The sequence below is a fragment of the Lithobates pipiens genome, unplaced genomic scaffold (genome assembly GCF_037356315.1).
Source record: "Lithobates pipiens isolate NorthernLeopardFrog02 unplaced genomic scaffold, aLitPip1_a1.2 Scaffold_22, whole genome shotgun sequence".
NCBI classification, from domain to species: Eukaryota; Metazoa; Chordata; class Amphibia; order Anura; family Ranidae; genus Lithobates; species Lithobates pipiens.
In genome coordinates, this window is record NW_027507784.1 from 310617089 (window position 1) to 310684210 (window position 67122).

At 44.7% G+C, this 67122-nt stretch overlaps 2 protein-coding genes and 1 non-coding gene across 3 annotated transcripts; all 3 read right to left on the reverse strand.

Moving 5' to 3' along the window:
* Window positions 1–7745: 7745 nt before the first annotated feature.
* Window positions 7746–46423, reverse strand: TBL3 (transducin beta like 3). The gene is made up of 22 exons (XM_077449380.1): window positions 46277–46423; window positions 45378–45429; window positions 45159–45254; window positions 43335–43382; window positions 42745–42886; window positions 41490–41574; window positions 40643–40813; window positions 38185–38260; window positions 35028–35124; window positions 32992–33200; window positions 32611–32752; window positions 31614–31672; window positions 28293–28399; window positions 25316–25466; window positions 24180–24410; window positions 22595–22665; window positions 21710–21866; window positions 20234–20292; window positions 20042–20145; window positions 17821–17892; window positions 16780–16938; window positions 7746–8240 (listed from the first exon to the last, which is right to left on the reverse strand). The coding sequence occupies exons 1-22, from the start codon at window positions 46306–46308 to the stop codon at window positions 8089–8091; spliced, it is 2472 nt and encodes an 823-aa protein (XP_077305506.1). The 5' UTR covers window positions 46309–46423; the 3' UTR covers window positions 7746–8088.
* Window positions 46424–50351: 3928 nt separating this feature from the next.
* RNF151 (ring finger protein 151) lies at window positions 50352–60172 on the reverse strand. The gene is made up of 4 exons (XM_077449382.1): window positions 60018–60172; window positions 57295–57440; window positions 53680–53776; window positions 50352–52444 (listed from the first exon to the last, which is right to left on the reverse strand). Exons 1-4 carry the CDS (start codon window positions 60063–60065, stop codon window positions 52052–52054), a joined length of 684 nt encoding a protein of 227 aa, XP_077305508.1. The 5' UTR covers window positions 60066–60172; the 3' UTR covers window positions 50352–52051.
* Window positions 60173–63264: 3092 nt separating this feature from the next.
* Window positions 63265–63397, reverse strand: LOC143925871 (small nucleolar RNA ACA64). Its single transcript, XR_013262086.1, has one exon. It is a non-coding gene; the product is annotated as a small nucleolar RNA ACA64 (small nucleolar RNA).
* Window positions 63398–67122: the final 3725 nt, after the last annotated feature.

Consider the following 67122-nt stretch of genomic DNA (forward strand, 5'->3'; position numbering starts at 1 on the left):
GTAAACTTGCAGGGGTAGTGTGTATTATAGCTTATATGTATATATTCCTCCACCTTTCTCTCTAGAGTGTCTGAGCTACCTGGCCCAATTTATGGCTTCCCACTCTAATGTACCCATATGGGCTGTGGGCGATTTTAACAATCTTCTGGATAAAAGTAAAGATACATTTATACTACAGGGGGTCAGACCCACAGTTTTGGTGGGCCCCACCTCATTTGCCAGACTGGTTTTCAGAACTAGGGTTATGTTATGTGTGGAGGAATAGACACCTGGACGTGTTATTCCGCTTCACATAGGAGTTTATCCCGCATAGACCTGGGCTTGAGTAATCCTCTGGCATGGTCTATGGTGCACCTGGTTGAATACTTTCCAAGAAATATTTCTGACCATTCACTGATGAGAGTACAAATCTCTATTGAGGAGCCAGTACTAAATTATGGAAAGGCAATCCTTTGTGGTTTAATCTCTTTCCAGCAGCAGACCCATTGCCTTTCTTGACTACAATAGGGGCTCTGCTGAACAGGGAGTGGTCTAGGACACTCTTAAGGCACATATACGAGGCCTTATAATCCGACAGATATCCAACATTAAGACAGCTACCAGGGACTGGGGTAACTTGCTGCTCAGTGAGGCACAAAAAGCGGAAGAACACTATATTATGAATCCCTCACCTGCTTCCGAGAGAGGATGGCTTGCGGCGCAAGCATTGCACCAACAGATTACCCTCACCACAGCTGAAAACAAGCAATTTTTCATACAGCAGAAATATGGAGGAAGGGGAAAACACTGGCCACTTGCTGGCGGTGATCTCTCGGGCACAACAGGGAACAGCGTACATAGAAGCCACCCGGACCTGATGGCCTCACGGTGACTTATTATCGAGCGTACGCTGACATACTGCTCCCTTACTTGACCAACTATGCTAACGTGACCTCGACTGGCGGAGACCTTCGTCCGGAAACCACTCATGCCCACATCACTGTTCTACCCAAGGCGGGCAAAGACCCCAGTGATTGCGCGAGCTACCGTCCTATCTCGCTATTGAACATTGACGCAAAAATTTATGCTAAAGCCATAGCGAACCGGCTGCTCCCCTTGATACCACAATAGATCTCGCGGGACCAGACGGGGTTCATCCCGGGGAGGGAGGCGCGGGATAACTCTCTTCGCACATTTTCCCTGATGGCGTATGTACGGCGGGCTTCCCAGCCCACCCTATTACTTTCCACAGATGCTGAGAAGGCGTTTGACAGGGTGGACTGGGAATATCTTATGGCAACGCTGACGCATCTAGGAATTGGCCCCTCTTTGCGCTCTAAAATATCGGCCTTATATCACCGTCCCACTGCTCAAATACGAATTAATGGCACCCTTAAGGCCCATACACACGATCAGACTTTTTGACAACAAACATGCAAATTAGCTGTTTTGGAGCAACATCCGACCGTGTGTACGCTGCATCGGACAAACTTTTTTGGTTTTCATCAGACTTTTGTTGGCTGTGCGAACGGACAAACTTTCTGGCAAGAAAAGTCAGATGGAGCAAAGTCTGATCGTGTGTACAGAAAACCATAGGACTTTTGTACAAAGTACAAACACGCATGCTGAGAACCAATGCAAAAGATCAGACAACAATACAGAAGTTGACCAAATGTGGCGGTAAAGAGCAGAAAAACCACATGATTTGGTGAAAGTTGGCTGAAAAAGTCCTGCTGTGTGTATGCAATACAAGTCCTGGGCCGACGCCCTTTGTACAAAAATCCAAGGGACAGTTTGGACAAAGTCCTATCGTGTGTATGAAGCTTTAGTGACCCCTTCACCTTATACAATGGTACCCGCCAGGGATGCCCACTCTCGCCAATTTTGTTCGCGATCTCCCTAGAACCATTCCTCTCCCTCATCAGGCGCAACCCGAGTATACATGGTATATCAATAGGCAAAACGGAACACAAATACGCAGCATACGCTGATGATATATTGTTTTATGTACAACAACCGCTGATCACCCTCCCCAATCTTATGTCTGAGTTTTCGGCCTATGGCTTGGTTTCGAATTTTAAAATTAATATGTCCAAATCGGAACTGTTAAACATCTCTGTCCCCGCCCGACAGGTGTCCCACCTGAAGCGGAACTACCCCTTTACTTGGCAGATGAGCTCCATGAAATATTTAGGTATTCAACTCACGCCCTCCCTGTCGTCCCTCATATCATATATGGACCACTGGAAACATCATCAATTATTGGCCTTTGTTCGTTCGCTCCCAAAACCCTTACGCTCCTTGGCGGAGCTTACGCCTGTGGAAACCGCATTTGCCGACACTAGCCCAACTGAGAAGCCAATCTCGTACTTTTATCAAGCTCTGCTGTCCCTCACTTCTACTAGTACTCCCACATTCCTACGCAACTGGGAATGGGATCTACAAATGGAACTCTCGCTGTCCCAAAAATCACAAATCCTAGCCCTGGCACATACCTCCTCCGGATCCTCCAAAACGTCGGAAATGGCGTATAAACTTTTAACCAGATGGCACTACACGCCTGTGGTATTGCATAGGTTTTTCCCCCTGACCTCACCACTGTGTTGGCGGGAGTGCGGTGAAGAGGCTACTCATGCTCATATTTGGTGGTACTGCCCGAGGATCCGTCCATTCTGGCTAACGATTCTATATTGGATTAAAGAGATCCAGGGATGGGAGGTTCCTAATGATCCATGGTATGTTTTGTTCCACTGCACGGGGAAGCCAATAGGCCCTTATAAAAGATCAATTACGCCCCCACCTCCTTAATGCCGCAAAAACCCTCATTCCACAATTTTGGAAACTGAGGAAGATCCCTACGCTCCGACGTTGGTTACTCAACGTGGATACCACTTATTACATGGAGGACCTGACTCTCTCCCTCCGTGGCAAATCTGAGCTGGCAACAAAAATTTGGGCCTGTTGGGTTGCCTTTAAATACTCCTCTAGCTATGCAGATATAATGTCTCAACCACTGTGATGTAATCATAACACCTAAGGTTTTTAAGGTAATTTTGGAGCTGATATCAGAGGCGGACCTGCATCCCCCCCCCTCCCCCATCTTCACATCCCCCACACTTCTCTATGTTCTTTATTTCCTGCCCTTTTCTTCCTTTCTTCCTTTTCTTTTCTCTTTCTCTATATCTGTCAATTGTGTTTTCTCTTTAATAATGGAAGAGAAGGGTGTATTCTTATTACCGCAGAGGCTGGATGGTTCCAGCGGCAGTGATTCGTACCGATCACCTGGTCATGTGCCTTTGAAATCCTGACGATGGTTCCAGTTCATATGCTGCCTCTATTAGCTAGGCCCTCGTGGGCGGTATTTTGTTTTTAACCATGGCTGCTGATAATGTGATATAACTGTCCCCTGCGCTGGTTTACGTATTGTCTATTATGTTATTGTACATGCTTCTTTTCTTCAATAAACATTAATAAAAAATAAAAAAAAGCCACTCGGAACCCGGCAGAGGCTGCGGAACACGATGTAAGTCAAATATTACAGGTTTTCAGTATTTTAGGGAACTATATGAATCCAAGGTTACTCCACCAGAGAGTGAGCTTGTACACTTCTTGGATCAGTGCACTTTGCCGAAGCTATCTACAAAGGGTCGTAAACTGCTCAATGAACCAATCACCATTAAAGAACTAACTGAGGCCATTGCCACTATGGCTACTAGTAAGTCCCCGGGGGAGGGGGGGGGGTGGCCTACCTACAGAGTTGTATAAACGCTATGGTGAATCCCTTTTACCTAAGCTTTTGACAACTCTGAATGATGCAGTTTACAGGGGTGCATTACCAGCTTCTATGAGAGAGGCCATCATAGTGGTGTTGCCCAAGCCGGGTAAGGATGTCTTGCTTCTCGATTCTTACAAACTGATCTAACTGACAAACACGGACATCAAACTCTTGGCCAGAGTCCTAGCCACGCGCTTGGTAAAGGTGGTGCCTGAGCTGATACACCTTGATCAGTCAGGCTTCATTCCTGCTCGGTCAATGGCATTGAATGTTAGATGGCTATTTCTAAACATATAGCTGCCCGTAGATAACCCAGGTAATAGGGCAATGTTCTCACTAGATGCTGCCAAAGCTTTTGACAGCGTTGAGTGGAGATACCCATGGGTGGTCCTACGCAAATTTAAAGTCGGGAAATACTTTCTTGCCTGCATTCAATTGCTATATACGGCTCCCAGCACACAAATCCACATTTATGGGGTGCTATCCGAGGCTTTCCCATTACACAGAGGGACTAGGCAGGGATGCGTGCTGTCCCCCTTGCTCTTCGCTCTGGAGCTGGAACCTCTGGTAGCCATGGTAAGAGCATCCCCTGAGGTGATGGGCTTCCGTAGAGGGTAGAGAAATTCTCCATCTAGGCTGACGACACCCTGATATACCTTGGAGATACCATGGGGTCCCTTACAGCCGTCATGCAACTTATTGAACTATTTGGCCAGTATTCAGGCTTTGCCATTAACTGGCATAAGGCTTCGCTATTGCCATTGGATCCATTACCTGGCCTTATCCCTCCAATTGCTTCACAGATAGATGTGGCTTCTACAATTATGTATTTGGTGATTACTGTGACAAGGGAGGTTGGTGACTATATAGCGCTGAACCTTAAACCCATCCTGCAAAAATTCAAGCAAAAGTGAACCAGTTAGTGTAGCTTACCCCTTTCTGTTACGGGCAAGGCCAAACTCATTAAAATGGTCTGGATGCTGTATGTTCTACACAATGCCCCTATATGGATACCGTAATATTGGTTCGACCGCATAGACTCACAGTACAGGGAATTGTTTTAGAAATATGGTGTGACGAGGATTAAACCGACTACATTACAATATCCCAAAGACCAGGGAGGAATGGCGGTTCCCCATTCTTTCACATATTTTATGGCCGCCGAGTTGCAGTATTTGACTGGCTGGGACCTCCCTATGGTGACGGACTCCTCGAGTACCTTAGTGGAGTTCTCAGCCTTGTCTCAGCTGCAAATGGGCCTGCTAGAATTAACTTCCCACTGCCCTACAGTACAGTTGTTGTTAAAACCTCGGGACAGAACTAAAGTGCAGGCTAGGTCTTACTGGCTTTCTCCCATGTACACCTATATGGTGTAATAGGTCCGGCAGCTGATTCCTGTGTCATCCGCAACACGCCCAACCCGGATATATACCATCTCACAGTGAGTGCATAGGATGCCGCTTCCCCGCCGGAACAAGTACGAGATCTCAACAAGCCTGGAAACGGTAGCATTGGGCACTGCTTGCTTTTATTTAATTTTTATTAATTAAATTATTGGAATAATTTTACATGCATGTCATTACCAAATGTGAGTTTCCAATTTATTGGGTTTTAATAAATCAAAGTTTTTAACCACTACACTTAGTCTGGTGTCCCTCTTGTTTTCTCCTTGATTTAACATCATATTAGGGCTGAAACGATTAATCGATATTATCGATAATAATCGATAATGAAAATCGTTGTCAACGATTTTCATTATCGATTAGTTGGTCTGCACCATGTGATCCGCGGAGCGGGCCGCGGCCTTAGGAAAGGCCCCGGCTTCGGTCTAGCTCCGGAGCTGGCGGCCATCTTGGTACACCCGGCGGCGGCGAGCTGCGCGCTGATGTCACCCCCAGCGTGGCGTTCAGCCTGTGTCAACCCAAGTGAAGGAATTCTGGAGGAGTCACGCTGGATGCCTTGCCTGCCCTCATTCAAAACTTCTTTTATGCAGGTACCACTACATTTATTACCTAATCTAACCTAATAACTACTATCTATTAGATAGTAGTTAGGATTAGATAATAACTATCTATGCCTTTCCACTTGCTTGGCTCAGCCACATTGTTGATTTAAATAAAAAGGCACAACACTATCTCTCCCCCCCAATAAAATGCAGCTTATTACAAGCATAAAAACATAGCATATCACTGACAATTTGCGCCAATAGGCATCCCGGGACTCATCACGGCGGTCTGTTTGGAGGAACTTTGATCAGTGGTGAGCTTGGCGCAAATCATCAGTGATATGCCGACTATGTTTTTATGCTTGTAATAAGCTGCATTTTATTGGGGGGGAGATTGTTTATTTAAATAAAAAGGTATAACACTATGTGGCTGTGGGGGGCGGGGCTAGTGTTATTTTTTTTGCTGATCCGAAAATGTATCCGATCCGTGACTCTGATCCGAGGAACGATCCGATCCATGAATTTTTTGATCCGTTGCACCCCTAGTCTGTACCTTCCCCCCTGCCGGTCCGTTAGAATCCTGTGTATACTCCCGTGTCCTACGCATGCACCACGTCCATGACCACGCAGCTACGCCTGCTTGCATTCTCCACCCAGCTGACATCCTGCCAGCAACGCGCCTGCGCTGCTTTCGGCTCCTCCTCCCCCCTCTACCCAGCAGCCTTCCGATAAACCCACCGCAGAGCGCAGGAGCGTTAAGCCCTCGCCGGGCCGCTTTCCATCGCTGACGTGATTGGAGGTTGTGCTCTGCACATGCGTGCATCCATCTCCCGGCTTCGGGTTGCCCTTCGCTCCATTTGGAGGAGTCGGCCGAAATATAATATATAAAATTTCTCCCCTTTTTCATTTTTTTTTATCGGATTAATCGAAAAAATTATCGGCCGATTAATCGATTATGAAAATAATCGTTAGTTGCAGCCCTACATCATATTGCATTATCAATGTTCCCACCCACCCTGGGTGCCTTTCCTCTAACCCCACCCAGGTTCCACATCTTGCCTATCAACTGTCAGTGAGCTCCTGCCATACCCAATTTTAAAGTGGTTTTAAACCTCAGACATAAAATATGAACAAAGCATATCCCTCTATAGTGTGTACTTGTCTCAATTAAGAGCACTAAGGGCACTTTCACACTGAGCCGCCCCGGGCGTCGGCAGTAAATTGCCGCTATCTTTAGCTGCGCTTTACTGTCGTTTTAGCGGAGCTTTTTGGCCACTAGCGGCCAGAAAAGAGTTAAAAGCGCCGCTGCCCATTGATTTCAATGGGCAGGGGTGCTGTATAAACTGCTCCTACAGCGCCTCAAAGATGCTGCTTGCAGCTCCAGTGTTAAAGAACTTGGGCTTTCACACTGGAGTGAGAGGAGAGGCTCTTTACAGGCGCTATTTTTAGCGCTACAGCACCTGTAAAGCGTATTAGTGTGAGAGCGGTCTAAGTAATTTCTGTCCGCTGTTTCTTTGCCATCAGCACAACTCACTTCTAACAAGTTTTCCTGACACCAAGAGAAAAGAGGGTGACGGGGAGGGAGCTCCAGCAGATTGACAACCACTGCTCCTGTGTGAAGGGAGGTTTGTCCCTTCCCTCCAATCAACTCTCAGAGCTCTCCTCACTGAGCTCTGCAGAGTAATTTCACCTCTTTGCCCCCTTTTTTTTGACGGCTCAGACAAGCTTTATAAATTCTGCACTTTGAACGGATTTAGAGAAGAGAAGACTGCAGACAGGTACAACTAATGTAGAAGGATTTGTTTCATCTCTGTGCATCACTTGAGGCCAGTGATTGGTGAAGGTACATATGGTAGATAAAAAAATTTTTGAGAGGATAGATATATATATATATATATATATATAATTTTGTTTTGCTTGTAGATGTTTCTTACATATACAGAACATTAATTTAACCACAGAAAGGTAAACATTAGTTGGTATTGGCATAAAGGCTTCTATTCGATAAACAGTCAATTGAGTTATTAATCCACCATGTAGCCAAGGTTTGGGAAAGATGGTTTATTATAAAAAAGGAAAGACTCAAACTTCTCTCTATAAGATGTCCAACGAACAGAAAAAAAACAATTAGCAGCTGCCTCCAGCGCTCTGATCCAAGGTTACCAGGGCCGATAAAGTCAGGATCCGCTCAGTCTATTCCAGGCAGACACTGTTATAGAGCCAGGGGCACAGGCTCCCATCGTCAACAAAATTAGGCACCAGTGGTAGAAAAAAAAAAAACACAGCTTCTTTGACATCCTTGGCATAGGAGCCCCACAGGCTGTTTAGAATTGTCTACATGCACTGCAGGTGTCAGAGGACTTTGTGGTCATCGAGCTTTGTGACTTCGTCATGCTCTGGCATCCTCTCGCGTAGGACGACTGGTAACGGGTTTACGTGTATTCTCCTCCCCTGGCAAATCAGTCAGTCTCATGTGCTGCCACATAAAGTCCACAAACATGGAAGCCTGCAGAAGTCGGGACATTCTCTGCATGTGTCGCTCTGTGGAATGAAAGGACAAATAAGTCAAAACCATTAGAAGTGTTTTCTGATTTACTACACCCTCTTCACCTGCCCTATATGCAGATCCCATGGCTACACCCTCTTCACCTGCCCTATATGCAGATCCCATGGCTACACCCTCTTCACCTGCCCTATATGCAGAGCCCATGGCTACACCCTCTTCACCTGCCCTATATGCAGATCCCATGGCTACACCCTCTTCACCTGCCCTATATGCAGATCCCATGGCTACACCCTCTTCACCTGCCCTATATGCAGAGCCCATGGCTACACCCTCTTCACCTGCCCTATATACAGATGCCATGGCTACACCCTCTTCACCTGCCCTATATGCAGATCCCATGGCTACACCCTCTTCACCTGCCCTATATGCAGAGCCCATGGCTACACCCTCTTCACCTGCCCTATATGCAGATCCCATGGCTACACCCTCTTCACCTGCCCTATATGCAGATCCCATGGCTACACCCTCTTCACCTGCCCTATATGCAGAGCCCATGGCTACACCCTCTTCACCTGCCCTATATGCAGAGCCCATGGCTACACCCTCTTCACCTGCCCTATATACAGATGCCATGGCTACACCCTCTTCACCTGCCCTATATGCAGATCCCATGGCTACACCCTCTTCACCTGCCCTATATGCAGAGCCCATGGCTACACCCTCTTCACCTGCCCTATATGCAGATCCCATGGCTACACCCTCTTCACCTGCCCTATATGCAGAGCCCATGGCTACACCCTCTTCACCTGCCCTATATGCAGATCCCATGGCTACACCCTCTTCACCTGCCCTATATGCAGATCCCATGGCTACACCCTCTTCACCTGCCCTATATGCAGAGCCCATGGCTACACCCTCTTCACCTGCCCTATATACAGATGCCATGGCTACACCCTCTTCACCTGCCCTATATGCAGATCCCATGGCTACACCCTCTTCACCTGCCCTATATGCAGAGCCCATGGCTACACCCTCTTCACCTGCCCTATATGCAGATCCCATGGCTACACCCTCTTCACCTGCCCTATATGCAGATCCCATGGCTACACCCTCTTCACCTGCCCTATATACAGATCCCATTGCTTCAATAATTTTCTAAGCTGAAACAAACAAATCACACAGATTAGGAGTTCTGGCCTCAATCTACTTCACTTGCTGCATACTTGTTTTGGGCAGAAAAAAAAAAACTCTTATGCTTGTAAACATGTATGTTAACGGGGGGGGCTAAACGCTCATTAACGCTAGGCGCGTTTATTTATTTTAGTTTCCAGAATAAATTATTATTCTTGCCAATGAAATGCACTAACGCCCAATGCTTCACACCTGTAAACACGCTGAAAAATAGTAGAGTACTGGATAGGGGATTTTAAAAAAGGTACATATTTCAGATATACACTACAACGTTATTGTAAAAGTACAAAAAAAGTCTATTTATACACAACACTCCAATAAAATGGATACAGACATGTATTCAGAGTCATAGCTATATTTTTTTTTAACCAAAGTGAGGTTTATTGAGCATGTAAAAAAATAAAAAAAAAATACAGAATGTTTACACAAACAGAAACCGGTGCAACAGGCACCAAACATAGAAAGGAGGGGTACATTCCATGTCTGACATAACAAACGAAAGTATGCAAGTTACACAATGCATTGCTTTCATACAGTGTAGATAAAGACTCCAAAGATCTCGCAGGTGGTCACATCAAAGAGACTCGGGTCCACAGTCCCCCCACAGACCCATCGCCCTAGCTCACGCAGCTGTGTGGGACTTTCCAACCACCTATCCCAAATTTTGTGGAATTTCAACGGGCATCCCCCGATTAGAGTAGATCGTTTTTTTGTACGGTAGAGTTTGGTTGATAGCTCTCTTCCACTGCTGGATCGTCGGGGGGGGGGGGGGGGGGGGGCTGGTCTAAACCATAGTTGGGCTATCTGCATCCTAGCAGCAAAGAGAGTCTCCTGTAAGAAAGTCCTAAAATATTTGTCTTCTTCCTGGAGGCGGGGGCAGAGTGTGAGAGGAGAACCCATATGATCATGCAGAAATTGAATAATCTGTGCCCAGTACCGTTGAATGGGGGGGCAGGTCCAAATAAGGAGATAAAATGTGCTGGAAGCATCGCCACACCTAGGGCATAGAGGGTTAAAATCAGGTTTGTATTTAGATAACAGTCTAGGGGTGACATATGAGCGATGGAGTATGTAAAGGTGAGTCAGTCTATCCGACAGTTTGGGAGATACCTCAGTCGACACCGCCAGTGCCTCCCCCCAGAGTTCATCTTTCACCCCCCCCCCCCCCCCCAATATCAGTTTCCCACTTAATTTTAAGATTATAAGCATGGGCTGTGGCCCCAGGAGTGAGGAGGTGCGTGTATATGGAGGAGATTAGTTTCCGGGGGTTGCCCCCAAGAACTAGATTAGCTAGGGGCGTGTGTGCCAAGGCCGGGGGTGTACTCCCAAACTGTGTCTGCAACGCATGACGGACCTGCAGATAGCGAAAAAATGCATGGTTAGGAAGGCCAAATTCGTCCTCGAATGTCTGAAATGTCTTAACCCCATGGGATGAATAAAGTTGAGACAGGTTAAAAAAAAAAAAAAAAAAAAAAAAACCCTGCATATCCACACCTTGTAGTCCGGCACGCGCAACAACTCAGGTAAGTCAGGGTTGTCCCAGAGGGGCGTATGAGCATGCAGGGAGGGGGCCTCAGATCTAAGCTGCGCCGCTCGCCAAACCCGGCTGTGATGTGTGAGCATAGTATGCTTAGCCCCTAAGCGTGAGAGACCTCTAAGTTTACAGAAGATAATCTGGTAGAGGTGTGCAATCACATCCGTCACCGAGGTGCATACCAGATGGGAGTATCTCAGTTTGTTATGTGTGTTGAGGTAATAGAAGTGGGAGAGCTGGGAGGCCAAGTCGCATGTCTCTAAATCAGGCAGCGCAGCGCCACCCAGGTGGAGTGGGCATTTGAGTGTCCGCCAGGCTAACTTATGCCTGGAGGGGCCCCAAACGAACGAGTTAAGGATCGATTCCATATCGCGGAACAAGCGAGGGGGTGGGGCGTGCCAAAATAGGTAGAGAAGTTTGGGGAGAAGGATCATTTTGACAAGACCCAGGCGGCACAAAACCCCAAGAGGCAGTCTGGGCCAGACCTGTGTCTTCTGTTTCAAAAAGGGGAAAATGGGTGTCAGATTAAGGCTGATATAGTCCGCAGGGGAGTGAGAACAGTGTATGCCCAGGTATTTAATCCGATCCGTGCACTAAAGAGGCAGCTGGGCCTGCATCTTCGTGGGGGCGGAGACATCGATGGGGAGAATTTGGGACTTAGACCAATTAATTTGGAGACCCGAAAAAGTACCAAAACGTCGAATCAGTTCCAAAACCGCCGTCAGTGAGGGACCAGCATCCTCCAGATACAGTAACATGTCATCTACGTAAAGGCTTATAACCTCCGACAGATGTCCCATGTGGAGGCCACGAATGTCCGATTGGGCTCTGATGGCAATGGCCAGGGGCTCCACAGCCAACCCATACAGCATGGGTGATATGGGGCACCCCTGACGTGTACCGCGTGACAGAGGGAAGGGGCTGGAAATCTGGCCATTTACCAGGACTCGGGCAGTGGGGGCCTGATAGAGGAGTTGAATCTAGCGTACAAACCTAGGGTCGAAGCCAAACCTGTGCAGGCATTCCCACAGGTAGCCCCACTCCACCGAGTCAAACGCCTTTGTAGCATTCAAACTGACCACCACCCTAGAACCGGTGTTGTCATGAGGGGCCTGCAGATTCATAAATAATCTCCTGAGATTAAAAGCCGTATTCTTACCGGGCATAAAGCCGGTCTGATCTGCGTGGATAAGGTGGAGTATCATTTTTTTAAGTCTAAGGGCGAGAATCTTGGGCAATATTTTAATATCCAGCTGCAGGAGCGATATAGGGCAGAGGGGGTCTTTACCTGGTTTTGGGATGAGGACTAACAGTGCCTCGTTCATAATACGGGGAAGTACGCCAGTGTCAAATATGTGGGTATAGAGCAGGTGAAGTTAAGGGAGCAGAACCTCCTGAAACTGGGCGTAAAACTCCTGGGGAAGGCCATCTGAACCCGGGGCTTTAGACGGCGGTAGACATGCCTCCGCTATACAGTCCTCAGTTATGGGGGCCTCAAGGAGCTCAACCTGGGTCCGCGAGGACTGGAAAATCCACCGTCTGCAGCAGGGCACGCAGTTCGTCCAAGGAGCCAGTAGCCTCAGAAGTGTATAAAAACGCCAAAATTCTTGAGCCACCTCCATCGGATCCGACAGCGCGGGTCCCGCCGCAGACGCAAGTTGGACCACCACCGGGGGCCTGTGGTCCAGGTGGGCCATATAGGATAACAACCTCCCAGCCCTCTCGCCATACTCGTAAACTTTTTGTTTACTATGAAAAATTTTCTTCCCCGCTCGGTCAAGGTAATTGGTCGGTGAGTCGAGATTGCAGTCGTAATTTGGCGGAATTAGAGGGTGTGGGGCGCGCAAGAAATTCGCTCTCCAGCACCTCTAGCTCCTGCTCGGCCTGCTGTACAGCCTGCCAAGAAGAGTCCTTATAGCGATTGATACGCGTTATCAGCATGCGGGCGTGTAGCTTAAAAGCTTCCCACACCAAACCAAACGAGGCTGAGCCCGTGTTGACTCTAAAGTAGTACTCCCATTCACGCTGTACAGCCTCCAAATCAGGGAGGATCATTAGCCAAAAAGGATTTAGCCTCCACAGGCGGGACACCGGGGTGGAAGGCAGACAAAGTCTGACCCAATAGGGCGAATGATCAGATAGAACCCTGGTCCCGAACCCCACCTCTTGTAGATATGGAAGCAGGGCAGGGGAGAACAGGATCATATCAATCCGGGACATGGCATTGTGTGCCGGCGTGAAGCAGGAGTATGCCCTGTGGGTAGGGCGTCTATACCTCCAGGTATCCGTAAGGGCAAATTCGTCAAGAAACTTGCCAAATCTGGTCAGCGAAGGGGGGGGGGGGAAGAGGGCGCGGGGAACTGGATAAGTCTGTCCAAAGTGGGGGATATCACTGAATTAAAGTCCCCTAGCCAAATAGCTGGCAACGTGGGGTGCTGCAGCATAAAATCAATCCTGTCCTGGAGGACCTCAAACTGAAAGGGCGGGGTATATAAAAAGGCTAATAACAGGAATTCCAGGCCCCCAACTGTAACATGTAAAAATAAATAGCGCCCCCGTCTATCCGATCGCAGAGTGTGAAGGTGAAATTGGGCGGTTTTAGCCACCAGGACTGCAACCCCGCTAGAGTTATTGGTATGAGGGAAACATCCACCTGACCCATGGTTTTTTAAGGGACAATTGTAACTGACCTGTAATGTGTGTCTCGACCAGTACCATAACGTCCGCCCGCATTTGCTTAAGATGCGTAAGCACCGCCACCCTCTTAGATCTGTCACGCAGTCCCTGCACATTCCAGGTAACCACCTTAAGGGTCGTCATGGCAGACAGATAGTACTTTACAGGGCACCTGGAAAAGACGGTGAGCGCCCAAGCCCACACCCTTCCACATTAGGACCCTCGCAAAGGGCATTGCACAGGGTGATGGCAGCCACCCCGCCCGCCGCAGGCCCACCCCGCACCCACACTCATCATCTCTTCCCACAGCCAAAAGATAAACAAGGAGAAGGGCAGCTGATTCACGGTAGACAGTAGCAAGCAGCAAATAAATGGTCAGACATGTCATAAGAAGTGCAAACAGAAAAACAGTGTGTAACTCAAACATTGAACAAAATCTTAAGGTTACAAGGCATAACTGAACAGTGCCTACACTGGACCGGCAAGGCAGTAAAAGAACACAGCAGCACATAACAGTCATGAGAGCTGAGGCCGGCTAGGGAAACCTGACTTGAAATGACAGCAAGGAGTGCACTCGGCCACAAGGGACTAAGAGGGGCACATACAGGCGTAAAGAGTGTGCGTGGCCAGGCGCACTCCCCGCTGAAAACGGGGATGAACAAAAGTCAACTGTGCAGTGCAACCAGGTAGGGAGCCTCAGCATAGGAAAGTCTTGGCCGAGAATGGTGTCTAGATTCCAGGCTGCACAATTTGTCCATGGAAAAGGGGGACCCATATGGAGTAGGACACCAGTGGTTCTTGGCATAAAGAGGGGCACATAAAGGCATCAAGGTGTACGTGAACATGTGGAAGGCAAAATAGTCAGCAGATGGCTGATAAAGCAGGAGAGGGTGGCAGAAGCCCAAGACTACAATTCACATCATGTCTGCCCCTCGTGCGTTAAGTCCACCATCAGGGCCTGTGAGGTACATCATAGTGGCTATCAGAGTCAGGCAGGGGCATCATCCGGGCGTTGTTCCAACCAGGAGAGTACTGCAGCGGGGTCTTCAAAAAAAATGGGTCTTACCGTCCCGTACAACGCGGAGCCGAGCAGGAAACATCATCGCATAGGCTAGGTGACGAATGCGGAGCGGACGCTTGGCCTCGGTGAACTGAGCCCTCTTCTTCTGGACCTCGGCGGAAAAGTCCGGGAACACCGCGTGGAGAGCTAATACTTTGCTCTTTTGTGCTTGATTTCTTCGGATTTCTGATGCCTAATACAGCTGAAGGAGGTTATATTATACCCCCAGACTGATCACTCAAGCATGGTGTCCTCGTAGGGAATATTGCCCTTCTCACGGGTGAGGCGCAGGACCGCGTCGCGATCCCGGTAGTTAAGCATCTTTGCAATGAAGGTGCGCGGTGGGGCACCTGGAGGCGGGGGTCTTGAGGCCAGGCGATGGGCGCGCTCGACCGCAAATGTGGAAGAGAAGGCCTCCCGGCCAAAATTAGCAATCAGCAGGTTTTCAAGAAATGCTGGGGGGTCAGAGCCCTCCACCTTCTCAGGCAGTCCCACAAAGTGTAGATTATAGTGGCGCATTCTATTCTCGAGTTCATCCTGCTTGCTCAGAACGACGGTTAGCTGATGCTGCAGCCTTTCAGTAGATATCTGAAGGGGGGGAGGTATCATCCTCCACCTGCCCCAGCCTGCTCTCCGCTTCACCGACATTCTCTCTCAGCTTATGCAGGTCTTGGCGATTGAGAGAAATGTCCACTTTAACCTCCTCGATCCTGGCGGTAAGGCAGAGTGTGACAGCCTCGAGGATGCGAGCTGTGTCGCCGGAGGGAGGATTCTCCTCGGCCGGTCCCGGCGCGGCGCCATCTTCCTCCACGAGGTCCGGGCCGTCTGCACAGAACTTTCCGAGTTTGGCGATCGCGCCCTGGGACCTTTTCAGCGGCGACATAGGTACGGGGTGTCCTCCCGGGCAATGTAGGATGTGTTGCCCAGAAAAGAGAGCTAATTAGTCCACAAGGATAGGAGAAAGGATGTAATGCAGCTGAAGTTCACAGGAAGTGCGTCCTACGCCATGCAGCTGCAGGAGACGCCCCAGAGTCATAGGTACATACACAGAATCCCTATTAGCGACACCGTTAAATGCTGCAATCCCATACTTAAAATACTACAAGTGTAACCACTTGTTACAACCAAGGTATGCAGAATACCATCTCTGAATGCATGACACATCCACACTGGGTGCCACACCTGTCAGCTAAGATCAGGCTACAATTCACACAGGCTCAAAACTAGAAAATAGAAGATGGGGAAAAACTTTGCCTGGTCTGATGAATCTCGATTTCAGCTGCGACATTCAGATGGTAGGGTCAGAATTTGGTGTAAACAACATGAAAGCATGAATCCATCCTGCCTTGCATCACCGATTCAGGCTGGTGGCGTAAAGGATATTTTCTTGGCACACTTTGGGCCCCTTAGTATCAATTGAGCATCGTTTAAACACCATGGCCTACACGAGTATTGTTGCTGACCATCTCCATCTATCCATCTCTCCCCATCATAATACACACACACACATACACATATATATATATACACACACACACACACACATTTTATATATCTGACACCCTAAAACCCATCCATGGACCAGTTAAGCGTTCCTGGACCCCAGGTTAAGACCCCCTGAGCTGCAGCACATGTCACTAGGCACACGGCCCGACACCAACCAGGATGTTTTTCTTGCAAAAGCTGTGTGGCACCGGTAGGGCTGCACAGTGGAGAACTCTGGACTAGGAATAAAAAGTATTTTAGTAAGCAGGATACTCACCAGGGGGTTGAGGGGCTATATTTAAAAGACAGCTTCACTAAATGTGACATATTAGAGCAGGGTTTCTCAACCAGGGTTCCATGGAAGCCTAGGGTTCCTTGAGAAATTAGCAATTTCTGCCTCTCGGATAAGTTCCCACTGCCACCAGTGACATTTTTAGCTATCTGTAGGAGGTAATTCTTCCTAGTGTCCACAAATGTAAGAAGCATTTTTCCCACTGACCATCACACTAATGTATCATGAGTTGTAGATATAGTAATTTTTAGCAGGGGTTCCCCGAGACCAGAAAATTCTATCAAGGGTTCCTCAGTGTTGAAAAGGTTGAGAAAGGCTGTATTAGAAGGTTCTTACCTGTGTAGGGGATCAATGATTCCACGGTACCTCGGATGCCGCTGTACTGGAGCAGAGTGTCGGGTGGTACGTGGGTGAGGAGGATGTTCAGCACACATTGCGCCTCGTGACAGTTCCGAGAATTTGTGTTCCAGATGCTGCAGTATCTCAGGATGGCCTCTGATGATGAGGAATAAGAGATACACGGGGCTTAAATCATATCACACACACACCAGGACCCTTACTGTCTTCATACTGTATATATATATATATATATATATATATATATATATATATATATACACATACACATATACATACACATACATACATACATATACATACACACACACACATTTTATATTGCCGTTTATTATTTTGTCCACTCCATATTAATCTTATTATTAAATTCTGTACAATTGCCAAGGTAACTTCTGAAAAGAACAATGTACAGCAAAAACACAACCAGACTGACAATATTGAAGGGATTGGACTAGGATCCCCCGATAACTATAAGCACATTACACGCTGACAATTATCCTGGCAGGTATACTTCACTGTCTCTCATTAATACACCAGGAGATATGTTGTCAAACACAAAAGGCAGAGTACAAGAAAGTTCTGTCAATCATATTTCCTGACATTTCCCTTGTGCCCCAAAGACGTACATACACCATTAAAATGTAGAGGTGTCAGCAGTGCCGGGCTGAGGGGTTGATAGAAAAAGCTGCCACCTTGGGGCACTTCAGCAGTGGGGGGGGGGGGGGGGGGGTATGCAAAAAGACCAAGGTCTGTAATTATGATGCCGAAGTAATTTGCAGCTTATGGGAAGCACGCACTGGCCTTTTCGTCTTGAGTGCCAAAAGGACTTTGCCATCCTAGCACTGGGTGTCAGCTGTGTCTTATTTCTGAAAGTCATATTGTGTGTGTGCCCCCACTCCCCATTTACTGCTACAACACAATGCAGATGAAAACGTGACAAATACAGCTCCTGTTTAAATCCTGTCACAGGCGCCCAACTGTTAGAGGCATGGAGCTTCTATAAACACCATTATCCCCTACCTTTCTGGTCATTGCGTAACCGCAGCAGGTTTTTCTCCAGATCATCCTTCCCCTGAGGTTCCTGCAGGATGGCTAAAATTAAGATTAAGCAGAAATAGAGAGATTAGAAAGTTACTGGGCCTTAAACAATGCTTCTATGTCAGGCAGAGGAAAAGACCTGCTCTCGCTGCAAGGGTCAGGTAGCTAAACATTTAAATGTGGTTGTCTGCGGTTATTCTCTATATAAAATATAATTTTCAAGCAAACACCAACTGCCACAATATAACATACACAATATAAAATAAAGGAGGTCGGCAAGAGTCAGTGGCTAGCATCCATCTTAAGCGTTGAATGAATGAATGAAATACTTGTATAGCGCACAATGCGAACTGAATCGCCTCTAGCCGCTGTGGCGAGCTTTGATCATCTGCTAAAAGAGGAAGGTCTTGAGTTTTTTCCTAAAAGCCAGGTGATTTTCTTCCAGGCGGATGTTGATTGGTAGAGCATTCCATAGCCGAGGCCCTTGGACAGCGAATCTCCGATCCCCCTTGGATTTATACCGGGCTTTGGGCACGAGGAGGAGGTTTTTGTTGGCTGATCGAAGACTGCGGTTTGGTGTGTAATGATTTATTTTCTCCATTAGGTATTGCGGAGCTTCTCTATGCACGCATTTGTGGGTGAGGCACAGGGTCTTGAACGTGATCCGATTTTTACGGTTAGCCAATGTAAGCTCCTCAGTGAAGGAGAAATGGATTCACAGGTTTTTTTTCCTGTTATCAGCCTTGCCGCCATGTTTTGGATCAGTTGTAATCGTGCAAGTTGATATTGGGGTAATCCTATGTAAAGCGAGTTTGCGTAGTCCAGTCGTGAATTAATGATTGTTTCAACTACCACTGCTTTGTCATTCTTTGGGATAAAAGGGATGAGTCTGCGAAGCATGCGCAGCAGATGGTGAGATCGACTGACATGCGTTGTGACTGTCATGTTTAGTATGCTTAGAAGTATGTACTTGCTTTTAATCTAGATACCCTTTTGGTCTCCCTGGGAGAGTCTGATTGCCATTTGAGTGTTGTTCCCCGCCATCTTGAACATCTTTATGATACGTTAATTTGTCCCGAATGTCCGTCCTGCGGCTAATCATCTACAGCTCTGCCTTCCTTTGGGGGTTCTAAACGCGTCTTGCTGGACCTTGCCCTTTTGAGAACATCCTTTTTGGATTGGTTTTTAACTAGTTGTTATTACTTGATATGGTATTGTACATCTCCTGAGGAAGCCTATAAGTTGGCAAAACATGTCGAGATTGCTACACAATGTCAATAATCAGTAAATAACTATACCGTGGATACCCATTTTTATCAAACTGTATTTATGATGTTTTATATGGAATAAAAATGATGTAAAATTTTATGTTGTAGATTGTGTTATTGGCACCTTAAAAATCCCAACTCTTGAGCATTCATCCTGTTTTCTACTATAAAATAAAGACATAATGGTGTACAAAATAAAAAAAAGGTTTGCATTGTTATCTGTGACCTTGGAGTTATCCCATATTGTACCATCTAGATTTACCCTAGGTTACATTTTGTGGCTGACAGAATGAGATGTTTTTTTTTATTATTCTTTTATTATGGCAAAGCATTACAGATAAAACAAGTACATTTTCCAAATAAGGAAACACTTAAATCGGCAGACACCAAATACCGAAAAAAGACAAGACCTAGAAATACGTTTGCTGACAGATTATGTATTGCTTTGCATATACTATAGCATCTATAATCAGCGAAGGCAAGGGGCCTGACGGTCTTCTGTATATCTGTTCAAGTGGAAAAAACATGGTTTGAAGCTAAAAGGGGAAAAAGCAACGGAGTTAAAGCTTTCTTTGATTAGTTGCTTTGCATTCCCCACGCTGATCTGAGGTCTGCTCCTGACTGCGGAGTTGCTCATCTCCGTTCTGAAACTACAAAACCCCCCACCCTTCATGAAATTAGAGAGTGTTCACAGACAGCAGTATCAGCAGGAAGAGCTCTTGTCATGTAGGGACACCATATTTTTGAAGAAAAACAGCCGGCGAGATGCTGGACTGGCTGCCTGACCCAGCACAGAATTACAAAGTAGGAAGGACCCACGAATAATAAGTAAGTGATGGTATGAAAACCTGATTCAAGCATGAATTGGCATCTTTACTGGTCAAGAGGAGAAGCTTTGAAATATTTCTCCGTTCAAAAATCTCCATGGTACTAACCTTTTATAACGATGAGCGCGGTGTGCGGCTGGTCCAGGGTAATGGCCAGGCCCAGAGCCTTTAGGAACCTCTTCTCATGTAAAAGGTTTGACAGCTCTTGCTTTCTGCAGGAGAGAAACAGGAGGACATGCTACAATAAGAGTAACTGGGGAGCAATCTGAAAGATGCTATTAAAGTCAGGAGCGCACTTACTTTAAAATCTCATCCTCCTTTTTAGCTAGCTCTTCAGCCAGCTCGGTCTCTGTGACATCCTGGGAATAAAGTAATGGGTTATTTTCATTGTTCACATCACACTAGTAGTGCTCATTACAAAGCATGAAATGTCTACAAAGGGTCCGCTAAATTAGAGGAAGCCGATATTTCTATAAACTGATGGACCTGTCATTATTGCTTGTGTGAGCTTAAAGAATATATAAGCCCTTGTACACACGGTCGGACATTTCGACAACCAAATCCGTCGGATTTTGTCCGAAACTCTTGCATACACAGAGTCGGAAAAAGTTGTCAGAAAATCCGATCGTACTTAACTTGATGACGTTATTTTGTTACGATGGGACTACGTTCAGGCTAGTAGCCAATAGCTTTGGTCTAGGAATTTGATCTGAGCATGCGTGGCACTTTGTCTGATCGGAATTCTCTACACATGATCAGACAAAGTCCGATCGGAGCATGTTGTCAGAAAATTTTATAGACAAGTTGGAAAATTTGGTTCGTCAGATACTCCGATGGAAACAGTCCAATGGAGCCCACACACTGTTGGATTATCCGACAACACGGTCCTATCGGACATTGTCCATCGGAATATCCGACCGTGTGTACAAGGGCTAAAATATGCCAAACATGTTTCTTTTGTTTGTAAGAGAAGTTCCTTCACACACTCCCTGCTAAGTCTGAGCTGCAATTAGCAAGTTCATGCTCCCTGAACTTTAGTGCTGACTCATAGAAGGTGCGTTGGACCTCTGCAGAGAGACTAGTGCTTCCACACAGAGCATGCTGGCAGAGGACAGGATTTTTTTTTCAGGCTGTAGCTGCTTTCTAAAGAAAGCACACAATAAGTCTTTAAAAACTTTTTGTTTTGATGCACCTGGAATGTACTGTGAAGGATTTAAAGGGATTGTAAAGGCAGAAGTTTTTTTTTTTATCTTATTACATTCTAGGCATTAGGATAAAAAGCCTTCTGTGTGCAGGAGCCCCCTTCAGCCCCCCTAACACTTAACTGAGGTCCCTCTCTGTCCATGAGTGTCTCAACCATCCGAGATTCTCCTTCCCGACTGGCTGAGACACAGCAGTGGTGCCAATGGCTCCCGCTGCTGTCAAAGTCAGCTAGCCAATCGGGAGAGAGAGGGGGTCGGGCCAGGTCAGGGCTCCGTGTCTGAATGGACACAGGGAGCTTTGACTCAGCTCGGGTGCCCCATAGCAAGCCGCTTGCTGTGGGGGCATTCAATGGGAGGGAGGGGCCAGGATCACAGAACAGGGATCTGAGACGAGGAGGCTCCGGGCTGCTCTGGGCAAATCCACTGCAACAGAGCAGGTAAGTATAACATGTTTGTTATTTTTATAGGAAAAAAAAAAAAAACTTTACAATCGCTTTAAGCTGAATGTTGGACTTTGATAAGCCTTGCATATAACCAATACATGATAAGCAACACAATCTGACAACTCTCCCACCTTCCACAGAACAATGCTTGAGTCTGCAGATCCAGTCACTAGAGCGTTGTCCAGTTTGTTGCTGTGCAGTCCCCACACTTTGTCCTCGTGGGAATCCAATGTTTTGACACACTCATTTGTCTTAATGGTCCAGAGCTTCAACAGGCCATCGGAGCCGCTGAGGAGAGGAATAAAGTAATGTCATTACTATGAGCAAAGTCCCAGGTTCTCTTTAAAAGGCAATTCCGCACCAAGAAAAAAATTCTCAGTTTTGACTTAAGTGAAGGAAGAGATTTGCAATTTTGCAATTAGCGGACCTCCAGCTGTTGCAAAACTACAACTCCCATCATGCCTCTGCCTCTGGGTGTCATGCTTGTGGCTGTCAGTGTCTTGCTATGCCTCATGGGACTTGTAGTTTTGCAACAGCTGGAGGTCCACTAATTGCATATCCCTGCCATACACGTTCGAATTCGATGGATTCGTTCTGTCGGACCTTTGCTGTCAAAAAGTCCGGCCGTGTGTACACGGCATAAGGCCCCCTGTGGGTAATCTCTTGTTGCCAGCACAGCTGTGACAGGTCGACAATGACTTTTCAGCCAAGCTGCTGCTGTCACTGAACAAAAAAAGAGAAAGAAGCAAACATTCTCCATATACTTCTATAGAGAATCCACTAGAGGCCCCAGAAAGTCTGCATCATGTGCACCTCTGAATTTTCCATAGAAGAATAGGGATAATTTACTTGCTGAAAACCCCAGCTGAGCCTGTTAGGGTTATGCTGGTGCTTCAAGTAAGCAAAAGACCCATTCCACTTAAAACCAACAAATCTGCTTTATGTCTTATTGCTTCTTAATGCTATTTTTTAAGGAAAAGCAATCATTGCTCAAGTTGAGAGAATCTGACATTTACCTTGTAACCAGCTGTGTGCCACGACTCACAAACATAACCTTCAAGACTGAGGCATCATGACCTTCAAATGTCTAAAAACAAAGAAAAAACACTGAAAGTCAGAAAATCAGATGTAATATCTGAACTACTAAGAGTCCTGTCTACAGAAGCAGCAGGAGGTGGGATGTTGGGAGAAAGCGGTGACAACTGCGCTTTAAAAGCCATCGATGTGCAGGTGAACCTGAATAAAGTACAACGTCTGCTTATAACTCTCACAAGGAAAAAAAGTCAGGACAAGCCTCTATTCAACACAGGTGCCTCTCAATATGTCATCAGGACTGTCCCAGTGCATTATGGAATTTAATGCCAAAGCTGGACTGTCAAGGCCTAAAAAACTGCATGCAAAGGATCAGGGACTGCCAGAGCGCAAAGAACCCCAGGGAAAAAACAGTCTCCCACAGCGCTACTGTGTTTTGCTGGCATACGCACGCGGGGGGGGGGGTTACCCCACAAAGAACCTATTAAGATCAGCAGAGATATGCCAAGGGACACTTTACTGGTAAGCAATGTAGTTATGACACCATTTTCCTAATTTCTGATTTGGGACAAAATATGTTGAGGGTGTGGCTTTATTTTTTGCCTGATATTTTTTGGGTGATGTGGGACCTTTTGTACACTTTGCTACTTAATTGAAAGGTGGTGAACAATTGCTATTCTGGCAGGCCGGCAGTATGGACATGAATGGAAGAGTTACATAGTTACATAGTTAGTCAGGTTGAAAAAAGACACAAGTCCATCCAGTTCAACCTTAAAAAAATAAATAAAAAATAATCGTACAATCCAAATACCCAATTTTATGTCCACAATTGATCCAGAGGATCAAGAAAAAACCCCAGCAGAGCATGCTCCAATTTGCTACAGCAGGGGGAAAAAATTCCTTCCTGATCCCCCAAGAGGCGATTGGATTTTCCCTGGATCAACTTTACCTATGTTAGTACCTAGTTATATTATGTACCATCAGGAAAGTATCCAGGCCTTTCTTAAAGTAATCTACTGAGCTGGCCAGAACCACCTCTGGCGGGAGTCTATTCCACATTTTCACAGCTTTAACTGTGAAGAAACCTTTCCGTACTTGAAGATGAAATCTCTTTTCCTCTAGACGTAAAGAGTGCCCCCGTGTCCTCTGGGTTGACCGTACAGAGAACAAAGGGGGAGTTCCCCCTTTAAAAAGTTTATTTTGGAAGGTATTTCCTTAGTTTTCCCACCACTTACCTGTTGGATTCTATTTTTTTATTTTTCTTGTTATTTTTATCACCTTTTAATGCAATTAAAATTAAAGGTAATTTTAAGGACTGTGAGCGTGTATTTAGGTGTGCAGCTCTCTTGGTAATTAGCAGTTTTGATTCCTATATACACATATTATAGTAAAGTCAGGCCAACTTTATTCATATTTTAATGTAAGCAGCAGACACCTCCAGGCACTTATGTTCAGTGAAATGATCAATAAGCAGAATAAAATGTTGTGAGTAATCTAAGTAGCACTGGAGGGTGAGCCAGGGTGAGACCCCCCCACCCCCTTACTTTATCTCCATAAACAAATTATCACCTTCAAGCAACTGAAGTCTTGCAGCCCCCACAGTTTCAGGGATCCATCTGCAGATGATGTGGCTACAACCTGGTCTGCTGGTGAAAACTGGGCACACCAAATGCCCCTTTTGTGCCCTCTAAAGACACCCATTAAGGACAGGTCTGTCGCTGACCACAGCTTGGCCGTTTTGTCTTGAGAGCCGGAGACAACCAGCTTGTCATTGGGAGATACAGCAATGCTGTTAATATCCTGCATAAATGGAACAAAAAAAATGAATACTTTTATTTATCAGGCACACAATGTAACATTCACCCATGAATAATCGCAAACATTTAAAATCCAGCATAAATGGATATTCTCCATCTGCGTCTAATCTCTCTGCATCGAAATAAAATGGGTACCCCCCGCATCTGCTCAGTAACCATCGCTGAAAGTTCAATACACTGCACCACCTGCTGGTTAAAATTCACACTGCAATGTCCCTAGTTATACTGATGATCTATGGAAGCAGTATAACAGGCTGTAATGAACTGCTTTTTGAAATTTTGTAAAATGTCTGTGCTTGCTGCGATATGTTATTACTAACTAATGTCATATAGACCCTGTATGTGTTCACTATCAATATAAAAAATATATATATATATATATATATATATATATATATATATATATATATATATATATATATATATATTAAATAATTTTTTTCCTTTTTTTAAATTAAATGTCAATGCTCAATATCAATGCTAATGGCATCCTTCCTGAATGATGATGCCCAAGTTTAACCCCAACTTCAGATTATTATTTTAATTTTTCAATAAAAGGCCCTAGGCGTTGTAAAATAAAAATCAATTTAATTCCAGCACTATATCTCTTTAATCTTCCCATGTCAATCAGCGTAGGAGACTGAGGACATACTGTGAGTGCAGGGCATCATGGACCAGTCTCAAGTAGGCGTGGCCACAGCATCCTGCACTTCCAGTGTAATAATGCAGGGAGAGGCACTGACTTCAGTGTCAGGACTATTGTTTGCATCAGTGAGAATCCCCACAACTTGAGAGAAGAGGAAGATGACCTAGCTTGGTCACAGGACTCACGTGAAGACATCAGTATAAATGGCTTCTCCCATCTACATATCAGTAGAGACATCTCACCTTATCATGTGCCTTCTCTGTACAAGAAGCATGTAATCCTTCCATCTCAGGTAACTGGCCTTTAACTTGCTTGGAGGAAATGGATTCTGGGAGCTTCCATATCTTTAAGGTTAGATCCTGACTTCCACTCACTATAAAAGACTCCTTCAATCTGATAAAATACAAAAGAGGGGAGTTAAAGTGGTATGAGACCCAAAACCAAAAAAAGTTATATATTGCAGCTTACCAATCCTTAGATGTGGAGGCTGTACTCTTTTTCTTTAGGCTTTTTTTCCCCCTCTGTTTTCACCTGGTGATCTGTCCAGTAACACACCTCTTGTATTAGAGTCCCCCCCACTGGATGAAGGAGCACAGGGCATCTTTGTACAACAGCTTTGTCAGTCTGACAAACGGACTTAAATACACTAACAAATTAAAGCCAAACTCCAGCTAATACTTCATAAAAACCAAACAGTTACAGCAACAGTTTTTTTTTTTTTTACTTTTATGATAAAGATTTTACATATATAAAATAAAAGCTCATTATAAGCACCTCTAATGGTTTGCCTAATATCTAGCTCATACATTCGGCTGGAGAGTCTTTTCCTTTGAAAAATAACAGATTTACTGGATGGATCACCAGATGAAAAAAAAGAAGCCTAAAAAAGAAAACAAATGAAGCCATGAAATCTTAGAATTGGCAAGCTGCAATATGTTTGCTCTTGGGTTTAATACTGCTTTAATAACATTAGTTAACACAGGTACAGGAGAAGGAGAAAGAAAGCTGGGCCACCTCTAGCAAAAGAGCGGCAAAAGAGCAGAAGATAGCAGAGGAGCCCAGCAGAAGAACTGGAGAGCGGAAGAAGTGGCCCAAGAGCGGGAGAAGTCGTAAGAGCCCCCCCCATACTTTTTCACATAGGGTGGGGGGCTGGGATCTGGGGGCCCCCTTATTAAAAGGGGCTCCCAGATTCTGCTAAGCCCCCCGCCCACAGACCCGGACAACCAACATCAACATGAGGACAAGGTTCTTTGGGGTGGTGGGCCCGCAGAGCGCCCCCCTTCCCCAAAGCACCCACCCCCCATGTTGAGGGCATACGGCCTGGTATGCTTTGGTGGGGGGGGGGGGGGGGGGCGATTGCTCGTCCCCGCCTCCTTTCCTGACCGGCCGGGCTGTGTGCTCGGATAACTGTCTGGTATGGATTTTGGGGGGGACCCCATGCCATTTTTTTGGCGTAGGGGGTTCCCCCTTAAAATCCATGCCAGAACCATGTGCCTGGAGGGGACTTCCCTCTTGCACTCGCTGCGAAAAATGTGTTTTTCCTATTGCAGTCGGCGCGAGATGTACAGTACCCTGCCGCCGAGAACCAGCGCGATAGGATCGCGTTGGAAACATTCTCACGGACAGGTGCTGTAGCTTCCCTTGCGTTGTATTTGGTCCGCCGGACCAGCATACAGACAAAAGGGTTTCCCGCTAGGAAATGGGTCCAGCGGAGTTCCAGCAGGAAAATTTTTAAATATGTTCTATTTCTAAAGTCGGGTCGATTTTTGGCAAGCAAAGGTCCGATGGAGCCCACACACAATCAAACTGTCCGACGGATTCGTTCCTTTGCTGTCCAAAAGTCTGGTCGTGTGTACACGGCATTAGTATACCTTTGAAATTGAATGTTAATTAACTGAAAGATCTAAGCCTTGGTAAAGCAAGGTTTAATCTGCTTATGTTGCCTTCCTTGGTCCTTTCCGGCACCCATAATCTACATTCAAAAGGACATTTGTAAATAACCTTTCCGTTTTAATTACATACCCTATTTTAGACCTGGTGATGTCATCACTGCGCTTTTATATGCAATTAATACAGATCACGGTTGGTGTGAGGGGCCAGCGGGGTGATGTACATAGCTTTCTGAAAACATCCAAGTACCCAATCTCACTAATCCTGTCAAGAGCCCTCGGCCCTAATAAATGCAAAGAGCTGGTTCTTGGAAGGTCTGAAGGAGTGGGCATTCTTTGGCAAACTAATTACATGCAGGCTGCCCTAAGTAAAGCCTTGGTACACACCATTTTTTTTTTTAACCATCAGAAAAAAAAGCCGGGTATAGTGGTGCTAAGTCCAAGAGACCGAAGAGCAGGCACGATGACAGCGGATGCCTCCTTCCACCTAATTTCCACAGAGAATTCCTGGAGAATGTGCAGTTAAGTAGGTGTTACAACACTGTATACTCCTCTTTCTCGAAATGCATCCTTGACTGCAAGTTCTCCAGGAGTTGCATCGGAAGTAGGCGTCCCGTCATCGCGGCTGCCCTCTGGTTGGATAGTCATCTCTTGGACTTAGCACAGCTTTACCCAGCACCCCCCACCATCTCCCTGGCTGTGTCAGATGTAAACTGTCCTCCATCCTTGGCTGCTGAACCTGCTGTTGCAGAGCTTAACTATACTGCCCTGCCTCTCTCTCTACCTCTGAGTGCAACTTATTTACATTCAATAAATCGTTTCTTTTAACTACTACACCATGTTGGCCCTTGTGCATGTCCTAGTCTTCCTTTTGTGTGCATTCTACACAAAGCATTCCCTCCAGGTCTACAGGCTGCAGTGTCCACCTAGGTATTGTAGACTTTATCTAGCACGTGGGTGCTCAACCTGTAGTTTCGCAATAGCTGGAGGGTCACAAGTCATTGCAAGGCTGACAGCTACAAACATGACTCCCAAAGGCAGAGGCATGATGAGACTTGTAGTTCTGCGACAGCTGGGGGGGGCACAGGATGAGTACTCATGGTCTAGTATTCGGCTACCCACTCATGTTGGTTCCTTGTGACCACACAGTCCACTTATTTTTTTTGTCTAGGGCATATGATATTTTTTTATCTAGGAGACCAATGGGTATCGATTCCATGCTTTACCAATTCTGTCTACTCTTCCTTGCCTAACCATCCAGGTTCTGTCTCTCAGTGAGCACCCCACTGGGAGCATCGGATATAGAAAATTCACAGGCTGTGATTCCTACCTTGAACAGGAAATTGCTCCAACGCCGTTAGCGTGACCTCCACCCATGGCTACACAAGTCACCTTTCCGTTAGATTTTGCCATCCTCCAAACTCTGACAGTTTTGTCCTAAATTAAAGGAAGCAGTTATAGGAAAACGTACAGACAGGTGTTGCTCTAAACCTTTACTTTATACTCATTGCTCTATATCTCTAAACAATAACTGTAGCTTTAAAGTTCTCTGTTAGAGCAGGACAAAAAAAGGACCTACTTTATGGAGCGCCTAATAAAAAATTCCAGTTGTTTGATAGTCATGCCTACTTCTTTGAATTCAGTGCTTTCTGAGTCATTGACCTGGAATGTGCAGGCAAGCCAGTGAAGTCAAAGCAATGTAAAAGCATTTCCAGCCCAGCTCGTCACACTCTCCTTACTGATACACTTTTAGGCTGGATTCACACCTAGGCATTTTTAGTGCTTTTTACATATTTGCATTACAGTCCACTTAACATGGTTTCCTATGGAACACGTTCTGTAGTACAAATCTGCAAAATGCAAAAAGCACTAAAAATGCCATAGGTGTGAATCCAGCCTCATCTTTTCACCCCCTTGCTTTTTAGAGCCGTGAGATCCTGTGTAAATTCTGCACTTTGAATGTGAGTTGAGTGTACAGGAAAGACGACTGCAGATAAACAGGTATATCTTATGTAGGAGTCACTTCACTGGGTATATGTGAGGGTTTAAAACCACTTTAAGTATGTTTTTTCTTCTCCACTAGGGCCAGTCCAAACAACAAAAATGCACGCCACGCGTTGATGCTTTTCTGGATGCAGTCGAGGTGCTCTTTTTTTATGGCCAGTTCACACTACATGCAGTCCAGTGCGTTTTTGTTCTGCCTCAAAAACGCATGGAAAGTAGGTTATATGGTTTCCAGTGGCATAGTTCACACCAGTGCAGTCGGCTCCAGGAAAGAAAAAAAAAAAAAAAAAAAAAGAAGTAGAACATGCTGCATTTATCCTGCACTGGAACTCAGTAAAACGCCTCAAAATCACACTGAAATGCATCAAAAACGTCCTAGACTCTAGTATAGTAAAAAGGGCCAGATCACACTAGATGCAGTTCCATGCATTTTTTTCTGCACTAAAAATGCATACAGTGTTTTCCATGTATTCCAATGGCTCTAGTTCACACCAATGCAGTCAATTCCAGCACCGGAAACTGACTGGAACTGACTGCACTGATGTGAACCAGCGCCATTGGAATACATGGAAAACACTGTGCATGCATTTTTATGGCCAGTTCATCAGTTTTTGCTTACAGTTCACACCACACGCAGTTCCAGTGCGTTTTTGATACAGTTTTCTAGGTTTTAGTACAGTTCTGTGCAGAAAAAAAAATACAGCACGCTCTACTTTTCTGCGCCGGTGTGAACTAGAGCCATTGGAATACATGGAAAACGCTGCATGCATACAGATCAAAGAAAACTGCGTGCTGTCCCCAGCAGTTATCACCAGCATATGATAGTCAATAAGATTGACTGGTACAGCCAAAACTGAAGAATTAAAATAAAACTCCCTTAATTTTCCATCAAAAGTAACACATAGATTAACTGCCACATATTTTATCCTTGCTGAGAAACCAGTTCTAATTTCAAAGGACTATTCTGCATAGGAGGAAAAGACTAGCTTCCTCCCAAGCGCTGTATACTAAAACAAAGGGATTGACCTAGGGGTACAACAAACTTTATTAACCCTATAAAGCAGTTCTTTCTGCAAGCAATAACCACTCCTACTGAGCTGCGTACTAATGTGAGGAGGGCTATATTGGAGCTGTCATTGCTGGGGCTGTCATCCAGATCCTGTTTTTCATTTCCTAGGGAGCCACTGCCTTGCAACGTGCATGCAGCCAAAAGTCTAAAAGGTTTGCTTACTCTGATAAAGATAGCAATAAACTCTTGATTCTTCAGCCTCATAGCTGTACATCTGCATTGTGAGATCATCTAAAGCACTGCTCCCCCTGACTGCTGGATCTGAAGTGAAAATTTGTGAGGTCTCTACTGTGCGGCCCACTTGTCCTCTTGCTGGAGGGGAAGCTGTACCTGAGGACAAGGATCTCCCTGCTTTTATCTTTCTGTGGATCTATGTATTTTCCACCACTCCTGCTGCTTCTAGATCATTACCCCACCAATCATCAGGGGGCAGCTCTGACATGAGGAAGCAAAGCTCTGCCAAGACGGCTGCCTCTTCACAGAGAGCTGGCTAAGAATGAGGCATGGTAAGTCAGCATTGGGGAAAAGATTAGTTGCAGAGAGCCTACATGCAATTCTAGTGACTAGCCCTTTTTTTTGTTTTTTGAGCACAGCTTCCACAGTACAGGTCCTCTTTAACCACTTAAGAACCGCCCACCACAGATAAACTGTGGCAGGGCAGCTCTATTGTGCGAAACGGCATAACTGTACATCGTTCCGTGTAATAGATACTGTGTGCACAGGGTGGGAGAAAATGCGCGGGTCCGGCAACCGCGATGTCCCCTGGCCACCCGTGATCGCTCCACAGAGAAAACAAGGCGGATCCCAGTTCTGACAGGGAAGTGAAGAGAGATAGTCTGTTCCTAGGAACAGACTCCCTGTCAGTCCATCCCCCACACAGCACCTCCCTAGGACAAACTTAACCGTTTGATCACCTCTGGTGTTGACCTTTCATTGCCAGTGTCAGTTATACAGTGATCAGAGCTTTTTTTTTTTTTAGCACTGATCACTGTATTGGTGTCACTGGTCCCCAAAAAGTGTCACTTGGGGTCAGATTTGTCCGCTGCAATGTTGTAGTCCTGCTAAAAATCGCAGATCGCTGCCATTATCAGTAAAAAAATAAAAATAAAAAAAAGTGAAAGTCCTTAAATCCATCTCCTATTTTGTAGACTGGGATATTTTTTTACCAAAAATATGTAGCAGAATACCTATTGGCCTAAAATGGTGAATAAATTTGTTTTTTTACTTTTTTTTTTGGAGATGCTTTCCAGCAAAGAGTAAAAAATATATATTTTTTTCAAAATTGTCAGTCTTTTTGTTTATAGTGCAAAAAATAAAAACCGCAGAGGTGATTTAATACCACCAAAAGAAAGCTCTATTTGTGGGGAGAAAGGGACATCAATTTTGTGTACGACCACACAATTGTCGGTTAAAGTAACGCAGTGCCATATCGCAAAAAATGGCTTGGTCGCCTTACGTGGCTAAAGTTAGCAATATCATTATCAGCAGACCCCGCTATTTGCATATTTATACTAGCTATCATTCCTCACTGATTTTTAGGAATACTGCCTGTTATTCCTCACTGATCATGGAACTTACCTTTGCACAGCTGACAAAAAGGAGCCCTTTTTTAAACACGTCAATTGCCAGAACAGTTTCTAGAAAACATAATCATCAACGAGTAATAAGCAAACCGTATAATAAACCAAACATACTATTCTTGCAGCTGTATTAGTAATGTACTCTCCTGCTGTAGATTTAGAGAGACCCGGTCACCAACTTAAAGGAGAGCTAAACTCTGTGATACTTACCTATCCTTCACCCGTCTGAAATCCCACGCAGCTCCAGCATCATCTACCTGGCTTCTTTCAGGTGCCAAGCTGTGGTGGTCTTCATTGGCTGTCACAGGAAGAGTGCAGTCATCCCGGCACAGCAGACTGGAAGCAGGCAGGTAGGTTTCTTGTATTGTAGAAGAGACATTTCATGTCTCTTCTACAATAAAGAGCCTGCCTGTTCACAGATTTTGAAAGCTGGACTTTTAGTTTGCAGGTAAAGAAAGTAGTTTAAATGCTTGCTTGCACTGTTTTTCTGTCCCTTGAACAACTGTGCCTCAGAACTTGGTAGCAACCTTGACTACTCCAGTAAGAGTCAAATCCTAAGCACAGTCCTCGCCTTTTCTGGGAGTGCCTAATCACTGTCCATGCCGGCCCAGCTCTTCTACCCCACCCCCCATATCAATTTTATGTAGCTGCCAAGGGCAGTGTAAAGGGGACTAGTACTATAGAGAATTATTTGGGTGACTATTCCCATCACATTGAAGATGGCGGGGCCCAGCAGCAGTCTCTGAACTCTTATAGGTCTACACAAGGGAAGCTTTTACAGATAAATAACATCCCTAGAATACCTTCAATGCACAAAATAATATTATGGGAAGATTGCTGTAAAATGAATGGTCTCTGATAGTTTGGGTGCTTCAAACACTGGAGAAAAATGTATACATTTATTAGGATGTACAAGAATAAGGCAACCAAGATTCAAGTAAGAATGCAAATGTCCTAATACGTGATAAATCTTCCAGAAAAATACCAGCTCTTACCTGTATGGCCATACAGAATTTGGCAGTTGGATGTCGCCAGCTCAAAAACTTTAATTTGGGGGCTGTTTGTAGCGACCACCACATGAGAATCAGATGGGCCCAGGAATTTCACATCCAGAACTTCATCATTGTAGCCTGCAAACTGAATTAGAACAGAGATTATATATAATATACTTTTTTTTTTAATGGAAAACACACAACTTACACTTTAAGTAAGCTGAAATATAGAATTTTTGGGGGGTTTTAAGATTATAAAAAAAATAGCTTTCACAGATATGGTTAAAAATAGCATTTTGTGACATTCTTTAAAACCTTGCTAAGCATGTATTTTATAACTGAAGACATTGGTAAACTATTCCTGCTAGAAGTAGGTGGCTGTACCTGTTTCTTTAGCTGGAGGTCCTGAAGATCATAAATGAGGATATTGTGTTCCGCTGTGACGGTGAGAACCTCCCTCTGATTGGGCAGGAGAAGGCAATGAATCAGGCTGTGCTCATCCCCTTCTTCCTCCGACGCTTTCTTGCTGGTGTGAGGCAAGCTCTGACTGTACACACACCTAGAGGTGGCCGCGTCCCACAGCCGCAAGATACCTGTCATTGAACAATGGGTGACATTAAGGGGCGATTATTACACAAAAAGTGAAGATCTGCCGTGAAATGGATTAGGTCTAGAAAGGTTATACATTTTTCAGCCACGTGAAGAGTAAATTCCTGTTTACTTATTTCATATGCCAGTATTTAACCACTTCCCACCCAGGCCAATTCTGGCTATTCATTCCTACATTTAAAAATAATATTTTTCTAGAAAATTACTAATTATATATTTTATTAGCAGACACCCCAGAGAATAAAATTGTAGTCGTTGCAATTTATGTCACACGGTATTTGCGCATCAATTTATTTTTGGAAAATACACTTTAATGAATTTTAATGCAACACACACACACACACAAATATATAACCCAATTTTTTGGTAGAATATAAAAGATGATTTTACGCCGAGTGAACAGATACCCAACATGTCACACTTTAAAACTTGCAAAATGGTGCCAAATGTTGGTGCTTAAAAACCTCCATAGGCTAGGATTGAAACATTTTTACAGGTTACCAGTTTAAAGTTACAGAGGAGGTCTAATGCTAGAATAATTGCTCTCACTAGAACATTTGCGGTAATACCTCACATATGTGATACAAATGCGGGCCCAACCTACGTATGCGTTCGCTTCTGCATGCAAGCACAAGGGGATGGAAGCACTTTTAAAAAAACGTCTTTTTGGATAACTTTTATTCCTATTACAAGAAATGTAAACATCCCTTGTAATAGGAATAGGGCATGAAAGGTCCTCTTTATGGAGACATCTGGGGTCAATAGGACAGCAGATATCTCCTCTATCCTGGAAAGCAGTTCTGGCCTCCCAGCTCTATGGTAAACCACCAGCATATCAGATCTCTGGCTTCCCGAACACACGGGAGAGCCCAAAGAAGCAACACAGGGCAGTTGGGGGACATCCCCTTCCGCTGCCTGTAAAAGCCATCCAGTGGGTAAATAGCCGCTAGGATAACCTTTACAAATGAGGGAATCACCGGCAAAAAACAAAGATATCTGGATGAGGCTTGTAGCTGCAGGCTTCATCCAGATATCATAACTTCAACCTAAAGATGTCATGTGATGTCCTACAGGCAGGAAGTGGTAGAAGAATTTGCTAGTCACATGATTAGATAAGTGAAGTAAATAATCACACAGGTTATAGAGTAAAGATTCTCAGCTCCTTTGTAATAACTGTCTAAATGAACATGCAAAAAAAATTAAAATAAAAAAACAGAATTATAAAATGTTTTACTGTTCTTTAACATAGTCCCTGCAGCAGTCCACTCCCCTGAAATTCAGCTGCAAAGGACTGTTGCTCTCTGGGTGGAAGCAATAGTCTCTCTGCATTGGTCCAACATGCCCCCACCCACGTTAGAGCTAGAGCTGTGCAAATCAGTGGGGACCATGCGTTCTGCTAAATGCAAAGCTATAGGTTTGACTCAAGGGGGGGGGGGGGGGGGGCAATCAGGCAGATCCAAGCACACAAAGAGCCGCAGTACCTTCTGTACTGGACTGTCAGTGGACTGATGTTTGGGCTTTTAGGCTGCTGCTGGGGCTTATCTAAAAATATTAAGGGATTCCATATGTAGCTTCTCTACACTGTCGCTGTATTTACATACTTTAATTAAAACTACAAATTAGGCTTTAAAGAGAACCTGTATAGGTGGCAAAGAGAAAGAAGTTATGCATGTGCATGTGATCAGTGCAATGTAACTAACCTCATCAAAGTATACAGTTTCTATGTAACATCTTCAGCTGTATATGTGGAGCAAGTCACATTTGCTCCCTACTCAAACATGCTGTGTTTCTTGTTTAGTAGTGAAGCTCACCTTTACTGCCGGCTGTAACAAAGAGGAGGGACTCTGTGTTATCTTCTCTGCCAATCACATCCGAGGATTCTGGAAGAAGCAATGCCACCTCCACACTCTGGAACACACAACATAGATATGTCCTTTGCAATAAATGTAAAACAACAAAACAAAAGCAAAGAACAAAAAATGACAAATCTTCAAATTATGTCAATTTTTTTTAAATTAAAAAGACGTTATACTTACCTGCTGTGTACAACAATAGAAGGTCCCTTGCCTTCTCTTCTAGCAGTCTCCACCGGGGCTGTCAGCTACTACCTCCTTAGGGGGGGCCTCCTGTAGCAAGTCAGGTGCTATGGAAGCAACCATGCATGCAGGCAGGCTCCCACTGGGTCCTGAGCTGGGCTGTGTGAACCTATAGACACACCGCTGGTAAGCGGATTGACTGTAGGCAGTAGAAGCCCATGGCAGAGCTGGTGCAGTAAAGCCCCATACACACTATCAGATTTTCTGCTGATTTTTTTTTCCCTCAGATTTACCAAAACCATGTAGTGCAAGGGCCTGCCTGATTGCATACAAATTGAAACTCCTAAGGTTTGACCTCACATTATATGGTTTTGGTAAATCTGAAGGAAAAAAACTCAGCAGAAAAACTGATAGTGTGTATGGGGCTTAACGTGGACAGGTAGTGCGGCTTTTAAAAAAAAATTTTTTACCATTTTGCAGAGAATGCATCAAAGCAGAACTACCGAGATTAAAGCGTTGTTACCCCAACACTAAATATTCATGATATGTTCCTGCTGTACAATATACTTGTGTGAGAAAATATCCTGGTCTCTTTGTATTGCTTCCGTTGTGTGAAATCCTTGGTGTTCCTGACAGTCCCTCTGCTTTCCTATTAAAAACTGATTGACCAGACTAAGCAGGAAAGCACACCGTGGTCAGTTCTCTAGCTGTGCTGAGAACTCAGTCTGCCCAGCAATTCACTGGCAAGCTCAGTGTGCTGCTTCTGCTTCTCCTCCCCTCAGCTCTTATGCAGCTGAGACCAGAGGGAAACTTATAAAAAAAATATACACACACACACACACACACAAAAATGTTTTGCCTTTCATTTCTATTTTAAACTGAATGGCTTGTTTTACAAGGTGATGGATTATAATCACGTTAATACTCACCTTTCTTCGGAGAGTCCCTGTACATCACAAGCATCTTCTTCTGTGTGCGAGTTTTCGGCCATTTTTATTGCCTGGCACAGGATGATGTCCCACACATGTGCAGGAGGCAATCATTCCAGTACACAGGGAATGTGGGCTGGTCACTGTAAGTAACATTGCATGCCTAATCTGCACTAAAAAACAAAAAAACAAAACACTCCTGCCAGTTCACAGTGAACAACTGCCCAACTGTAGTTTCACTTAAGGTTAAAGTGTTGTGTGAAGGTAAAAAACCTTCTGTGTGTTCTTCTCCCTCCTCAGCCCCCTCACCATCCAGCAATGTCCAGGAGAGGCTTGCCTCTTTGGGGAACCGTACTCCTGATTGGCTATTGCCAGCAGCGTGAGCCTCTGGCTCCCACTGCTGTCAATTACAGCCTGTGAGCCAATCAGGAGACTAAGGGGGCGAGGCCAAGCAGCGGCTCCATGTGTGAATGGACACACAGAGCAGTGGCTCGGGTGCCCCCATAGCAAGATGCTTGCTGAGGGGGCACCCTACAGGAGGGAGGAGCCAGGAGCGCCGGCAAGGGACCCCAGAAGAGGAGAATCCAGGCTGCTCTGTGAAAAACCACCGTACAGAACAGGCAAGTATAATATTTGTGTCATTGTAACCTTTTACATCGGTGGAGCAGACGTGGGGGGGGGGTTTAGTGTTCTGAGGTGTGAAGTTTCATGAATTGGGGCTGATCTGAGGTGTGAGTGCAGGATGTTAATTTCTCACTTCTAAAGTAGTTTACAACATTTACTTTATAAAAAAAAATCCTTTTCGTGATAGAGAGTGTGAAGTTTACTTTTTGCTATAAAATTGGCACGCTCAATTTCTTTGAAAGCATTTTTTGGCACGCTGTGCTCAAAAGGTTGCCTAACCCTGGTGTACAGCTTGTATAACAGTGTAAATTTGCTGTCCCCTCAAAATAACTCAAACACACAGCCATTAATGTCTAAACTGCTGGCAACAAAAGTGAGTACACCCCTAAGTGAAAATGTCCAAATTGGGCCCAATTAGCCATTTTCCTTCCCTGGTATCATGTGACTTGTTAGTGTTACAAGGCTTCAGGTGTGAAAAAAAGAATTGTTGCTCTACACAGAGAATGGCCTAGGCTATAAGAAGATTGCCAAGATCCTGAAACTGAGCTGCAGAACAATGGCCAAGACCATACAGCAGTTTAACGGGACAGGTTCCACTCAGAACAGGCCTCGCCATGGTCGACCAAAGAAGTTGAGTGCACGTATTCAACGTCACATCCAGAAGTTACGGTATTTCCCAAAGACAGATGTATGAGTGCTGCCAGCATTGCTGCAAAGGTTTAAGGGGTCAGCCCATCAGTGCTCAGACCATATGCTGAACACTGCATCAAATTGGTCTGCATGGCTGTTGTCCCAGAAGGAAGCCTCCTCTAAAGATGATGCACAAGAAAGCCCGCAAACAGTTTGCTGATGACAAGCAGGTTAAGGACATGGATTACTGGAACCATGTCCTGTGGTCTGATGAGACCAACATAAACTTATTTGGTTCAGATGGCGTCAAGCTTGTGTGGCGACAACCAGATGAGGCATACAAAGACAAGTGTGTCTTGCCTACAGTCAGGCATGGTGGTGGGAGTATCATGGTCTAGGGCTGCCGGGACTGGGAAGCTACAGCTCATTGAGGGAACCATGAATGCTAACATGTACGGTAACATACTGAAGCTGAGCATGATCCCCTCCCTTCAGAGACTGGGCTGCAGGGCAGTATTCTAACATAACGACCCCAAACACACCTCCAAGACGACCACTGCCCTGCTAAAGAAGCTGAGGGTAAAAAGTGATGGACTGGCCAAGCATGTCTCCAGATCTACTTTGAAGGTTAACAGAAATGTCAGTGCCTGATAAACAATATCTAATGATAAAACTTCTTGATACCTTCCACAATATACAAACATCTTATGTCCTCTGTACCAGTTGCCAGCACTGCATGCCCGACTTACCTCATACACGGCCACTGTCCTTTTAGAAGTTTTGGTCTCTAGATCCCACACCATGCAAATTTTATCTCTTCCAGAACTGAAAAAAAAAAAAAAAAAAATGTAGTTACAGATGAATAACCTCTGCTTAGTTATGAAACAGCAGGGAGCAAATAGGAGGTATTCATTGTCAGGGCTTACATACACTTTCAATTACATTCCTCTACAACAGTTTTATATGAATATTATATAAAAAAATCTTCTTAATATTTGTCAGAAACCATCCAGTTTCATCTAAAAACCACTGTACCTAATCATTAATTCACTTGTTTTGACATGGTTGCTGCTGATCAGCTGCTCTGGTTTAGTATTTGTTGGAAAGCGCAAGATGGTTTTTAATATCAGATATTTCTGGACTGTTGAGACTGGGTTATACCCAAGCCATCTGGATATGGCTGGGGGTAGCCTGGAATGCCAGCAGAGCAAGATTACCCATGTATATGTATAGCAGAAAGGTGCATATCAGGTCTTCGTCTGGGAAGAGGATTCACGCATACCCTCTGGCGGTGGAATATAGGAATAAGAGAGCCTGAGCTCAGACCTCCTGGTAATGTGAAGATTAAATGTGCCTTGCCTTCAACCAGAACATCAAAAGGGACTAGATGTGGACTGGCATGTTGACCTGGGTCAAGGCAGTTGTTCACAGAATACTACTAACCCCTTGTGGAAGACAGCAACATACTTTCTGGAGGATGTTCGGGGTAATACCATATTCCTGGTGATTAGGAAGAACAGAACTGTATAGCTTCATGGGCGGGCAGAGGGTGTTTGTGTGGCCTGTGCCTGTGAGTGCTTTAAAATGTGAGTGCCAAGGATGAAGGCCTCTTTCTCCTGGAGCCCAACCAACATACAGAACTCTGAGGAAGGACTTTAGTATTGATATTTTTAAAAGACTTTTGGACGTGCATCTTAACCACTTCCGAACCACCCACCGCACATATACTGCAGCCCAGCGTATCTGTAAGTTGGTCCACGTATGAGATACAGTGGGCGCGTGCCAGATGGACTCGATGTCCGCCGGTCACCCACGATTGTAGTACAGAAAAGCCGATCCCCCCGTTCTGCCTATGTATATATGTTAGTTTTTGATTAGTTAGCAGTCACCGGTAGCAGAAATTATGTCACTGGTCTCCAAAAAGTGGCACTTGGGGGTCAGATTTGTCCGCTGCAATCCAGAAAAAATAAAAATAAAATAAACCAGTAAAAACTTTTGTAGATGCTATAACTTTTGCGCAAACCAATCAATATACGCTCATTGCGATTTTGTTTCCCAAAAATTTGTAGAATAATATATATTGGTCTAAACTGATGGAAAAAATGTGTTATATATATATATATATATATATATTTTTTTTTTTTTTTTTTGGATATGTATTATAACAGAAAGCAAAAAATATAGTTGTTTTTTTTTTAAATTGTCTGTCTTTTTTTGTTTTTTTTTGTTTATAGCACAAAAAATAAAAACCGCAGAGGTGATCAAATACCACCAAAAGAAATCTCTATTTGTGGGAAATCAGTTTTGTTTGGGTACAATGTCCCATGACTGCAATTGTCAGTTAAAGCAACGCAGTGCCGTATTGCAAAAAATGGCCTAGTCGGGGGGGGGGGGTGCTCTAGTGGTTAAAGAACACAATATACAGGGATATGAGAAATGATTATCGACATTGACACACACGCACACACGCAGGTTGAACTGGATGGACTGTTGTCTTTATTCAATCTATAATGCTGCCAATCAGCATTAACACAGAGAGTCAGGGGGTCATGCAGCCTCATATGACAGTCAGAGTAGAATGACAACTCCCCCTACAAGCTTTAACTAGAGACTAATAGAAGTCACAAGACTGCTATATACTGCTGATGCGAAAAAGGTATTTAGCAGTCTATATTTACTAAAATAATTGCATTTACATGTTCTGTGGGAGACCAGATATAGTGAATACAGGGTCCTGGGTTTAGTATAACTAAGGCCACGTACACACGGGCGGACTGTCTGACGGACTTGGTCCGCTGAAACGTGTTTCAGCGGACAGTCCTCTCATGTGTGGGCTTCAGCTGACTTTTTCAGCGGACAGTCTGGCGGACTAAGTCTTTCGGAATTTCCGTAATATTCTCCGTCCAACTTTGGTTTCAGCGGACAGTCCGCTCGTGAGTAGGCAAGTTGGACGGACCAAGTATGGCGCATGCTCAGAAAGGATTTACACGGCCGAAGGTTGCATTGCTGTGTATTGGACGTCGTATTTCTAGTCCCGTCGTACGTGCTGTACACGCCATCGCGCAAGCTTTCAGCGGACTGTCTGTTCATCGTGTGTGGTCAAGTCCGTTCATTCAAAAGTAGGACGGACTGTCTGTCGGATTGTCTGACGGACTTAGTTGGCCAGACAGTCCACCCGTGTGTACGCGGCCTAAGGAAGTATCTTACCTGATCATGGTGTCCCCATCAGGGAAGAAGCAGAGGGAGGTGACAGCGCTGTAGTGGGCCTCCAGTATAGACACACACTTGCTGGACTTTAGATCCCATATGCGAATCTTATAATCCATGCTGGAGGAGAACAGCTGCAGCCGGGACATGTCAGGATGGAACTGGACCAAACTGCAAGAACAAAAGGGCAGGCCACACAATCAGGAGCAATATCAAAACAATTACTAAACTAGAGGATAGTCTGACATGTATACATAATACATTTTTACTAACTCATGTAAAAGGCATCTGAACATTAATTTTGATGATTTTCAGTAAAAAACCAACAAGCCAGTCATGCCACCATGTTTAGGTAGAGATTGACAAGATTCAAGCAAACCAGTTATAAGAGTGGTTTACTAAACTATCGATAAATTATGAAAATCAGGACTGCCATGTGCTTCTTAAAAGAACGCTCCAGCACATCAAGAGACTATTTTCCCCATGTGCCTAAAGGGAAATTAATTCTGGCTGATTCTGGAGGCCTCTTGGTAAACCATGTGCCTTCTGGAAAGGTCCCTGAGGGACCCAACAAAGAAAAGTTGCAAATGCATTTAAAAAAACAACCCCCTCTGTGACTAGCATCCCCCCCTCCATTCTATAGCTCTCCCTCTGTCTTATCTCACTAACTCTGCTGCTATCTTTATTGCCATTGATTTGTATGTGTTTGTTGTTTTTTTACTCAATTTTCTCTGTCACAACTGCACTAATACGGCTACAATCACATTAAGTAATAAAATCCCTAAAATGTTATTGGCTACCATTAAAAATTCTTCCACAACCGCAAAATAATAAAAATAAAACATACTGGACTACTCCAGATGATCCCTTTAAGTTATGGGTGCAGTACTGCTTGAGGATATCCCAAATCTTGATGGTGCTGTCACATCCTCCTGTAGATACAAAGACAAAATATAAACTCTTCAGACATCAGTAAAGGTAATCTCAACATCTAAAATATCAACTACAGCTTCATAAACCCCAGAATGTTTTTACTGCAAGTAATCTAATGATTTTACTAAACCCAACTACCTGAAAGAGTCTATGTGTTAACCAAACTAGCTGGTTTCTACCTCTGAAGTGGTCAACAAATTAAAAAGGTAAATAAACATGTGTGGGCTACTGAATTATGAATCACTTTGTTACATGGAGCTGCTTAGGATCTGAAGGACCACTCTGGTTAATACAAAATATTTTTTGTAGATTTGTATGGACGGGCGATCTAACACATACTCCTGGATAATTCCTTGTTTGTGCCCACTCTGCTGTAAGATCAATGACAGTCACTGGGTGGAGTGCTGTGTCCGAGATATACAGTAAAGATGGCCAAAGATGGAGCAATTTTCTTTAATGCAAGAAGGAAATTGCTAGATTTCCGGATCAACACAGTCAGTGTGGATAGGGAGCGTCTCTCCGGCTGAGCCGTTGTGTGTTCTCCCAGCGTGGGGAGCCGCCCCCACCAGAAAAACACTGATTACTGCTTGTGGCTAGAATAGCAGCTAGCAATAATCACATGTAAAATCCGACAGGCTGGGTGTACCCAAGTTGATTGAACGACTAACTTGGGTGTATTTAGCCTGCCCGTACATGGTTCAAATCTCAGCCAATCTCTGCTGAACCAACCGAGATTTGAACCGTCTATGGCTGGCTTAAAGTCCAATAATAAAAATCCCTTGTGGTGCTTTTTCTAGTCTCTATTCTGATCTATGCTGCTATGACATGCCAAGGCTTGGTCCGTACGTAAATCCTAATTTCCTCCTGGTTTCAACACAGTCACAGATATTGAGATGCAGTAATCTGTGCTTTTGAAATATTGCGTAGGGATCAAGCTCTGTAGACTGAATTGTCTTCCTATTTGTGTGGTGACAGTGTCAGGGAATAGTGATTGGCCGCTCAGGGTCAAGCAAAGTTTCCTGGGAGGAGGTCACATTTTCCACCATACCTGGATGTACTTGGCTCCAAAAGAACATTAGGGGAACATGATTAAAAGGTATCAGCAGGTGGTGGTGGTTCTCTTTAAGAAAGTCGGTGTAGATCACAATAAAGGAAAGCATAGAACTCACCTGTAACCAGCAAAGTGGAGGTGGGGTCAAAGGTCATACTGGACACTGGTGCCGTATGAATGGCCTTCCAGGTGCGGGAGCAGGTGCCATCCTCCCAACACCACTGCTTTAGAAGCAAGGCACGGCTGCCTGTCACCAAGATCTGCAGAAAATAAGAACCGCTGAGTGGTAGACGAATAAGGGCAGAGGGGAATAGCACTGTTCACTCAACACAGGCATACCCCGCTTTACATACACCTGCGAATACGGACACATTTGTGTCAATGGGAAATCTTGGTCAGCTTGCTCCGGTTTTTAACATTGGCATCAATGAGAAATCTTGATCAGCTTGACAATTCGCTTTCATGTTACATATCCGATTTTGGGGTCGGCCAGCTTGCCAAGGTAATCAGTTATGCCTGTAAATGACTATTGCAATGCAGTACATGCATTGAAAAGTGAAAAAAAGTATTGCTTCACTTTAAGTACACTTTCGTTTTACATACATACTCTGGTCCCATTGTGTACTTAAAAGTGGGGTACGCCTGTACTACACAACAGGTACACTTTATACTTGTGGATCTGGTGCCTTCTTAGATCAAAACACCTACCTCGTCATCTGGGCTAAGTGCAAAGCATGTGATATCTTCCTGATCATCCTGAGAAAGAGAAATACATGGTCATTATTCAAAGTATTATTTAACCCCTTAATGCCAGCTGTATGCATATATATGTTTGGAATCTAAAAACTGAAGAGTCACACTAACATTTAGGAGTCCAAAAAGTGGGATTTTATTCCAACCTATATCATATCAATAAGCCAACACGTTTCTGGAGCCACGCCGCCCTGCCATCATCATCAGGGATTTGAGAATGCCGATAAGGACTCTGAGCAATGATAAATAAGTATTGTGGATCTACAGCGGACTCGATCATGTATGGCAGCTGACTGGTAGCCTCATCCAGCTGATAAAATGTGAAGAAATGTCCTGTAGATTCACAATACTTATCAGCACTTAGACTCCGTAACATTCTCAAAACCCTGATAAAGGGGGGTGTTGAATGGCCCCAGAAATGCATTGGCTCATTCATTTGATATAAGTTTGTAATAAAATCCTACTTTTTGGACTCTAAGATTTTAGTGTGGTGCTTTGATTTTTAGATTCTAAACATTCTATTCACTTTCTGAGAATTCTGTGACAGTTCCTTGGTGTATGAAAGAAGACCAAATATCACTTTGTTGCCCCAGTGGTTCACCGCTAATACAGTTGTAACAAAATCAAATTCAAACACAAAAGTTCTGTTTACCAAAAGATCCAGTTCCATTAAAGAGGACCTTCGAGTAATTTTTTTCAACTTTCCATCTATTGAATGTTCTGTCCTTGTTGATTTTACTTTGGATAGTAAAACATTTTTTTTTCTGTCAGTAAAAACCTTGTACAGCCCACTTCCCGTTTCTTGTCTGGTAAAAAGCCTAGGCTTATAACATCATGCACAGCGCTCTCTCACTCTTGCGACAGTTTGCCAGGAAGGGAGGGGTGGTGAGTCATAAGAGGGCCAATGAGACCTCCAGAGCTGTGAGGTGTGCCTCTGTAAAGCCAGGAAGTGAAGAGGCAGCAGCTTCAGCTGCCCACAGTTAAAATGGTTGTAGTCAGACTTCGCAAAGGGAGATTTCTGCAGCATATTTGGCACGTACAGACAGTCTATATAAAATAATATGCAAAGTGGTTGGAGAGAAGCTGCAGAATGGCAAAGATTTTTTTTTATTACAAATTATGCGAGCAGACTGCAGTTCCTCTTTAATACACCACTCCAAATACACTTATACATGACAGCATGGTGGGGGGTATACAGCCGGCTTTCCTTGATTGTGCTGGGAGTGTGCGTACTTCTCTCCAGCCAGTCCTGATATTCACACATCAAACTAAATTAGGTAACCACGGTAGGTGTGTGGATATATAGAATAAAACACTGACAAAAAAATAAAATAAATAAATATCACAAAATTGTATTTAAACTTAGATAAAAAAAGCACACAAGTAGAAATTGCTACAATGCATAAAATATGTCTATTTTTGGTTCCCTGCCACCCCCCCCCCCCCCCCCCAAAAATTTTATTTTTTTTAAAATGTGAATTTGACACATCCTGTGGTAATTTCTGCTTGTGTGCTTTTGATATACGTTTACATAAAAATTTGTGGTGTTGTGTCAGCGTTACTGTTTTTTATCTATATGTCCACACAACTTCAGTGGCTAATTCATTTTGTTTGATGTGGACATATAGCACACATTGTCCTTCTGGCAATAACAATTACTGATATTCACGTGGCTCTGCCACGCAGCACAGCCAGGTTGGTGACCTGACATTTCTCTACTGCCATAATGCCCTACCGATAGGTCCCTTCCCCAGTGTTGTGATTATTCCCATGCATTACCTGTTCTATAGAGCGTACAATAACTCCTGTAGCAATTTCTAGAATATTAACTTTATTTCCACAAGTACAAAACAGGTGAGTTCCGTCTTTATTGATCTGGAAAAAAAAAAAAGACAAGAAGAGAAAAGAATGAGTTACTGCAAAATACCCGGTGACCTCCGATCAGCACAGAGCCCACAACTCAATGTCCCAGCACAGGGGAAAAGACGGACTCATTACCTGGACTCTTCCACCTTTGTAGAAAGCTTCAATCCTTCTCTCCACCGCATAACTGAAAAATAGAAACATAGTGATCATAAAATGCACAAGGCTTTGTCAGAGCTGTGTGATAAGAGCAAAGATACCGTTACACATCCCCCAGGGGAGAAAAAACACATCATTCCATATGGACAGCATGTACAGCCAGCTGCATCATCATTCCCTACCTAGCATGTACAGCCAGGTGCCCCATACCCAGTGCATCATTACCAGTGCACAGCCAGGTGCCCCATACCCAGTGCACAGCCAGGTGCCCCCTACCCAGTGCGCAGCCAGGTGCCCCATTCCCAGTGCGCAGCCAGGTGCCCCATTCCCAGTGCGCAGCCAAGCCAGGTTCCCCCTACCAAGTGCGCAGCCAGGTGCCCCCTACCAAGTGCGCAGCCAGGTGCCCCCTACCAAGTGCGCAGCCAGGTGCATCATTCCCAGTGCACAGCCAGGTGCATCATTCCCAGTGCACAGCCAGGTGCATCATTCCCAGTGCACAGCCAGGTGCCCCATTCCCAGTGCACAGCCAGGTGCCCCATTCCCAGTGCACAGCCAGGTGCCCCATTCCCAGTGCACAGCCAGGTGCCCCATTCCCAGTGCACAGCCAGGTGCCCCATTCCCAGTGCACAGCCAGGTGCCCCATTCCCAGTGCACAACCAGGTGCCCCATTTCCAGTGCACAGCCAGGTGCCCCATTCCCAGTGCACAACCAGGTGCCCCATTTCCAGTGCACAGCCAGGTGCATCATTCCCAGTGCACAGCCAGGTGCCCCATTCCCAGTGCCCACCATGTACTGTGCTATCGCCTGTCAGGACATTGGGCCCTCTAGCGGTAATCTCGGTGTAGTACAGGTAAGTCACTCTCAGATTTTCTTACTTGCTCTTAAACTGTACGGTGGGGGGCTCCATGTTCTCCTACCCCGTCCTCTCCGGGCTCTGCCTCATTCAATCCCGGTACATGCGACCAGCAACACACATGGCTTCCATACAGCAGCACAGGACTTCCGGCGCTGGTATTCTATGTCATGTTAATAACGTTTGTGTGACACCATCTTGCTACACCAGCAGGGGCCCTCTGGAATGAGAGGTGTCAAGGCGCCATATTGTTACACCCTTTGCCGACACGATGAGAAGGAAGAAAGGCGTGGAGGGGCCATATTGCTACACCCACCGGAGTTGTACAGCTTGACATTATTTGAGAAAACTTTTTTTTTATTTTTTATTATTTATTTCAAGTCTGAAATGGACCAAAGGAACACTGATTCAATACAATACTCAATACATAGCTTTATTTTCTTTTCCTGGAGTTTTGTTAGTGTAGAATCATATCTGTACATCTGTATGGTGTCATGAATGGACATGTCAACAAATAGAACATTTATTCAGTACCTACCAAACCTCAGCTTTCCTGACACACCGATCAGTCTAACTTTATGACCACAGATAAGCTTATGTGAATACCATTGATTGTCTCATTACAATATGTCATCTGAAAGTCTATGAGATATTTTAGATTACAAGTGAACATGTTGTCCCTGAAGTATATGTGCTGAAAGCAGCAAAAAAATGGATACCACAGTTGTGTATGGGGCTGAGTAGCTAGCAGAGCGGTCAGGGTGGCCATGCTGATCCGTGTCCAAAGACAAAAGTGTCTACAGTGGGCACATGAGCATCAGAACTGGACCACGGATCAGTGGAAGAAGGTCTGATGAATCACATTTTCTTTTACATCATGTGGATAAATGGGTGTGTGCATGTCACTTATCTGGGGAAGAGATGGTACTAGGGTTGCCACCTGTCCGGGTTTCACCCGGACAGTTCGAGTTTGGAATCATGCATCCAGGTTTCAGACTGTCTGAAACCCGGACACATTATTCACACTGGACTATGACTTCCCAGCAAGGTTGCTGGTTGCAGTTGTTTAAGCCGGAAGTGTCTGTTACACACTCTAACACTGCCCAGCACTAACACTCCCCCTCCCCCCACATACTGATGGGAGAGATGGATCGATCTGCCCTTCCTCCTCCACCCCCACCCCTCTGTGTCTGCCCACACTCCGATCCCCAGCACTGTGCCTCGGAAATGGAAAGTGGGGGTCGGAAATTTGAAGCCCAGCAGCCTCAGATACATCTGGATGAGAGGGGAGAGACTGCCAAGGGGTGAGTGAGCTCACCATCCATCCCTGGCTGTCTGATGTCTCCCCCCCTCCCCCCTTTCTCTCCCCTGCCTCTGAGTGATTACACTAAGGTATATCAGGGTTCTCAGAGCACCTCTTACATAAGTGTTCCCCTTTACACCAGAGGCAGCAATGTTCCCCCTTACATTAGAGTCCTCTCGATACATCAGAGTACTCGGTGTTCCTCCTTACATCAGGGTTTCCAGAGCATCCCTTATGTCAGAGGCCCCAGAGTTCTCCCTTACATCAGAATCTACAGTGTAAGGGAAATCTGCAAGTTCAGATGTAAAGGGGGACTTTAAAGAGGGACTGTGGATTCAGATGTAAAAGGGGGACTCTGTGGACTCTGATGTATGGGGAGATCTCTGTGGACTCTGATGTACGGGGATATCTCTGTGGACTCTGATGTACGGGGATATCTCTGTGGACTCTGATGTACAGGGAGGTCTCTGTAGACTCTGATGTACGGGGAGATCTCTGTGGACTCTGATGTACGGGGATGTCTCTGTGGACTCTGATGTACGGGGAGATCTCTGTGGACTCTGATGTACGGGGAGATCTCTGTGGACTCTGATGTACGGGGAGATCTCTGTGGACTCTGATGTACGGGGAGATCTCTGTGGACTCTGATGTACGGGGAGATCTCTGTGGACTCTGATGTACGGGGAGATCTCTGTGGACTCTGTTGTACGGGGAGATCTCTGTGGACTCTGATGTACGGGGAGATCTCTGTGGACTCTGATGTACGGGGAGATCTCTGTGGACTCTGATGTACGGGGAGATCTCTGTGGACTCTGATGTACGGGGAGATCTCTGTGGACTCTGATGTACGGAGAGATCTCTGTGGACTCTGATGTACGGAGAGATCCCTGTGGACTCTGATGTACGGAGAGATCCCTGTGGACTCTGATGTACGGAGAGATCCCTGTGGACTCTCATGTACGGGGAGATCTCTGTGGACTCTGTTGTACGGGGAGATCTCTGTGGACTCTGATGTACGGGGAGATCTCTGTGGACTCTGATGTACGGGGAGATCTCTGTGGACTCCGATGTACGGAGAGATCTCTGTGGACTCTGATGTACGGGGAGATCTCTGTGGACTCCGATGTACGGAGAGACCTCTGTGGACTCTGTTGTACGGGGAGATCTCTGTGGACTCTGATGTACGGGGAGATCTCTGTGGACTCTGATGTATGGGGAGATCTCTGTGGACTCTGATGTATGGGGAGATCTCTGTGGACTCTGATGTATGGGGAGATCTCTGTGGACTCTGATGTATGGGGAGATCTCTGTGGACTCTGATGTATGGGGAGATCTCTGTGGACTCTGATGTATGGGGAGATCTCTGTGGACTCTTTGCGCTGCTAAAGTTTTCGGGTTTGACTTGAAGAAAAGGTGGTGACCCTAGATGGTACCAGGATGCAGTATTGGGAAGAAGGCAAGCCCTTGGAGGCAGTGGGATGCTTTGGGCAATGTTCTTCTGGGAGACTTTGGGTCCTGCCATGTATGTGGATGTTATTGGACACGTACCACCTACCTAAGTCCACACCTCCATGAAAGTGGTATTCCCCGATGGCAGTGGCCTCTTTCAGAAGAATAGTGTGATCTGCCACATTGCAAAAATGGTCCAAGAATTATTTAAGGAACACAACAAGTTTGTGGTGTTGACTTGGCCTCCAAATTCTCCAGATCTCAAACCAATTGAGCATCTGTGGGACGTGCTGGAATAAAAAGTCTGATCCATGGAGGCCCCACCTCGCAACTTACAGGACTTAAAGGATTCTGCTACTGACAGCTTGGAGCCCCAACATACCTTCTAGTATCTAGTGCCTGGATGGGTCAGGGCTGTTTTGGTGGCAAAGGGGTACATACTCAGTATTAGATGGGTGGTCATTCAGTTATGACTGATCAGAGTGTAAATATATTGATTAGATTGTAAGAGCCTTGAGGGCAGGGACTAATGTGAATATACAATATACTGTATGTGTAAAGTGCTGCATACATTGATGGTGATATATACTGTATGTACCTATAATAAATAGTAAATAAAAAGTATGTATGTGTGTATATCAGACATCTTATGTCTCCCGCATTTCTGCGGTGGCTCCCCTACACCCGCAAGAGCCTCCCGATCTATCGGGAATGATCAGTGCGGGGAACAGCTGTGAACCGACTCTGTCTCCGCAGACGTCTCTGCAAACAGCTTCTGCTCCTAGAATCCCCATCAATACTTAACAATGTGTCCTTGTAATTAGGGCTCTGGTTGGCGGCCATTTTGTGGTGGACCAAACTGCATTGATTTAAATGGGAGAGTTCTCAAACGCTAGAGAACAAACGTTCTTCCTGTGTTGAGTCTCCGTTTTCCTAAGAAAAACACCTCCTTACAGCATAGGACTAATATATATATATATATATACACATACACACACACACACACACACTGTTTGTTATGTTTTTTACTTTATTTCAGATATATGTGTATGCTGACATCTAACAAAAGCCCCCCAAAAATATTTAAAAAATGTGAAAAAAAAAAAAATCAAAAAAATTAAAAAGTGTAAAAAAATAAAATTAAAAAACTACTGACACCACTCCCCCCTGCCCTACCAACACTGTGCACTGCTCCAACCCCCTCCCTCCAAAAAGCACCACCTCTCTGAATTGAGTTTTTGCAGGTTGGGATGTCTGGCATATACAGTAAATAAATAAAAATGTGTGGATTTCATTTACACATTGATTTATTAGGCAGAAAATGAACAATTTAGCAGACAGAGTGCAATGTGGATGATGGATATTTTTATTACAAATGTTCATGCTGCACCATAGTTTCTCACACAGGTAACACTTTTCATTCTATATAATACAATATATAATAATGCTTTTGCCTTTTCTTCTTTCTGCACTCCAAACAAGGCTTACATCTCAGCCCAGGCCAGTACACAGGATTCTGTATTAAAAAGTAATAAAAAATAAATTAAACTTCTACCGAGTTGTTCAATAGCCTTTAGTGGATAGAGGTACCCCTACCTGCTGATGTGAATGAGCCCTAAAAATACTGGAAGAAACAGAAGCTGATCTAATGCCTGCTGTCACTTGCTATCCTGCGCTATGAATGCTAGAACCTGATTGGCTACCATCAGTTTTCTTGCATGCCAGATGTTATTGAAGCCAAATTCCAGGTATGGATATTTTTTCGTCTTTATGTTGGACCAATGTAAATATGTATGTGTCATACCTTTGGGATCCCCTTGGAAGCTGGAAATCCTTGTACTGGGTACCCCCACTCCAGTAATCTCCACTAGCTTCCAGGTTCCATGCTGAGCAGCTGCCATGCTTCTTACTGAACATAGAAGGTGACTTGCTCAGCAGGGGAACCATCCAGAGAACATTTTTGCATTCCCTCAATGAATTTTATATTTTCTCTGCTTGGACCAGGTGGAGATGATGACATGCATGTCACACATGTCATCGGGAGATCAGCTGGCGTGACGGTACGTACTGCGCATACGCAGATCATTGGAGGCAATATCCGACGGTCTGCACTAATCGATAGAACACCAGCAATTCATTTTTCTTTTTAAACGGCGTTGGGTTCCCCCCAAGATCCACGCCAGACCCTTATCCGATTATGCAGGCCAGGAAAGGGAGGATGACGAGCCAGCAAGCAAGCTCCCCACCCCCCTAGAATTATACCAGGCTACATGCCCTCAACTTGCATGCCCAGATAAGGGTCCGGTATGGATCTTGAAGGAGACACCACGCCGTTTTTTTTTTTTGCCGTGGGGTTCTCCTGAAAATCCATACCATACCCATAGGGCCTGGTATGCATTGAGGGGACCCCACGCTGTTTTTTTTACCACATTTTCTTTTTGGCCGTTTTTTAACTCGTATGCCCTGTACACACGGTTGGACATTCCGACGACAAAATCCGTCAGATTTTTGCAGACTAATTTTGACCAAAACTTGTCCGATCATTCAGAACGAGGTGACATACAACACGTACAACAGGACTATAAAGAGGGCAGTAGCCAATAGCTTTTGTCTCGTAATTTACTCTGAGCATGCGTGGCACTTTGTGCGTCGGAATTGTCTACACACGATGGGAATTTAAACGATCGGATTTTGTTGTCGGAAAATTTTAGATCCAGATCTCAAACTTTGTGTGTTGGAAATTCTGATGGAAAAAGTCCAATGGAGCCCACACACGGTAATTCAGGCAGAAGAGCCACACTGGCTATTGAACTTCAGTTTTCTTGGCTCATTGTACATCTTGTACGTCACTGTGTTCTTGACGTTCAAAATTTCTGACAAGATTTGTGTGACCGCGTGTATGCAAGACAAGTTTAAGCCAACATCCATCTGAAATAATTCAAAGATTTTGTTGTCGGAATGTGCGATTGTGTGTACGAGGCATTAGTAAATTGACCCCTCTGTCACCGGCAACATAACTACACTGTGTAGCCAGGCCAGCCTGGTCTATTGTGGTTCTTGTGTAGAGGTGGCAGCTTCGGCTCCCTCCAGCCCCTCGCTGAGCAGCTGTATCTGTCGGCTCATCTGGGCTGTCAGACTCTCTATCCGTCGGGCTTTCTGACGCAGCTTATGCAGCTGTTTGTTGTAGAGCTCCTTCAGCTCCATGTAGCAGTTATGCTCATCTCGGTTCTCGGGCGTCAGCAAGGTACCGCATCCCATGTGACACACATCACGCCAAAACTGGCAGGCCTGACTGTGCTCGCAAATGTCCTTCCGCAGAACCTCAGCGGGGCAGCCCTCGTTGGAGCAACAAAGCAGCCCAAAGGCGCAACTCTCCGCATGCTCTTCAGTCCGCAACAGAGGAAAGATGGCAGGACATCCTTGTCCTTCATTAGGGCACTAATAATAATAAAAAAAAACATATTTATTTATATATATATATATACATACAGTATCTCACAAAATATTTTATTATATCTTTTCACGTGACAACACTTAAGAAATGGCACTTTTCTACAATGTAAAGTAGTGAGTGTACAGCTTGTATAACAGTGTAAATTTGCAGTCCCCTTAAAATAACTCAACACACAGCTATTAATGTGTAAACCACTGGCAACAAAAGTGAGTACACTCCTAAGTAAGTCACATCTAGAGGTTGTCTTTGGGAAATAGATGGTTGAGAGGTTTAAGGAGTGGGGGGTCAGCCTGTAAGTGCTCAGACCATACGCCGCACACTGGATAAAATTGGTCTGCATGGCTGTCATTCCAGAAGGAAGCCTCTTCTAAAGATGATGCACAAGAAAACCAGTTTGCTGAAGACAAGCAGACTAAGGACAGGGATTACTGGAACCATGTCCTGTGGTCTGATGAGAACAAGATAAACTTAAGCCCCATACACACTATCAGATTTTCTGCTGATTTCTTCCATCAGATTTACCAAAACCATATAATATGAGGTCAAACCTTAGGAGTTTCAATGTGTATGCAATCAGGCAGGCCCTCGCACTACATGGTTTTGGTAAATCTGAAGAACAAAATCAGCAGAAAATCTGATAGTGTGTATGGGGCTTTATTTGGTTCAGATGGTGTCAAGCGTGTGTGGCGTCAACCCGGTGAGGCATCGCATAGTAGCCCATTATGTGTCACTTACCTGACACAGGAGCCAGCGATGTCACTGCTGTCCCCTGTTGTCCGGCGCATCCATCTTCTTCCGGGTATCGCTGTTCCGGCCACTCACAGCCCCAGAGCAGCGATTACGCCACTCCTGCGCATGTGCACGGGAGCTGCCACTAACAGCATATCGCCGTTAGCAGCGGTATGCTGCTAACAGCGATAGTGCGCCTGCGTGCTTCTGTCTATGGCGCATGCACAGTAGACAGCTGTCACTGTCTTTTAGTAAATATCTCCTAAACCGTATAGGTTTAGAAGATATTTCTTGGACCTACAGGTAAGCCTTAATCTAGGCTTACCTTTAGGTCAACGTGGTTTGTAAGGGTTTACAACCACTTTAAGTGCAGCCAGGTGAGTAGAACGGGGAGTAGGATGGGGTAACACAAGACAGTTGGACTACTGGGGGGAGGGGGGGCGCAAAAAGTGTAAACCTGAAAGATGTACAGAAGGGACTACGGCCTTACCTTGACTTGCAGGCGGTTAATTCTCTTCTTTAGCTTGTGCATCTGCACTAATAATTTGCCCTTCACCTCTGTTCTACAGCAGGGACAGGTCTGCTGCCTGGAATAAGGAAAGATCAGAGTTTTGCAAAATGTCCCCAAACAGCAGGAAAGAAGCATAAGTCAGACATATAATTGCTTATTGTATATTTAAGACTGCATGAGCTTTTCCTGGAGTTCTCCTTTAAACTTTTTTATTATTATATTGTTTATTCGCCTTAAGGGATAGGATGCATTAAGGTGAAAAAACACTTATCTTTACAACCCCTTTAAGGCTCAGCTGAAGTCCCAGAAATACAGTATATAATATATGCAGTCAGATAGACATTGTACCATCAGCCTGCATTTTCACTGTTACATCAGTTGCCCAATAAATATGAATGTGCAGTCTAGTAGGCACCAAAGAATAATCCAGTGCAATCCCAACCACGGCACTACCTACCTGGAGTTTGCATGTTCTCCCTGTGCCTGTGTGGGTTTCCTTCAGGTACTCCAGTTTCCTCCTACACTTCAAAAACAGACTTGTAGGTTAACTGGCTCCTGTCTAAGTTGTCCCTAGTACATGAATGTGAGTTAGGGACCTTAGATTGAAAGCTCCTTGAGGGCAGGGATTGATGTGATTGAACAATATATACACTATATCACCAAAAGTATTGAGAGTGACGCCTGCCTTTAAATGCACATCAACTTTAATGTCATCCCAGTCTTAATTCGTAGGGTTCAATATTGAGTTGGCTCACCCTTTGCAGCTTAAACTCTTCTGGGAAGGCTGTCCACAAGGTTTAGGAGTGTGTCTATGGGAATGTTTGATCATTCTTCTAGAAGTGCATTTGTGAGGTGAACAAGAAGGCCTGGCTCACTCTCTAATTCATCCCAAAGGTGTTCTATTGAGTTGAGGTCAGGACTCTGTGCAGATGAATCAAGTTCCTCCACCACCAACCCACTCATCCATGTCTTTATGGACCTTGCTTTGTGCACTGGTGCACAGTCATGTTGGAACAGGAAGGGGCCATCCCCAAACTATTCCCACAAAGTTGGGAGCATGAAATTGTCCAAAATGTCTTGGTATGCTGACACCTAAAAGTGATTGTAAACCCCTGAGATATTTTTACATATAGCTAAGCCTATAATAAGTATTTTTAATACTTTTTCTAGATTGAGTCACCAGCTGGGATTAAAGAGCTTGTTTTTCAATCATTCAAGATTGGGTTGTTTTTTAGCACTTTTGCATGGAAAAATTTTTGGCACTATGAATCATTTTATTTTGTATTGGATTTAATGTATTTATTTATTTTATATATATATTATAATTCCTTTGATGAATTATTATTTTTCATTAGAGCAAGGATCTTTTCACTTATTAATTTTGGTGGTTGCTTACTTTAGTTTTATTATTTAGGGATTTTTGCACCACTACCTGGATATTGTTTGTATTTATCTATTTAAGATTTTTCATGTCACTTTGAAGGGTCTTTTTATCACCTTAGAGTTATTTATTTGATTAACTGTAGTATTAATTTATTTATTCGCATAATTAATTTATTGGTAATTGATATAGTTTGGTATTTATTAGCGCTGCACTTTCTTTGCACTTTAGTATTTTTGAGTTGTTGTATCCGGACTCTAGTGCCAACTGCTTTTTTCATTACACTTAATGATAATTTATATCTAGCGCAGTGTGAATCCTTTCTGTTTTTTTTTTTTTACCAAGCCTATAATAAGACTTATCTATATGTACTGAAAATATCTCCTAAACATGCGCCGTTTAGGAGATATTTACCTTGTAGTGCGCCAATGAGGTCATCGTGCATGCACAGTGAATAAACGGCAGAGATGGATGCTTCCACCAGCGGAGACATCGCAGACTTTGCAGGCAAGTGCCATATAATGGGCTAGTATGCAAGGCATCAGGGTTTAGTTCCTCCTTAAGAGTTCCCTTCACTGGAACTAAGGGGCCAAGCCCAACCCCTGCTCCATACCCCCCCACTACAAATTGATTTGGACCAGTGCACAAAACAAGGTCCATAAAGACATGGATGAACGAGTTTGGGGTGGAGGAACTTGGCCTGCAAAGAGTCCTGACCTCAACCCAATAGAACACCTTTGGGATGAATTAGAGCGGAGACTGCAAGCCAGGCCTTCTTATCCAACATCAGTGCCTGACCTCACAAATGTGCTTCTGGAAGGCAGGCGTTCCAATACTTTTGGTAATATAGTGTATGTGTAAAGTGCTGCATAAATTGACAGCATTATACAAGTACCTGTAATAACTATCCCTTTGTGCTATGTATTTAAAGTGTCTGTGAGATATTTAACTTGTGGTCCGATGTCATCAGTGCATGTGCTGTGAAGAAACGGCCCTCTGTGCCTGACGTCACGCGACTCCGGCCAGTTACAGAGCCAGAGTCCGGGCCCCGGAAGAGGGGCGAAGATGGATGTGGCCACCATCGTGGACAGTGTGGGGCTTTGATTCCAGGTAAGTGGTACATGATGGTCTAGTATGCGATGCACACTAGCCCATTATGCTTTTACTTTGCAGGGGGGAAAAAGAGGAAGTAAAACCCACCAGGGTTTACTTCCTCTTTAAGGCTGGGTTCACACCATTGAGAATAGGATGCAGGATTTCTCTGCATCCAATTCGCATGACAGGAGATTGTGACCGGCTCTCTATGGTGGCTGCAGAGAAAATTGAACAGGAGTCCTGTGCGTCTTTGGCTCTGTTTCAGGGCCAAATTCAGACAAAGATTCAGCCCTGAAATGAACAGGGATGCACCGGACCCCTGCTGCGATCCATGGCCGTCTGTAGTGTGAACCCAGCTTAAAGCTAAACTCCAGAAACCCAGCTGAATATACAGTTCGAGAGGAACTCCAGGCTAGACCCAAAAAATGAAAAGTCAGCAGCTACAAATACTGTAGCTACTGAATTTTAATTTACGGTGGTCACTTACCTGTCCAGGGATCCAGCAATGTTCTAACCTGAGTTGACTATTTAATCTGCTGGTATTTCAAGTAAGGGAAACAGGAAGTTGCGGCTTCACAGCCAGCTTCTTACTGCACATGAGCAAGCCGTGCCTTGTGAATGGTCCCGTAGTCTTCTGGGACCTGTGGTGACGTGTCCCAGAAGACTACAGGGAAGGGTGAAGTTGCACTTTTTTTTTTCTTTTACAAACCAGAATGTTCCTTTATTGCAATCAATTAAGACACAGTACAGAATGTAGACCAACATGGACCAAATCCAAAACATAATAAGTATACATAAGGCAAGTAGTACATGAAATCGTGTAACATTTCAACAGGTAACAAGCCATATTGCTAGTGGCGGCGTGAAGTTGCACTTTAAATACATATATAGAAGATGTTTCATCTGCCTAAAGGGTTCTGACCACAATATAGTTAGAGAGTGGAACTGTTATTTCTTGGCTCAGCTTTATATTTTGCCTCCCACCACCAATCTGAGTATTGTCTCCTCTGTCTAATGAGAAAAGAGGTGATCTAGGATGGAGTGGAATCATATTCCAGGCTCTGAAGAGAACAGACCTGTATGAAGAGCTTGAAGCAAGATATTAATAAACAGCTCACCTCTTAAGCCATTGTAAGATACATTTCCTGCAGAAGATGTGACCACAGGATACCATGACCGGACACCGCAGTACTCCATGACATATTGAGCAGAGGAGATCATCGTCTGGATTTTCAGCAAAGATTTCTAGATCGTATCCACCACCCTAAAATCACATTGAAGTCTTTCAGGTACAGGACTTTACAATTTCAGACGTAAATTAATTCAGCCAGTTCATGTACACTATATGAAAGTAGGTGGACATTCTTCGGAATTGAGGTCAGGGGCGTACATACAAGGGTTGCAATTGCCCCCTGTACACCGGGATAGGAGGAGCGGCATGCAGAGGAACCGATCCCCTCCATTTTGCTCCAACAGCCTTTCAGGGACTGTAGGATTATGGAGGGGATCGGTTCCATTACATTTTGCCCTTTCTATGCGCTCCCTCTGACCTCATCTCCCAGTGTTGTTGGGTTCCCCTCACCCACCAGCTGCTGGGGGGATCGGTCAGGATGGGGAGCTGGGAAATTTGTCATTTGCCAGCCCCTTCCTTGTCTAAAGCCTTGTACACACGATCGGAATTTCAGCAGGGAATTGTGTTACGACAGACTGTTTGCCTAAAATCTGACCATTAGTACGCTCCATCAGACAATTGTCCAACTTCCCACCAACAAATGTTGGATGGCAGGCTAGTACATTTTCGGCACAGTGGTCTGCTATCAGATTTTCCCATCGTGTGTACACAAGTCCATCACACAAAAGTCCAAAGTACAAACACGCATGCTCGGAATCAATGCTCACCAAATACGACATTAGCAGAAGGTGCCCAAAGGGTGAAATTCCACATAGTAAGTCACTACGTTCGCGTTTGTTGGCCAACAATTGTGTACCGTTTGTATGCAAGACAAGTTCACGGCACACACCCTTCAGACAAAAGTCTTTGCCTGCGTAAAATCCGATTGTGCGTTTATTTGGAGAGGACGGGAGGGTTGTAACATGTTAGATTTTTTTTCACCGTCTATGTCCCATTGAGTAGAGTTCCCTTCACTTCCTGTCCCATGGCCAAACAGAGGAAATCCCTACAAATCAAGGGAATCCTTTGGGGACTACCTGGTCACCAGAACTAGTGTCCCCATTGGAAGATTTGTCCAATATTACTTTTCTGGGAACAACCCAAAACTTGGGATCTTTTACTTTTGCTTGCAATAGTAAAACAGGACTTACTAGAGGGTGGAGCCTCCTTAATGGGAGTACTGCGGCGCATACTAGCTCATTATGCCCTTTCCCTTGCAGGTCTAAAAAAAAAAAAAAAAAAAAGTCAGCGGGTTTACTCCTGCTTTTAAGCACACATTGAGCCGTGATATACTGCAGCATGGGTGTGCGCTTGAGTGCCATTCAAAACAAATGCAATATGCTAATCACTGATGGGCAATAGGTGCGAGCAATCCAAAAGCCTTTTTAAAAGAGCACTCCTTACTGATTTTTGTAAACAGGAATCGATCCCTCTTCAAAAAGGAAGGGGTTACCAGGGGGTGTAGCTCCACTAAATCTACTCCCCAGAGGAATCTGGTGGTAGTTAATTAACCGCAGTACAAATCCCATCACTTGCAATGCTTCATGGGACTTGTAGTTTAACAGCTTTTGTACCAAGGCTGCCTACTTCTGCTCTTTCATTTGGGTCCCAGTGAAAATATTCAACACTCAGCTGAACCACTGGTGTCATACTGAATATTCAACCTGTATATGCAAATCAGGAAAAAGTCAGTTAAGGCTAGAAGCCTTTGTTACAAGGGCAGCACAGTGGTGTAGTGGTTAGCACTCACCTAGCAGTAAAAAGTGTCGCTGATTTGAATCCCAACGACACTACTTGCCTGGAGTTTGCATGTTCTCCCTGTGCGGGTTTTCCTCTGGGTACTCTGGTTTCCTCCCACACTCCAAAGACCTGTTAATAGGTTAATTGGCTTCTGTCCAAAATTGGCCCTAGTATATGAATGGGAGTTGGAGGACCTTGGGTGTGGGGACCAATGTGTGTGTGTGGTGTGCTGCGTAAATTGACAGCAATGTATGGTTATCTTAAATAAACTGTATATAATGGAGGAGCATCTTGAGACAATTTGCAGGGATAGGGACAAATGTGATCACTCACTCAGGATGGACTGGTGTCTTTATTCAACCTTACTATGTTACTGGGCCTGTGACTCAAGCCTTCACTAAGGCTCCATTCACACCCGAGTAGCACAGACAGCTGCTCCAGCATGCATGTTTTTAGGGGAGCATTTTTGGAGCATCACCATTCATCTGAATGGGCCTCCCTCCACTCCAAAGAAGCTCATGTACCAAATTTTGGAAGAGCCAGTAGTGTTCGGCGTTGCAATTTTTGCACGTTTTGTTTAACAATCGCAAAAGCGCCCCGTGTTTAGGACACCATTAATAATGGCATTCAAACGCATTGCGGCTCAATTCTGGAACTGCGGCGATTCCACCCATGATCCGGATCGCTCAGGTGTGGGTCAGAATTACCAGCCAGGCAGTTAGCATTTTTAGATGTGGAAAGAATGGCAGCTTGCCACATAGCAGGTGTTTGAGTTCTTATCTCTGCCATTGTACACTAGAGTAAACATTTAAAAATTGCCATTTAGCCAAGGAAATGTATAAGTTGCCACCACTGAAAGTTTTACAGCTCTAAACACGTAAATAAGTTGTACAAGTAACAGAAATGAACAGATCCCGCAGACCAACTCACCATTGCCTCTTCTACAGCCATCTGCTGCTCTGCTCTTTCTAGATCCATGTCATGTTCACAGTACAGATCATGTGCAGACGACTGACCACCAACCCCACAACTCCATTCCACACTATTCCAGCTGGTCAGCAGCTATTCTACAACTGCTGGAGACCAGGCCGGCCTGCTTATTGGATAATTGACTATGCTGCATTGTTTATATTGCAGTGTATTGTTGTGGAGCCACACTGGACTGTGGGCAGTCAGCACCAGGTGAACGATTGTTTCCAGATGGCTCTGTGCCATAAATTACTCTTACAGTGCAGTCAGTGCAAAGGAGACAAGGGAATTACTTTTATAGATCTTTATTGAAAAATTGCATAAGAAAAATAATGACTTTACATTTAAACAGAAAATCATAAAAAGGCAATTTACAAACAAAATTCTCAAAATGTAAAATCCCCAAGGTACTACTCAACCCCATAACTTTCTACTTCCGTGCAGTGATTTACACCCTTCAGTCATTTTCCAGATGAGCCCATCCAAGGTGATTAGACATTCCTAGCCCTTACCTTGTATCAGCCTTGCAAAGAAACCAGAGAAAGCGATACCTTTGAAACCCAACCAGCATCACTCCTGCCATCCTAAAGCTGCCAATTGTAAGGGCCCTTTAATACTCAGTCATCTTAAAGCTGAACTAATGCCCACTAAACGTACCCTCTGTAGCAATGCAGTGTCATTGACTATCATTGCCAACACCTTGCCCCATCTTCTGGGTTCAGCATCCTTCAGCCACCTTGACTGCCCAGTCCAGAAAGTCTTAAAGCGGAGCTCCACCCAAAACACTACGGGATCAGGGACTAAGCACAGCACGACTCAAGCATACGCATTAGGAAACTGGCTGTGAAACCGTAAGGCTTCGCTTCCTGTTTCCCTTACTTGCTATGCCGACTCCTGCACCTGAAGATGATTGAAGAATTGGCTTGGATGAGGACAGCGCTGGATCCCTGGACAGGAAAGTGTCCTCCTAATAAAAGTTATTTGTAGCGGCTGACTTAATTTTTTTTTTTTTTTTTTTAGGGGAGCCTGGAGTTCCTCTCACCATGTGAACAGGAGTTTATTCATTCCAGCATGCACCGTGTGAGGGCTATAACCAGCACCAAACTGGTAAATGGAATTTATCGCTATCCATTATTCTCTATAGCAGTAATGGCAAACCTTGGCACCTCAGCTGTTTTGCAACTACATTTCCCATGATGCTCATCTACACTACAGAGTGCATGAGCATCATGGGAAATGTAGTTGCAAAACATCTGGAGTGACAAGGTTTGCCATCACTGCTCTATACCAGGGATATGCAATTAGCGGACCTCCAGCTGTTGCAGAACTACAAGTCCCATCATGCCTCTGCCTCTAGGTGCCATGCTTATGGCTGTCAGAGCCTTGCTATGCCTCATGGGACTTGTAGTTCTGCAACAGCTGGAGGTCCGCTAATTGCATAACCCTGCTCTATACAATCTAGTTATCCAATCAAGTGAATCTAACCCCCAACCCCAGAGTACAGGTGAATAAAGTAGTAGCTGAATGCCAGAGAATCCTATAATAGAGGCCAACTTTACCTCAGGGGCAACCCACTAGTCCCACAGCAGTCCTTAAGACTTCACTACAAGACAGACTGGCAAATATATTGGACTTCTTGTATTATAATAGTTAAAGTAAGTAGAAATTTAACATTTGTCAAATATTTGGACCATTAGGGTAATGGGCAGCTTCATTGGCCAAAAGGGAAACTTGAGAGGCAGGGCAGGCTTAGCTGCCAACCCTGAAGTCATACGAACCCCAGTACCTCTGATCTGCTGAGCTGGAAACAGACTGCTTGCAGATAATGTGCCTGAATATCCAAACATTCAGATTCTGGCATATTTTTGAAGGCCTGGTTAGTCTGTTTGAGGTCCGTCGGTTAACAGTCTCTGAAATCTGCTAAACTTTTTTATATTTTAGGGACATTTTGTCATTTAGCATCTCAGCAACCAAGGAGACCGTGAGCAAGGTCAAGCAGGTGACATTAAATGTCAAAAACCTGAACCTGGATCAGCAGTTGGAGAGCGTGGGAGTCAAATCATAAAATTCAAATGGCGCCTATGAAACATCCACACACAAGCCTGCCATTACGGCTGACTTTAGTCCTCAATGAACTATCAGGGCACTGATGAGCACTTCATTGATTCTTCCTGTCATTCTGTAACTGCCTGCCCATACGAGGAACAGGCAGACATCTACAGTGACTGTCTGCAGGAGCCTGATATTGCACCGTGAAGGCTTTTACTAAATTATGATGTACATTTTTTTTTTTAAAGGTGAATTTACCCTATAAGGTTGGTTGTCTGGGCAGTTGTGCACTTTGTTAGCTTGCAGACTGTCCGTTCTCCTCCCACCTCTCAGTAACCAGGAGATACAGAACTTCCACTTACTGGCGGGTGCTATTCTGTCCCTCATCACTCTAAACCCCAGAGACTGGTGTGTGAGAACCCCAGGAGCTCAGCAGCCTGTGTGATGCTGCAACAAACATATCGAACCAATTGTTCCTCAGTCAAAGTCCCTCAGATAGTCTCTTCCCCATTCTGACATTTCCTCAAAGAGAACTCAGCCTCTTGACCATGTCGGCATACCATTCCACAGCATCCTCTTTCAGGCGTCTGGACCGCAGTTGTAGGACCTAAAACAAGAAATTAACGGTTTATAAATCAACACTATACAATAAGCTCAGTACAACTCAGTCCTTGAATTTTGCAAGCCAAGCCACCCCACGTTCGAATTTAAAGCAGAACTGAAAAGCAAAAGGTTTTTTTTCCCCTTAGAGTAAAGGGAGGGTTATAACTTTTTTGCCATCTGGGTCCCATTGGGGCGATTTCTCTTCACTTCCTGTCCCATGGCCAAAAAAGGAAGTTGCTGGTTGTCACCAAACGAATGTCCCATTCTGAAGATCGCCCCTTTGTTCCCAATTCTGGTGAAAACCCAAAATATAAGATTCTTTAAACCTTGGCAATTCACCAGTTACCAGGACAGAGGGTGAATCTCCCCAAATGGGGACACAGACTGCAATAAAACCTGACAAGTGTTCTAATCTTTCTCCGCTATCCAAAACTAAATCTTTACCTTCAATTAAACTATATTAAAAAGGAGCTTAAGTAAGCAAAATATTCTCCAATCTCTGGCCAGTACATGGCCTTAAAGCGGTACATGCCCTTGTGTTAGAGGCATGCCAACGTTATGTTAGAGTACGGGTCTCATTACGCACACACAAGGTTATGGGCAATGAGCTTTAATACGCTAATATTTATATAGGCACAGTGATCTTACCAATTGGCTACAGAATAGACCAGCGGTAATTTTCTGCCGTGCCACATTTGAAACCATTCCTCTTTATTTCATCCCACTAATAAAACCAAAGATGCCCTATAAAGCAGACAAGAGCCCTCTGATCACACGTCACATCTACTAATCCCAGGTAGAAAAAACAACAGGGAAATTCATGTTTTGTCTCAATCATTTCCTGCAAGTCCAACTCATGCAAAAAAAAAAAATTTCACACCGGGTGTGTTGAACCCTTTTATTTAGCAGGGGAAAAAAAAAAAAGAATTTCAATGTTCGGAGAAATTTGGGCTACTCAAAAACGCTATTTGCGTTTCACATCATTTCTGCTGGAAAAACGCTCCAGGAGACTCTACAAAAACTTTTTTTTCCTCCTCTTAAGACGCTGAGGCTCAAAAAACAAAACAAAAAAAACGAATGGCCTGTGTCCATGCACACTGCTTTAGACTAACAATATTTAGCTTCCACGAGTAGAAAATGCTAGTGTGGATGGAGCCTAAGGATATTAAACTGTATTATGTTTCTTTTTTGGGTGTAATGCCGCTTTAAAATTTTATACCGGTTGCCTACAAAAACCTTTGGGTTGAAATTCAAAAGTCCTGATAGGGCTGCTGGGTGCTGCCATCTTGAATGTGATGTCAGACTGACTATAGTATTCCCATTCACTACTACCTGATGCTACATAGATCGTGTAGGGAGAAAGGAAGAGCTGGGCCAGCACAGACAGTAGACACTCCTAGAAGGGGAGAGGACTAGGATGTCCAGGGAGGGAAGGACCGTTTTGGAATTGACTCTTCCTGGAATAGACTCCTCTAGCCAGCTCGGTAGATTGCTTTAAAGAGGAAGTAAACCCTGATGAGTTTACTTCCTCTTTAATTCCCTGCAAAGGCAAAGCATAATGGACTACTATGCATCGCATAGTAGCCCATTATGTTTCACTTACCTGACACAGGAGCCAGCGAAGTCGCCGCTGTCCCCTGTAGTCCGCCGCATCCATCTTGCTGGTGGCGTCTCGCAGCTCCGCCACTGTCATTCGGCGGAGCCGCAATGACGTCACTCCCGCGCATGCGCACGGGGGCCGACACGCGCGGCAGATCCATTGTTGGAAATGCCGCGCTCAGTGCGCCTGCGCGTCGCTGTCTACGGCGCATGCGCCGTAGACAGCGGTGCCTGTCTTCAGGCAAATATCTCCTAAACCGTATAGGTTTAGGAGATATTTATTGGACCTACATCTAAGCCTTAATCTAGGCTTACCTGTAGGTCAAAGTGGTTTGTAAGGGTTTACAACCACTTTAAGAAAGGCCTGGATACGTTCCTCAATGTACATAATATAACTGGATGCTGACATTTATAGGCAATGTTGATCCAGGGAAAATCTGATTGGCTCTTGAGGGATCAGGAAGATTTTTTTTTTCCTTGCTGTAGCTAATTGGAGCATGCTCTGCTCAGGTTTTTTTTTGTCTTCCTCTGCATCAACTGAATTGTGCATATTGGATTGTATATTTTTTATGGTTGAACTGGAAGGACTTATTTTTTTCAACCTAAGTAGTCACATCTAATAAGTTCAGAGTCATGATGCAAGTGAATAAAAAAACTTTTATAAAAAGAAAAGCACTGCAAGTTAGAATTTAAAATGTGTTGTATGGACAGCTTTGCACGGCCGCGCAATTGTCAAACACATTGCAAAAAAACGGCCTGGTCATAACAGGGGAATCAGAGGTAAATCCTTTCCGGGGCTGAAATGGTTAAAGTATTGCAGTGCTGTATTGCACATAAATGCCTTGGTCACGAGGAGGGGTAAATCTTCCAGTGCTGAAGTGGTTATGCATGTTTGCAAACACAAAGGGTAAAAATAAAAAGGTTCATAGCGCCATAAATAGCCAAACGCAGAAAAATAAATCAATACCCAAAAAAGAAAAATATGCACACTTTATATATGTAGCGCATCCCTATGTCCTCATGCAGTATTTGTAGAGTGAATGGGGCCCAATCAGCAACAGGGGAGCGCACACCCTCCTAACCCTACCAGCACATGGGCCTATCTTCCCAGCACACTCACATAACAAAGCTTATAAGACACGCCCCCCCCCGCCATCTCCCAGCTCTGTACTCACCTCCGTCTAGGAAGAAAGAGAAAGCGCGTTCGCGATTCCCCTCTTTATATAGCCAAGGAGCCCGGGCTCGCGCACCCCCCCTACACCCCTCCCCATTGGTCTTCACCCTCCTTCACCCCACCCGCTCTAAACTTTCAATTCCTCATTGGTCTCCCGCCTCCTCGCCCCGCCCGATTCATACTCTCGCGAGGTTTGGCCGGGTATATAAATACTCTTCCGCCCTTTTACGGCCTTCTAATCCATTGAAAACACGTAAGTGGTGGCGGAGGGAAAGGCCGGGGAGGAATCGGGGGACATCCGCGGGGTGTCGGTGGTTGGGAAGCTTGCCGAGGGGCTGTGTTGGTGGATGGGAGGCCGGGGGAACACATGGCGGATGTATTTGTCATGTATCGGGTGATCGGGCCTTCGCCGTGTGTCCTCATCACATAGAGGAGGGGATAGCAATGTCCAGGCATGGCTCTTCATTGTCCAATTAGACTGTATGATCTATTATATGCTGCCCGGAGACGGGACGATAGGTGCGTGTTGATTGGTTGGATTATTAAATGGCTCATCACCCATAAATCCCCCACCTCCCATTTACTTTCTGCCTCCTATGGGGGGCACACCCGACCAATCACCCCAAATCATAGAGAGAAGAGAAAATGGTGTGGCTGAGCCCCATTGGTTGAGGTGAGAGTTGTGTCCTTTGTAAGGAGCCAATCAGTGATGGCCTTGCACCTTTGTAGATCTGTTGAGCCCCTAGGAAGATTTATAGGAATATTTCATTTTTAGTTCACTAAGTATTAAAATCACTGCTGAGAAAATGTCAGTTTTTAAAACTTTTTGCATTGATACATGTCCTGTGCCCTGTACATGTGTGTCCCCCTTCAACCAATTATCACGGGTGATCAGAGCTATTAGTTGGGGAGATGTATAGATACAATTTTTTTGTATATATTTAAAAAAAATTATTTAAAGCAGAACTTTACCCATAACTTCATAAGAAAAATCTTTAGCAAGGAACATATTCCACATGCTACCAGACTTGGTGTGCTGTAAATTGCCTCCACCATTATTCCTTTTCTTGCTGGAGGCAGCCATTTTGTTGAAGCCCAGAGCAGCAGTAAGGCCCTCTTCACACTGCTGCGACTTGAAAGTTGTGTGATTTTTTTTTTTTTTAAAACATGCTTTCAGGGCATGCCTGTGTAAACCTGGTCTATGGCCCTCAACTCGCATCAAATTCGGAGCACAGTAGTACAGGGACAGCTTTGACATTGCACAGAGATTGGTTATCATTGGGAACCGTGGGGGTACAACTTGTCATGTGACTCTGATGTCCGAATTTGCAGGAAAAGTCGCACAAGTGTGAAAGGGGCCTAAATCATAAAGGGGAACTAAAACCATCAATTTAACGGTTCCAATAGTTGCATTCCAATATACAAATACCATACCGGTGAACCCACAATAGGGATAAAACAGTTTTGCAGAAGGGAGTTTAACAAAACTCGTGACCACTCATTAAAATTATAAGAAAAGAGGTTTAACCTTAAAGTGTGTAGAGTTCTTTACTGTAAGAGCGGCAAGGATGTGGAATTCCCTTCCACAGGCGATGGTCTCAGCGGGCAGCATTGATAGTTTCAAGAAACGATTAGATACGC

Excerpts from the sequence above, each read along its gene's own strand:
- TBL3 (XM_077449380.1), bottom strand. The coding sequence starts at position 46,308 with ATGGAGCCCCCCACCGTACAGTTTAAGAGCAA. Across the intron at positions 25,467-28,292 it reads GGAGCAATTTCCTGTTCAAG|ATTGAAGGAGTCTTTTATAG; the intron begins GTAGGAATCACA and ends GTATTTTATCAG. Across the intron at positions 16,939-17,820 it reads GTTACGCAATGACCAGAAAG|AGGCCATCCTGAGATACTGC; the intron begins GTAGGGGATAAT and ends CCTCATCATCAG.
- RNF151 (XM_077449382.1), bottom strand. The coding sequence starts at position 60,065 with ATGGATCTAGAAAGAGCAGAGCAGCAGATGGCTGTAGAAGAGGCAATG. Across the intron at positions 57,441-60,017 it reads TGGCTGTAGAAGAGGCAATG|GGTGGTGGATACGATCTAGA; the intron begins GTGAGTTGGTCT and ends ATGTGATTTTAG. Across the intron at positions 53,777-57,294 it reads ATCTTACAATGGCTTAAGAG|GCAGCAGACCTGTCCCTGCT; the intron begins GTGAGCTGTTTA and ends TCCTTATTCCAG.